We start from the raw sequence: 70185 nt of genomic DNA, 5'->3' as shown, positions 1-70185 counted from the left end.
TCATCCCTCCTTATATATAGTATTACTATCTTCAAGTCAAAATAGAGATTCACATTGTAATATAATATATTGTAATATAATATAGAGAGAAAGAGAAAAGAAATACTACTAAAATGTATCCATCATGGGAATTGAGGTACGCTTCCATGCTTGATGCAAAATAAAACGCAGAAACTATGAGAATGACTGAACTGGTAATAAAGAATTTAAACTTATTGAGAACTTCGGAGTATAAAAACTCAATGTAAAATTAATAATCAAAAGTCTGTCTTCTAAGTTCAACAATGAGGCCATTATATAGGCAAAGGAAAATCTTAAACTTATTGAAAGAAAATAACTAAAAAGATTATAAGCAAAAATAACTATAAAGAAAATAAGCAAAAAGGAAAACCTAATTTGTAGAAGGAAAACAATTAATATTTTCCATCTACTAATTCTACTAACTAGGAAATAAATAATATTCAAAATATAACTTTCTTAGCCACCAAGTCATATATTCTACTGCATCAATGCTGGTAATAAACATTCTGAAATCGTTGATGGATGATGGGATTTGGGACACCTTTGGCATCCTTACCACATGGCCCAAATTTTGGATAGTTTGGGTTGTGTTAGTCTTCTTCTCCTTTTTTTCCATTCGAATATCTGCAGCTCGCATTTTGGAGGTGCGTTTTCAAAGTTTTAGTTTGTTGGTATTTGTTTCTTTCTTCTTCACTTTGCTCCTCCCATAACGTGTGTGCTGGTTCTATTTTGTACTGGCATGGTTGTCCACCCTCCAATGCTTCTCACTCGCAATCGATGGATTCCTTCATTGTTTGGAAAAGGTCCTTAGTAGGATCCCCGGTTACAACATATATATAGATTTGGAGATGGGCGGCGGCCAAGAAGAAGCACCACCACCTTAATCTCATCAACACACAAGACTCACTCCTCATCCATCAACCTTGTATAATACTCCATATATTGTGTTGTTTAATTTACTATAATGTACGTACATACATACATACATACATACACACACACACATATACTCTGTGGTCACCCCTAGTCTACTTTGATTTCAACTTGTAAATACCATGTAATCGATGTTTCAACATATATGTTGTACCACTCCTCTATTTCATCTTTCTTCTTCATTATTTTTATGATTTAATGTTAAGGTTTTATTGGAATATGATGGGTTTTGCAGGGATCATAGGATTATATATTGATCAACTCATTTATATATCTCTCCCGGCCCATAAAAAAAAAGCATAACCATTTTTTTGTTTTTATTAGGTTTGAATTTGAATTAGCTTTAGAACGATCGGCCTGCTACTCAAAACATTTTTTTTCCCTCTTAATTTCTTGAATGTGAGTTGGGTTTTTTCTGATTGATAAAAAATAATCGTTACTATTTCTGTGATTATTTTTATGCCTAATTAAATTGCTTTAGTTTAAATTGTGAATGCAAGATTATATTTCTTTGACTTTAGAATATTTTGGAATCTAGGATGGATGCGGCATCGAATCTAAATATTCTTTGATGTTGACGTTGTTTACTGGCTTTATAGTAGTAGAGTATTAAATAGTACCCCGGCAAATGTAGTACTCCATATGATATGAATATTAAGATTAATATATAAAGATTAATAATGATTCCAAAAATAAAAATATTAATTATCAATATTAAATACCCTCTAATAAGTATTGCACCAATTTTACATATGTTATCCCATTTTCCAATTTATATCCGTTAGAAAATCTCCGGTTCGCTCTAAATAATACATTTCCCTTTTGAAATGTGTAACTTTAAATGACACATTTTTTAAAATACAAAAATCATTCACTGAATCTATTTTATTCTCTTTTCATTTAACTCACAAAACACAAAACAACACTGTATAAAATTGCGTACGGAATAAAATTGCTTCACTTAATTAAAGTGGTATAGAGGGAGCAATTTTTTGTTGTTGATTGTAAAACAATCAATTAAATTTAATATTTCCCTTATTTCCGGTTCATTAGTTAATACATTTGCTTTTTTTCCTTTACGTGGAAGAATATTAAAACTATAATTACCAAAATCATTTTCACACGCATAAGTTCCCTATTTTATTTGAAACAATCACAAAAGATTATTGAAATATATGGGCCTGTAAACAATAGAACTGGCCCTCAATAAATGGGCCTCATCCATTCTGTTGAACAATAGGCCCAGTTTTTTGGACTAGTATTGAGCTACGGATTACATAATATAGAAAGGATGATATGGACGTCGATACACATTACTACATCAGGCACATTTTATCAAAAAATAAAATAAAACTAAAATAATAATAATAATAAATATTAAGTAATAATAATAAGATAGAAATATTAAAAGATTTTAAAATAAATAAGTCGTATATTATAATTACAATTTCCAACAAATTGAAATCATTGTATTACAAAATACTACTCCTACATATTACTCACTCTGTCCCCTAAAAATAGAAATTTTTCGAATAGCTCGGATTTTAATACAAAATTGGTAAAGTAAGAGAGATAGAAAGAAATGTGTTGGTGGGAAATAGATCCCCTTCATTTGAGAGAAGGAAATTTTCTAAAATTGGTAAAGTAAGAGAAATAGAAAGGAAAGTGTGTTAGTGGGAAATAGATCCCCTTTATTTGAGAGAAAGAAATTTTCTAAAATTGGTAAAGTAAGAGAGGTAGAAAGAAAAATGTGTTAGTGGGAAATAGATCCCCTTCATTTGAGAGAAAGAAATTTTCTAAAATAGAAAATTTCTATTTTTAGGAGATGGATTAAAAAGGAAATAGTTTGTAGTTTAGGAGACGAATGAAGTATATTATGATATTGCCATGTATATTTTGGGAATTTAAGGACATAACATAACACACAAACGTATATGTGAAGTAAAACATGGAGAATCATATAGTACTACTATATCGGATAGCATAGCTGCAACAAGTTGTTCCAGAAGCGGGACAAAGCTCCAATTTCTTTGAGATTTTGTCCTCCACATAGGTTGTGTTTGGATTAAAGAATTTAGATTTATGTGTAGAATTTGGTTTCTCAATGATTTGAATGTGGACGTTGCTCATGAATTACAATGTTGACCATGTTGAATTCAATACTATTCAAATCAAGAAAGTGAACTACATCAAATTAGGTTCCCATTCTCTAAGCCTCTGTTTGTTGCCTTCAAAAACGAATTTCACGTAGCTTTTCACATATAAGTGTGTAGTTTCATGGACTATTTCTCCCACTTGATTAGCTAGCCAGTCCAAGTAGTCCAACTATTCAAGAAAGATATATAGTGATATCAATCTAATATGTATTCTCATTTCTCAAATATTATTTAATGTTGTGAAAATTCACCTCAAACTGGAGTGCATGAGTGTAGTGCTTCGGTATCCCTTTCTCCTCCATGAGTTGGTAGTGTTGTCGCACCTCCGTTTCCATCTCCTCCTCCGATGGAAGCCACACCTTGCCGGATAAAATACGAGCCACCCACTTTGCTTGGAAGTATATCGTTTGAGTTGCAACGGTCTGCGTGTGTTTTTCATGACAAAATAGTTCATGTGTCTTTGTAGATCCAAAGGTGGGGGCTCGAGCCCCAACCAAGCAATTTTTTTAAAAAATATCGTAAAATCGTATTTTTATCTGAATTATAGCACGAAAGCCCCTATCATAAACCGTATTATCGAAAAGAGATGGGAAGGATCGGACTGGACTAACCATGCATGGGATTCCAAGAAAAGAAAGATTTGGTCCAAGCTTTGGAGGAAAAATATGTTTGTAAAGGGGGCCAACACGACCTTCTTCCACAATTACGATGCCTTCCGTCTTCAAGAATGGGAAACTATACATAAACCTAGCATTTGTTGTAGGAAAAGTAATGTTTGCTAAATAAGGAGATATTTGTATAATTCACTTCAACATCTATAAAATAGAAGAGATATATCTGCATGAACGACAGCACCATCTTCGATTATAATATGCTAGTATTTTCTAATTTCAATTATACCACACCAAAAATAGAAGAGATATTGGTGTGGTGTAAATGTTAAGATGGCCAAATTGGAAACCTTACCCAGTACAATGGAGGATGATATCTGCATGAACGACAGCACCATCTTCGAAAACAACTTCTCCATTTTCATTTGCATGATCAATCTGCATTTTTAATCTTGACATGAGATTCTTTGCTTTACCTTCTATCTAGAACTAGTTTTATATGTCATAATTCAATGAAATTTTTTTGAATAACAATTCACTCCAGTACAAGAAAGCATGCTGAAATTTGTTACTCACTCCGGCCACAATGAACACACTTGATAGACACATATCTTTTGAGCAATAAAGGTGTCATATCATGTCAAATGTGGATTAAAATGTGATTTTTGTTACATTAATATAAAAGTGATTCAAAAACTAAACTATAAAGATTGAGCGTCTTAAAAAATAGAGAAATGTGGATCGTCTTAGCATGTGGATGCATGTGCCTGGAAAATAGAGATTAAGTTCCAAGTTAAATGAAGAGGTAAATATTGATCTTTTTAGCATTATCAATTTATCATTTACATTAATTAAGTGCTCATATATTAACAGTACCTTTGAATGTTGCCATATATTATCTCCACAATCCAACTTTGCCACTTTAACTTTGGGCGATCTTGAAGAGAGATAAACTTGTTTCGCCACGTCAGCAATTTCAAGTGATATATCCCATGCGCTTGGTCCATCACCAATCACAACCACAACCTATTCATAAAACAATTACTCCGTACTACAAAATTAAGTACATATCATTTTGAATTAGAATAAAAAAATTAAGAAGTTATGTCAAAGAAAATTCCAAATGCTTACCTGATTTTGAAATGGGTCGGGTACCCTATAATTATGGCTGTGGATCTGTTGACCTGCCCACTTTTCTCTTCCTATAGCATTATTAAAGTCAACTTAAACTTAATTCGATTTATAATTTCTTTGCTAATTAATTTTTTAAAAATGACAAATTGTTACCTGGAAAATCAGCTAGTTTTGGTATAGTATGATGTCCGCTGCAAACCACAACGGCGTCAAACAACTCGTTCGAACTCATTTCCCGAGTCCTCGACTCAACGATCCATTCATCGTTCCTCGAGTCGACTCGCTCAACTCGGACGACTTCCGTTTCGAACCGTATCAACTCAGCGAGTCGAAACTCGGCAGCGAACTCGTTGATAAAGCGGAGCACCTCTGGGTGACCCGGAAAGGTTCTCGGATCTCCGTAAGTGGAAAACGGATAGTCCGAGAAGCCCATGAGCTGTCTGGGGAGATTGGTGCGCAGCGATTGGTACAAGCTGCTGTGCACGATCTCCCTGTCCGGGTCGAGACTCAGCGGGTCAGACTCGACCCGCGGGTCGTAGGCCCATGTGCCGCCGAGTCGCTCCGATTTCTCGTAGACTACGACGCGGTGGCCTTCGGTTTTCAGGGCCCGCGCCGCCACCAGCCCCGCCAAGCCGGCGCCGATCACCGCCACGTTTAGTGGTGGCGCGGTGAGGTGATCGGAGGCCGTGGGGGCGACGGTAAGATCGATAGAACCCATTGAAGAATTTTTGTGATTGGGTAAACTATAGAGTAGAGGGTGACGAAATATTAATTTTTACTTCTACATGGCGTATATAATTTGTTTGTTATATGATGGAAACGTCAAAAAGGATGTGCCAGGATTGCAGTCTGCACATGCCATTCATCTTTGGGTAGCATATGGCGTGATCAAATTGAGATGTCTTGAATATATTACTCTTTTTAAAATATTTTTAATGCATTATTGATCAATTATAAGAAAAGTAAAAAAAAAAAATTAAAATATTATTAGTGGAGAACGAGTGAGAAATAAATTTTTAAATTAAGAAAGTACAAATTCTTATGGGACGGACTAAAAAAAGAGAATAATATTCTTGTAGCACAAGATGAACAATCATACATTTTCCATCCCAGAAAAATATGTCGTATTCTCTTTCTGTTCGTCCCATGATCCATACTCATTTATGCAGAGGCAGACAAAAAAAAAGTTGATAGTAATGTAAGAATTTGTTCTTCAATAATACTATTAGCTTGTTAAGCGCTTAACATAACTTTTCAAAAATTTTATAAGTTTTGAAGTAAAAAATAATAAAATTAAAATATTCGGTAAAGACTTAAGCCCTATTCTCTTTGCAAGAGTGTGCCCCCATTTATGACAATTTTTTTGTGTGTGACTTTGAGCATAATTTAGAATCTAAAAAAAAACGTTTCTAAATTACAAACAAATTAACTTCTATCTTTTTTTTTTTTTGCTTTTTTTGACACTTTCATTTACGTCTTCTAATTTTAGTTGGGACAACCAACAATAAAAACGTTTTTTTGAAGCATTGGTGATATACTTAGAAATATAAATTAATGTCTTTAATTGTATTACAAAATGTCCTTAACTGATTTTTTTATTGTAGTGTTACTTTCGTTATTTAATCGAGATTTTATATAAAAACTAAAAATTTCAAGTTTGTATAAATTTGGATGTTATAATATAAGTATTATTATTAAGGGTAGTGATAAAATGCAAACTTATATATTGTATAAATTCAAAACTTCTCAACACAGCTTCAACACAGTTTCAATACAATATCAACACAGTGTAAAATTTTAGTTTTAATGTCAACATAGTATCAACACAGCATCAATCATTGACTACCGTTGAAATTCTGTTGACATTTTTCTGTTGATATTTTTTTGTGATCTGTTGACATTTTTCAGTGGTGCAGATCATAGTTTTAAGTTTGTAAAATATTTAGAATTTTCATTTGATCACATTCCTTACTATTAATTTATTAAAGTTCACTCCATATGGTGCAATTCATAAAAATTGAGAGTATTATTAACATTTTTTATTGATTAAATAGTTAAAAGAGAAATGACTTTTGGGGTCTTTCCCGAATTATTTTGGGCTATCAAATTTAAAACAATACATATTTGAATTTACATTCTATTTATTACTAAAATTGAACGTATATTACTGATATCAATAAAATTGAGCATATATAGATGCATACACAATAACTACAAATCTATTAAAAACACCAACAGCAATGCAATGTTTAGCCAAAAAAAATATCATTTCACTTCAATTACGCATTCTTATGTAGAAGAAAAAAATAAGTAGCCCATTTTTAAAATTAGAGTTTCGTATTTTATTTGATACTACAAAATAAAATAAAGATTCTTGAAATACTACATAGCAGATAAATTTATCATATATGGTCTACAACAAATTTAAATTGGACCGTCGTAGCCGTATGGGCCTACATAAAATAGTAAAACCTGGCCCGCAAGATTTCGGCCTACTTCACTCAGGCCTGGAATTGGGCTTCGGAATGAGTTATTTAAAAGTAAAAAAGAAATTTTGACGTCGTACACATGATCAGGAACATTCTCAAAAAATAATACTCCTACGTAAAGCTTACATTACCATATGATTTAAAAAATAAGTATATTATAATGAAAGTCGAGTTATAATACGATTTTGAATAAATTAAAAATTTGTGATTTACTATAATGAACTTATTCATCACGGAGTATATTACTTTTGTTAACGAAAATAAGTCATATTTTTACATTTTACTTCGTCTATCAAAATTATTTTCAATCTATTTATAGTTGTTTTTCTCTCTACTAAATAAGTAGGGGGTGGGAATATGGATATTAGGTATTGGATTTACCTTTACCCAACTCGATATCTGTCAGATATTGGATACCTGATATCCAATAAAATGAGATTGGGTATGAGATCGGATAATGATATTTAAGATAAGTCGAGTATCGAATAACCCAATTGGCTATTGGGAACCTAAATCGTTATTGTTTTTAATTAGATTTAACGTTTAGGGTTGTTGTGACTGAAATAAGTTATTTATTAAATTATAATTAATTAGGTTAACTTTCTCTAAATTATTTTTGCTCACCTTCAAAGTGATTCTACTCTCGTTCCCTCATTTTCTTTCTTCAAGTCTCTACATCCATTCGCTGCCGCCTCCTATATATACTCTTTCTCGGCACCTCTCATTTAGTCACTGATTTCCCTTAACAATACAGTTGGCATATTAAAGTTCTTTAAAAGAAATAATTAGCATATTCTAAATGAGTAAAGAGAATTTTAGCTTTATAGAAAATTTAAGGAGTACATTTCTCATTCATAACTTGTTTTGTTATTAACATACGTAAAGAATCAAGTATTTGAAAATCTGATTCGTCGAGTTTTGGCAAGTATTCGAGTACCTGAAAAACATATCGGCGGGTATGAACTTTAGATGATTTTTGGGTTTAGTACCCAGTATTTTCGAGTTGGATACCATGGCCCGAATTCCCACCCCTAGAAATGAGAACTGAGCAGAGGATACCATAGATAACCGAATTCTCACCCCTAGAAATGAAAATAGGGTTGGATATCTGGTTCTCTGATCTATCTTATTTTACTAATTATGTATTAAAATCAGTGTTAGTGTAATTTGAACTTCTTTATTTCACACAAATGTAGTAGTATACTAATAACTTGTAATGTGATGGTGGTTGCGCGTGCCTACAAGAGACTTGCAAAATAGATAATACTTATAGGAGTATTATATTGTCATGCTATCTTTTGGTAATTTAAGGATATAGACACATAAACACACGCTTAAATAGATCTTAATCTGAAATTTTATATGAGAATGTTAGAATGTTAATTTAAGGATATGACACACAAACACACGTTTTAAGGATATTGATCTGAAATTTTGAATGTGTTGAGTTCAACACTCAACTTGGTCGGCTATTTGGTAACTTGTTCTTTTCTTGACCACAGCGTGCAGACAATTTTAGTAAACTGTTAATTACTAGTAGAACCTAATATATTGGTTTAAAAAAAATATTGGTACGTTGTTAAGATAAAAAGTGAGAATGCGAATAGTACTATTAAAAAAGTTATTGTCGCTAGCCAATTGATAAACTATCATATTAATTATATTTAGCACAACAGTAGTGGACTACGGAATAAATTAATTATCCTGAAAAAAAAGAATAAAATAGATGGAAGAAGTGGCTCCAATGCTGAAAACAGGTAATCCAAGAAGTTGGGTATTTTAGCCGGTTTAGCTTGGAGACTAGTGATGTGCAACTGATGATAAAATATTTTCATCGTCGCCATCACTATTAATTAATTAAAGAGAATTCCATGACCCTTCGAAATCTAGTATTATTATTTAATTATTACAAAATACTCAGGGTATTTTACGGCCCTTCGAAATCCATAAAAGCCATGTCATGGCCCATATGCGTGATGCAAGTCCTCACCAAAACTATTTTAATGTTTTTTTTATCTATAATATTTTATGTTTGTTTAAAATTAACATAAACTAGTATGTAAAGTCCATATTATTAATCTTTTTCCTGATAAGTCGATCTTATTTTCCACAAACAAATTTTCAATTATTTTCTCTCTACTCGTGCCGTCAACTATTAAGATTTTTTTTGTGGGAAGGGATAATTATAATGAAATGTAAATGTAATGAATTAGTCGAATATAAGGTTTATCTACCAAGAATAGTTCACGTTGAATGAGGCATTTAATAATGGGTAGACAGAAAATGAAATATGAGACATTTAATGACAAATGCAATATATTTAAAAAAACTTTTATTTTTAGTTGTTTAATGAAAATTTTAATTAATGTTTTCATAAATCTTTCTCCCCCCGTCTACAAAAAGTAGACTATTTTTACCATTTTGGGGTATCCACCAGAAATTAGAGTAAGTCTAAAAATGAAAAGTTTTCATCAAATAATAATTTTACACATCATTTATAATATGGACCCACAATCCACTAACATGTACTCCCTCCGTCCCGGCTAAGATGACACATTGCTTAGCCGACACGGGGTTTTAGGAGTTATTGGTTAAAGTGTTTAATTGGAGAGAGAAAAAGGTGGGTGTAAGTATTAAAGTAGAGAGATAAAGAAAGATGAATATTTTAATAGGAGTGAGAAAAAGTGGTTGGGTGTATTAATTGGAGAGAGAAAATTTCTAAAAAAGAAAATGTGTCATCTTAGTTGGGACAAACTGAAAAGAAAAACGTGTCATCTTAAGCGGGACGGAGGGAGTATTTCACTACATTTTCCTTACTTTCTCTTACTTTTTTCTATCTATTTCTTACTTTACCATTTATACATTAAAAATTGTGTCACTCATAAGCTTGTCTATTTTTAATGGATGGAGGGAGTATGTTTAATGGAGTATATAATAGAAAAAATAATACTAAATGCAAATAATGTCAAGTGTTTAATATTAAGCACTTTTACATGCATATGAATATAGATAACGGGAATAAGCCCTAGTCGGATAAATAATAGATAAATAGATGATTAAGATTTGTTTATCTCAAAAACGTGACATGAATCTCCCAAGTTGGTATATTCTTGCGTTGATATGCTCAGCCAAAGTCAAAGGACAAAAAGTAGGAACGAAAAGAACACATTGTAGTGTATATATATTTAGTGTACAATCCATCCCTCATATTTTATCTTCAAGTCAAAAAATATAGAGAGAAGAAAAGAAAAAAAAATGTATTCATGGGATTGAGGTATGCTTCCATGTTGGTAATAAACATTCTGAAATCTTTGGTGGATGATGGGATTTGGGACACCTTTGGTATCCTCAACACATGGCCCAAATTTTGGATAGTTTGGGTTGTGTTTGTCTTCTTCTCCTTTTTCTCTATTCGAATATCTGCACCTCGCATTCTGGAGGTGCGTTTCCACAATTTTAGTTTGTTGGTATTTGTTTCTTTCTTCTTCACTTTGCTTCTCCCACAACGTATGTGTTGGTTCTATTTTGTACTGGCATGGTTGTCCACTCTCCAAGGCTTCTCACTCGCAATCGATGGATTCCTTCATTGTTTGGAAGGAGTTCTTAGTAGGATCCCCGGTTACAACATCTATATAGATTTGGAGATAGGCCAAGGAGGAGGACCACCACTTCAATCTCAACAAGAGACAGAGTGATCCCTCTTTCATCAACCTTGTATAATACTATATAGTAGTATATAGTGTTGTTCAATTTACATACATACACACGTATTTAATTGACGACCACCCTTCCCTTAGTCTACTTTGATTTCAACTAGTGAATTATGAATACCATGTAATCGATGTTTCTCTATATATCTTAGTGTTTAGGTTCAATTGGACCAAAGGCATAGGATCTTATCTTATATTGTTCAACTCATTAGTATACATCTCTCTTTGAAGAAAAAAGCATAACCATTTTTTTTGTATTTGTATTAACTTGCTACTTAAACATTTCTTCCCTCTATCTTGAATAGTAATCTCGTTATTATTCTATGATTAATTGTTATTTGCGTACTTAGTTTCAATTGTGAATGCTAGATAATATTTATTTATTTGACTTAAAATATTTCTTCCCACTCTCATCTTATTTGTTCTTTTTTATTACGATGTTGATGGGTTTTGGTAATCTCAACATTTCGGAATCTTAGATGGAAGTCGGCTTTGAAACTGGATATCATGATGCTGACGTTGTTGAATATACTATAAATGTCTACTTTTAGGTCTACTTTAATTATGAATATACTTTCTTCTTTTCTATGTATTTAATATGAATACTTTCTTGCTTTTTCTAGCGATACTGAACCATAAATACACAGAAATTTCCGTACTGGAACATGAAATATATATAGATGCATAATTATTTTGCCTATATATCAAGATCAATAATATTTCTACATATAAAATTAGTAATTATAAATATCCTTTGCATTAATATAGCACCAATTCCAGTTCCACATATGTTATTCCATTTTCCAATTTATATCCATTATAAAATAATTTTGTGTTGAGGATCTGTCAAACAATCAACGAAATTCGAAATTTGATATGTGCTTCTCTTTCTTTACATAGACGAAAATTAAAACTATAGTTACCAAAAACACTCACACTTATTTCGACAACAAGCTCCCGCACGGTAATCTTTTTTTTTTTTTTTGAAACAAACAAAAAACGATTCATGAAATATTATATCCATCTGTTTCATAGTAATAGAGTCATTTTTATCATTTTGGTATGTTTCATAGTAATAGAGTCATTTCCCTTTTCAGGAAAAGTCAACACATTTTTCCACACCTACTTTGGAAGTTCGAAATCTCTCCAGTCTACAACTAAACTTGGACCATACTAGCCATACAGGCTTGTAAAATAATAAAAACTGGCCCTCAGTGGTTGGGCCAACTTGAAGCAGGCCCAAATAGCCCAGTTTTATGTCGGATAGCGAATTTGGACTGCAGAATAAGCTATATAAAATTAAAAAGATGGTTTATAATTACAACGTTGAATAAAGTGAAATTATTGCTTTGCAAAATACACGTTGTATTCTGATATTGCCTTGTATACTTTATTTTATTCTTTTCGATTTGACTCCCGGTGTACTGAACATGAGCATGTGACCACAAGGTTACCACAGCTCCATGCTACCAACTGCGCTACAACCTGTTGATGCCTAGTAGTATATTTTATTTTGGTGATTAAGGACATAACATAACACACTATAACACATATGTGAAACAGATCGTATGAATAGCTAGTGTAGCTAAAATTAACAAGTAATTCCAGAAGCCAGATCAAAGCTCCAATTTTGCAAAATTTTAGGAGTGTTTTCATAAAATTTATATCTTGAAATTTTTACTATAATTACTGTATTGTTTTTTTTTTTAATTATCAAGAAAGTACCTATTTTTTTTGCAATATACTAATTTGATAGTATAATCCAAGTTGTAATGGTTAACAATTCGGTTATCCGGAGTCAATCGTACGTAGTACTCAATCATTTGTTTGTTACATATTCACAAAAGAATATTTTACCAAATTAAAATTACAAATGTTCCTCAATCTTCATAATAAAAAATAATAATCATATTGATGGATTTGACAACGAATAGATTCTCTTACTCATGAAAATCTTTTACAAATGTGATAAATTTCTGATTAATGAACAACAATCAAGATATTGGGTTGGGATTCTAATAAAACATTTTTTTTTCAAGTTTGAATCTTTTCTTCATCGTATATAATTGGCAAGTTTCACAGAAATAAAGTTGCTAATTAAAGATTATGATCATAGCATTAATGATACTTTACAAGAAGTGAATTGTTTCTTTTGATAAAATCACTAAAAATGAGATAGTTTTTGTTATTTCTTAAAATAAAACTCCTAAATGAACACATGATCAAGTTCTGGAACCACAAAAAATGCTCATTGATTTCTTCAAAATATATTAGCATCCTCCATTTCCATATACAAAAATGAAAAAGAAAAAAATGAATTAATTATGGGAGGGAGGATGCGTCCTAGGCGGCAAATAATCGAGGTTGAAACCTGCTGTTTCTTCATCTTCTCCTCTTTTCCTTTTAGGAACCCTAAAACTCCTCTTAGAACTTGAATCTTTTTCAACATCATTCACTCTCTCTCTATCTCCTACTGATTTTTCATTTCCCTGCACACAATATATATTAGAATTTTCATCATTCGCTTTCATTCATTCATCAAAGAGAGAGAGAGAGAAAGAGAGGTAATTAACTACCTTGACAAAGTCCATAGCAGGGTGATTGTAAGGCACAGGGATAACTCTAGCATTGCATGAATGCAGAGAAAGAAATAGAACAATTAGAGCAATATTAATGATTGACATTTAATTTTGATGAAACATAAAAATCACATTCATATATATATGTATATATTGCTATAAAACCACAATTTTGGTAATGTGGAAGGGAGCACTAAAAGGTGAGATTTGGTCCAAGAAAGAAAAGATTAAAGGGAGGGAAAATTTTAAATTTGGGGACCTTAAAGTGATGGAGAGAGATCGGCAGAAACCACTATCTTTTCGGTTAAATAGATGATGAAGTGATGAAAGAGTCCAAAATAGAGATTTTTTTCCTCGAAAAGATTAATGATAAATTAATGGTAACAAAGTTTAAATCGAAGAACATGAGTAACATGAAAATAAGAGCCTGTCGAATTTGTTTAGCATCGAGGAATTATTTTACCCTTATTTTACTTGTCTTTGTGTGTGTAGTTTTGTGGCAAATTTTGTTGTGTTTCCTGATTTCTAGTTCTTGCTTTTCCCCTACCATGTTGCATGTAATAAAATATCCATTATTTACAGTTAACATTAATTTTTCGATGTAAAAATTGAGAACTTCTTTGGGATTGTGAAACTTGACTTGTTGTCTAATTTTAGGGAATCATATATATCTTACATAAGAGATTTTTGTGTTTAGAAATACAGTAATTGATTTTGTGTTTAGTATACACTATATCATTTTCATTTTATCAACCTTTTTAATGATATATTGGTGCAATGAAATATGAAATTGATTTGATGAATATAGTACTACTACAAGAGAAGGAATGTATGATGAATTAAATAAACAAGTCAAATGTGTGTTTATGCTTTTGATGTACTACATCCTTTCAAGTGATGGAAGGGTATGCTGATTTCGATGTATTTGACCCAAATCTATGTATTCTCAACATTTAAGATAATTAGCTACCCCTATTTTGATTTATGTGTATGTGTTTATTTGTTTATCTCCATGCAATTAGTTGTATCTCGATGTTTAAGGTTAACTAGTATGTTTTCAGTTATGGCCCATGAAAAGTACAAAATTCATTCATAACATTTAAAACAAAAGACATTTTATTGAGATTGGTGTATGACCAAAATGCATGCATCGACTAGTGCAAATGTTAAGATACATTTTCTTCTTGTTAGCAAATGTTAAGATACATCGACTAATGCAAATGAAAATGCATGTTGTGAAAAATCAATTACAAATGTTTATCATGAAATATAAATTTTACTATGAAAATAATGGCCATGTGATGTGATACCCAACATTACATTGGTTTAGTTATTGCCACACACAAGTTTGGAGTGGGAAAAAAAGCAATCAATTGAAATTAAGTGGAAACAACCTTATTTCTTAGATGTTCATAATGTCATTAATTAATTGATATAACGACCGGTAATTAATGGTAGAGCTGACACGTGTGAGTGTTTTGTCTAAACAAAAAGTGGACACGTGGACATAGTCCCAGTTAGGCTGCCGAAAAACTTGGTAGATTATTTGTTAATTTTATATGGTGGTCCAAATAAATTTAATAAAAAAAAATAGAAAAGGTAGTTTAGGAACATTTTTCTGGTACTGCAAAATGTTTGGTTCTTTTCACATGGATTCTATGACCATGCACATGCATTGATCGACAAATATTTTGCACTGATTTAATTAGAAATACTCCTATATATAACGACAAACTAGCCACCCACAATCAAAATGGTAATTTAGTATAAATTTGAATGAAAGAGCCAAAAACATGTTGATTATTAGGGATTTGAGTTACTACTATATTCAAAATTGAAAATTAGGTTTATACAAACTTTTGAATTTATATATTCGTATATGTATTTAGTATATGCAGCCCCAAAACTAAAAGATCTATTAAGGTAGTACTACAAGATAACTATATCGTGACTCTAGTATAATATTAATAATTTATAATAAAAAATTATTCCTAGGATATAATACATAAATTGATATTGTATAAGTGAGACAAGAGTGGCTATGGGATTTGCGACAATCTCTTCTTCGAAACTCGGCTGTCGACGTGTCTTCTTAAAGTCGAGCAAGCTTGGTATCTGTATTCAACTTTGTCCCAACGCCATTACCACATTTTGGGAGGTTTTTGCTTTTGTTTTTAATTGACTAAAATTTAAAGTGAATGGTGTTTAAATAATGAAATGACTTAGTATAACAAGTGATATGGAAGTATATGTTAGGGTTTGAATTTGAAGTAGTATTTAATTTTGATGAAAAAACTATATTTTAATTGACTTCTCTTAGCAATGTGATTGAGAACTATATTTTGGGTAGATTACAATTTATATTATAAATAATTTTGTTCATATTGACTTAATATTGTTATATTATTACTCCTATTAAATATTTCAAACATGTAATTCATAAAAAATGGATAGAATTTTTTGATTTGTTTTCAGTCAACTAATATTATCTCGACTTTGCCTAAGCCTTTCTGAAACCCCAATTCAGTAAAAATGCCGAAATCAGAAGATAAAGCTTCACGGCTTCACCCTTCAAGCACACTGAGGTATTTATGGATAATGTTCTGTTGAATGAGGAAAATAAAGTTGAAAAAATGTGGCATGGTTTGATTCTTGTTATGCTTTATTGCATTTGCTTAACATATGGAAGGATACCTGGTTTTGAAGTCATTTCACTGATATGCTCTGGTGTTCACACTAAAACCAGAATCTTGTATCTGCCTCTCATTGGTGGTTTAATCTATATGGTTGGCTATCAGATTACACTTTGTATTTATCTAAAAAGGTAAGTGTGTGTATCTGCTACATCACATGACAATGTTCATTTATCTTGGTTCAGATTTTGTTGATGATGATGCTGCCTGGATGGAATTAAGATTTTTCCCCTTATACATTGCCTGCATTTCTTCAGTTTGTGTTGGTTATAACTTATAAGGTGCTAAGCTAATAAGATGTTAAAGGCTTCTGATTTTCAACACTAATGTGCATTCTCAGCAGATAGTTGTGTTGCAGGCAATTGCACTATCTTGTCTTATGAACACTGAACCTTCAGCAAATGGCAAAAGAAAAGAAAGTCTATCTTATACAGGACCCTTCCGAAACAAGTGAGGAAAACCGGTTAGTATCATTCGTTACTAGTGACTTGAATAAGATTAGAATGGTATCAGTTCTCATTACATTTTATCTAATCTCACATTCTTATACATGCCATCTTCAGTCAGCAGATAACCACCCAGAGTCCTTTGTAATTACTTACGACTTATTACATGAAATATCGACAGAATCTGGGAAAGGGAGCTTCATCTTCGGGGATGTTCAGTGACTAGCAGCCACCGAGCCACCTATGAGTTTACATGGTCCTCATATATTGCTTTGATAGTGATGGATATCGAAAGGTGAGTGCATCTTTTTGCTTTCTTAACGAATGTGTATTCTACTTCTCTTTTTTATTCAGTTACTATGTAAATACATTACATGTTAGTACTATTAATTTTTGCAGTTGAGGCTTTTCCATTTTCTCCATCGACCGGAAATATTTGTATAGTTTTTCATAGTTTTCCATAAACTTAGCTCAAGATAAATAATCTTGCTCAATTCAGCTAGCCACGAATCTTGAATCTTGAATATGTATAATTTGGCATATGTTTAAAATTGAGTTTTTCTTAGGTTAGTAGAGGTTGGTCTCAACATGTAATGAAACATAGTTAATCTTCTCTAGCAAAGTCTTGATATTGAACTAACTAACCATTGATCAATCAAGAAGAACAAGCAAACCCTAAAGTACTAAACAAAGTTGTATATATGTGAAAAATAATATAGTATCCTTGAAAAAAGGCTAAAGCTAGTCACACAACAAATGCACTTTGAGCAATTATTGAAAACCAACCAAACCCATCAAGGCATCCATGCTTCTACAGTCAAGCAAACAACTAACCAAAAATATTAAGCTCCTACTTGACATTCCCTTCAATGTCCAATAATTTGAACATGCAGGCAACTGATTCGGAAATCCGAATGAAGCAACACATCAGGTGTTTGTGTTATCTACAAAAGATATCAGGATCCCATTCAAAAGATATCCCAACACGATCCCAATCAAGCCACCAATGATGACAAACATGATGGGGACACCAGCGGTACTGCTTTGACCTTGACGTCTCACGAGCTCCTGCGTGACATAAGCAAATGAACAACTAAATTGATTCAAGGCAGAATTTAATATCCGATGTGAAGTATAATAGGAAAACCTAATCTTCCCAATCCGGATCCTAGGAACATCATGAAAAATAGGCTTACAGTTCTGCTAAATCTCAATTAGAGTGTAATGTCATGCTGAACTTGAAACTTAACAAATAAAAATATGACAAATAGATGATAAAACACAACTCAGTTGGTAAAATGTTTTCCCTTTAGGCTTTAACAAATAGGCTGGGGTTTCAAGTCATATCGGGTTTGTGTATGTAAATAATGACAAATAAAAGGATGATTTGAAGCCCACTTTCCTCAAATCCTACCTTTTACCTAAAGAAACACTGTTTGGCTATACATCAGACATCTACAGCAACTATATGTAAGCCAATTTTATACTACTAGAAAGCATATAACTGAAAGAAGCTAGATTTCATTCAATCCATTTTCAGCCAACAAAAATTTCATCTCCTCGTATAAAATGTTAGAGTCGAGGGTTCACACATTCCGTGACTCTCAGGATCAGATAGATATTTCTGTTAATTTGATTAGATTAATGGCAGAGACTTCTTGATGATATTGGTAAGTAAAGTAAATAGTGCTTGGCATTCTCCATCAGTAGATTATTGGTTCTAACCTTCAGGTTTGCCAAATCAAACTCATGTGATCAAAAGTATATGTCAAGTTTATTTAAAAATAATTAACTTCAGCAGAGATCAATTGGATCATGATGACCTAATAATGCACAAGTCCAGATTGCCACAGTTTAATGATTTAAACATGCTTCTGCATTTTCATGGCGTTCATCCCCAGTAGTCCGAAGTACATAAACAAATCATACTAAGTCTTTCATAGCTGACCTACAAAAAAACTCTTAGAAATCAGACATTCAAAGCTTACCAGTTCTTGTCGAAGACTGTTATTTTGCTGAATAGCAGATTGTTTTTCTTCTCTTAACTTTGAAATAAGGGCATTGACCTAGAAACAAGCCAAAGACCAATAATCAGCAAACTGAATATCTTTATGACTTTACTATTGTCTTTTGGTAGGGAAAGATATCTTCTAAATGAAATTCAGCAAATTCCTTAATTGCTAATAACAGGAAGATCACAGGAAAACAGAATGTCCAACTAAACAAGAACCAGGAACCCAAAATTTACATAACTAGTGACAAGAAATTCAGGGGAACAGAAAATGAATAATATAACCTCTGATGTGATTCCATTTGTTTCAGGGAGTCCTTTTGACATCTGCAAAGTCATAAAGAGGATGAGAGATTACTAAATCGTTAATCTTAAATATATTCTTAGATAGAAAAAGTATGCCACATCATCCAAAGTTACCTTGTTCAAATCAGAAGCCTGATTTACAGTCCCATTCTCTGACACTGATGCCTTAGGCGAGGAGCCTTCCTCCGAGCCCTCTCGAACAGGTGAAGGGGGTTGAGGGGGTGGAACATAGGCTACTCTCAATTTATATTCCTCTACTTGGTTCCCGGAGTCTTTGTTGAACTAAATACAGATCACATAAATATGATTACAATCTTTGTTTTGCAACATATACTGCATGCTGCAGCAAGAATCATAAAATTACCATTTCTGGAGTAATATCCTTTGAAGCTATCCAAGAGTTCACAACTGCACTCTGAAGGAGAAACTTATCCCTGCATTGCATATCCGGTGGAGCCTCCTTTTGGGCTTGCATGGTAACTGAATGAATGACGAAAGAATTCCAGACTCACTATTAGTAGTATGCAATACCAAAATATCCTCTTAAAACATTTCCCCAATTAAAAAGTAACTAAATTTGCATAAGCCTTATTTGTATCGTAAAATCTATTCGTAGGCGCATGCACAAACATTTGGCGAGGGAGAGTGGTGGGATGGAAGGGGAGACCTGTAACATCACAACTGGAGTTTGGCATCACGACTCCAGTGTTTGGCCTCACACAGTACTTCTTCGGATTCGTCGTCTTCACCTGAATACAGAAGCCGAAACCACATGAATGCTATTAACATGAACATTTCAAATAATAATGCTTTCTCCAGAATTCACAAAACGAATAAATCATGAAGTGAAACGCAATCCTAAAACCAAATGAATGCTATTAACGGCACAAAACAGCTACCTTGAATGCAACATGATTCTCAGACTTGTTCGTCAAAATCATCGAACAGGAGATCTGCTTCTTCAATTCGACTATCACACACCACAAATGCAAAGTATATTAACTCAAAAACATCATAATCACGAAATTAAAGCAGACTCATCATTATTTTGCCTAAACCACAGAATCTTCTAGAACTCAATTCAACAAAAAAAAACCTTCTGGCTCACTAAATTTGAAGCAGAAATGCAAGAGGCATGTCACTTACATGGGAATTGAAGCTCAAGGGGTTCAATTTGAAGTAGCTCGCTGTCACTCATCTCTTAGCTGATCGCTGCTGTCCGCCGGATAATTGATGGTGTTAAAAATTCCGGCTGGCGGCAGCGAGATTGAATCCAATCACCGTTTCACGGCGATTTTAGTTAAGTGAGGTGAGGTAGGATAGAGAGATCTTAGGTTTTGGAAAGTTTTAGGAAATTTTGTGCTGGATTTCTTCCAGTTAGAGAGAGAGAGAGGGAGAGAGAGGAGAGAGAAACATAAAATACGCAAACGTGGAAAGTGCAGACAGTATTAAAAATGAATAATTTAAGGTTAATTCCACTTAGACCCTTCAGTTATAAAAGGGTATATATAATGCCCCTACAATCTAGGATAGCGTTTGCTTAGTTCAGAAATGGAAAATGAAATCAACATACAAAGAAAAGAATGAAAGGTTGGTTTATGTTTGTTCGGAGTGTTACTACCTCCGTCCCCCGAAATTTGCTACACTTTGACCCGACACGGATTTTAAGAAATGTAATGGAAAGTGAGTTGAAAAAGTTGGTGGGATGTGAGTCCTACTTTTAAAGTATTAGTTTTGTAATAAAATGTGAGTAGGAATGAGTTAGTGGAATATGGGGTCCACTACCAAAAATGGTAAAAGTGAAGTGTATCAAATTTTCAGGGATGGACTGAAATGGTAATATGTATCAAATTTTCAGGGACAGAGGTAGTAATAAATAAAATTTCCTACTTTCTTAAATTTTGAAAAACTTCGCGTACTTGCCAATTCCATGTGTTTCTCGCGAATCTAGTAGCATCTATATGATGTATTTTACCGCTATAATTTATGTGCTCGTGAAATTTTCTAAGTGATATATTAGCGACTAGCGAGTAAACGTGTGCTCACTATTGTTATTTAGTGAACGTTTTTAACTTGCTAAATGTCAATTTTTTTGGTGAAGTGGTTTGTGGGCATTGTGAAATTTATGAATTCGTATCAATGTGTTGTTAGGTAGTAATGCAGCAATAAATGAGGAGATGGAGTAGGAAAAAGTTATACTTATAAGTCAATTTTTGTGTTAATTAAATGTGAATTTACACCTTTATTTTGTATTCATTCATTTATTTATCTATCAATACGTTTAAGCTAAGTTAATGTGCTTTATTACGGTAAAACCATGGTGGGGATTGAGGAAAGAGTTAAAGCTAGTTTTCTTAAATGTCAGATGTTGATGTTCAATTCTGAATTGAACTAATGAGTCTTTTAATGAAAACAATGAATAGAACAATAGTAGTAGCATAAAATATTACGTAAAAATCATTCAGTTTAATTTTACGTTGCAATCACTGATGAATAAGACACTAAAATAAATACATATTTTTGTTTTTATTTGTGGATATGCTTTCTTTTTTATGCTTTTCTTTGTATTTTTTGCTCTCTTTATTTAATTGGATTCCGAAGAATATTTGTTATTGTAAATCAGAAATACTACTCTAGTATCTTTTCACATTCCATACTACATGGACAGTATAGTACTTCCTCGGTCCAAGTTGTACTTTTTTGAAATGTTCCTACTAAATTGAGTCATTTCTTCTTCTTTTTTTAATAAAAAATAAAATATTCAATCACTTTCACTTTAATTCATCACTTATTTTACTCTCTTTATTTTTCCTACTTTATTTCTAATCTTATTTTTCAACACAATTTCTTAATCTCCGTGCCCAAAAGTTTTGACTCAATTTAGTTGGGACAGATGGAATACTATATTTTCAAAATATAAGCAATATTAATTTCTAAAGTAGAGTAAACGAGGAAAGAATTAAGCCCGTATAATTAAGTTACAACTGATAAAAGTACTACTATTGTTTACAAGATTAACAGATGTGTGCATTTCGTCTATATAATAAAGCTGGAAATTTATAACTCAAAATAATTTTTAACTCGAATGATCCTAAACTAGATAGCTTGCAACATATAATCTGAGTTTATATGATTGATCTAAAATGAATGAGTTCTCATTATTTAGTTTTCAAAGTAATTTTATTATTTTATTGTGTGTATGAAACTGTTGATCCTAAGAGTATGATAAACTCTTTTTTCAAGTATATTTGAACATGTATTTCGATTCAATATTTTGGAAACTCAAAACTTCTCATTTTACATTTTTGTTTTTTACTCGATGGTGGCATATTCTTTTGCCTTTATACTCAATTTCTTTGGTAAAAGGAATCAGCCAATCGTCTACAAAGGGTATTTTATGTTTCATGATAATTGCAGGTATAAAGGATATGTTAATTGCACTAACACAATTGAATTTGGACCACTTATTTAATGGAGTAGTTGATTTATATGTTAAGATGAAAAAAAAATTAAAAACGATATAATTATTTGGAAAATGCAAACTTATGGCCATGGGTGTATCAAGAAAAATATTTTTTTAAATAATTATAAACATTCAAGCTTGATATATTAACACGACATGTTAGCCCAAATTCAAAAGTGTAGAGTAGGAATAAGAAATTCTAGCACATAAAATAACAATTCGGATTATTTGTAATTAAATAGTCCGATAATTAGATAAGAATAGTTCAAATTCATGTTAACGCAATTAATTAACATCTTAATCATATACAAATATCACGAACAGTAAAATGCTCTTTGTACATGATTGGCTGATTCCTTTCACCAAAAAGGTGAATATAAAGGCAAAAGAATATGCCACCATTATCACTCAAAGCCAATGCTACCTATACGCACTTAATTGAATTAATTCTATTTTAAAAAAAAAATAGATAGGATTTTATTTAGATGGAATAATATATTTCAGTTTCTAAAAGTATGTGACTATGGTAATAGCCCCACATATACCTTACGAATTATGATGACTAGTTAAAGTGGTCAATAAGAATAATGTCACCCGGTGAAACATCTTTTTTAATGACTGTTTTTGGAGAATACTCCCTTTTTAAAATTTTCTTGGTAAATAACCATTTTTGGTAAAAAAAAAAATATTACTCCATAACAATTGACTTGGTCTTTCTGCTTTATTCAATAATTTGACATAACTTTGATGCTGTGATGATTTGATTCGATTAAAAAAAATGTAAGTGGAGTATATCTATATATACTTCCAACCATAAATTAAAATTGAGTTTTAGTGTAAACTTCTCTAACCATACACTAAGCTCAAACCCAATTTTGTATATATATTTCTATGTAAGACCATCTCCAATCATACTCCATAAATGAGTTTTGGTGTATAAATTTTCTACAACCATACACCAAACTCAAACTCATTTTTGGTGTTTTTTGTGAAACAACACTAAATATGGTGTTACTGTAAAAATTTTGTGAGACAAAAATTCAAAAATGGTGTAAATTTTGAATTTGGTGTAAATGGTTGAAGTAAAACTACTTTTTAGTGTGACGTATACTTAAAAATAGGTTTGAGTTTGGTGTAAATGGTTGAAGATGATCTAACAACGTCAAATATGGTGTTATTTCAAAAAAATTGTGAGACATCAAATATGGTGTTACTTCAAAATAAATTGTGAGACGTGTACTTAAAAATGATATACTTTGATGCATATGATTGGATTAAATTAGAATTTGGTGTGACGAAAAAATAGACTTGAGTTTGATATAAATAGTTAGAGATAGAAATCACACTTTTTAATTGTTAATGCGATAATACTATAGCATTAGTTTGGGGTTGTTGATGTTAGGGACTATAACAGAAATCGATTTAGTTGCAACTTATATAAATTAAATTGGAGCGGTGGGATTTATAAATAGACTTTTCTTTATTATACAAGAGCTTGCACTTTTTAAACTTTTCTTAATTACTAATATACTAAAAAAATTTAGACTTCATTTTTCTTGTTTTATGAATACAACACCTGATTTTAAGTAGTAATACATGATTATATTGTAATTAATTAACTGTTAAATATAATGACTTAGTACATTCTTTGTAGTAATCTTACCAAATGGTACTATATAATTTAATTTGAGGATAATTATATAGTTAAATTCTGTACTAAGTAAGTGGTGGACTTTAATGGATCATCTGTGTCGAGAATACATATTTATTTAATGATTGGTCAATAATATATTTAATGATTAGTCAGTATATGTATTTTAAAATATCATTCTTTGAAGGGAACATTTTAAAATAAACTTTTGAAACACTAAATTAAAAACATGCGATCGTCTCAATTAATTTGGCGGCCAACTTGTTGTAGTAGTACACTAGTACTTTCCAAGAAATTTAGGCCATTCTTCATTAAAGTATAGCTACTTATTTGGACTAATAATGTGGCAAATGTGTATGCTATCATCATAAACTTTTTTTCTTTTTATCTTCGGTATATGACGATGATAACTCTTCAAAGTCTAGCCAAAAGATTTATGGTCTACTTTTTGACCTGACTTTAGAGGTGGCAATTAGTGGTTACTACTAACTACCCTCATTATATCCTTATAGTCACTCTGAAATTATCTCACTGCTAATTTCTAAAAATAAAAATTTCGATCAGAAATAACATGAATTTTAATGTAAAAATTAATAAAAATAAAAGAGAAAGATAAAGTAAAAGAGAAATAAAAAAAATAATAATAAAATTCGTGTTAGTAATTTGTGAGATTCGTTTTCTAAAATAAAGAATTTATCATATTCAGAAAACAGACTAAAAATAAAAAATTTCTATTTTTAGAAAACAGAAAGAGTTCCCATTCTCCCCCATCCCACGTATTTACCTCACGTTTACTAAAATTTCTCGTTAGCTTTTGCTTGCCGCACATTTTTGTTTTTGGAAAAAATTGATGGAAAATTATTGGACTATGTATTTTCATTTAAGATATTTCACTTTTTCATTTCTTTGGGACTAAAATGACCTCAACCCATGTTAACTACCCTCTCTATTTCATTATAAATGAAACGTTTTCTTTTTTAGGTTGTCCCAATAAAAATGAAACATTTTTTAGAATGGAAACAACACTATCACTACATTTTTCTTCTCTCTTCATTAACTCACAAACAACACTGCATAAAATTCTGTGCCGAAACCCAAATATTGCATATTTATTGAGACGGAGGGAATACTAAAAAATAAGGCTAAAATATTTTTTAGTACAATTAAGGACACGAATTTGTGTTTTTAAACTTTTAACTATACTACTAATTACGCTTTAAAAAAATATCCATATTCTTAATGTCTCAACTAAAATTAGAAGATACAAATGCAAGTATCGTAAAAACAAAGTAAAAGATTATGATATTTGTTCTCAACTTATAAACATTTTATTTTTCATCCTAAATTATACTAATTATATTTCAAAAAGTTACAATGCAAATAATTGCGTTTCCATTTTTTTTCCTTAAAAGATAAATATGATTAAAAATTTTTAGTGGTAGGGCTTTTACACATCCCAAATTATTTACAAATCATGTATCCAATGATACGTACTCCTACTAAAAAAATTAAATAAATCACATATTGCATTTTTTGTGTGTATACATTTTTTTTTGGACTTTTTAAAGCAAGTCAATGTATTTATAGGAATGATATGCAAGTCAATGTATTTAATATAACTATCTTATTATTTATCTATTTAATTTTCTCTCTTATTTATAGTAACAACAATTCCATAATAATTATCGGAAAGAAGTATCTCAATCCCAATTATCTAGGGACAAGGGAATATTCTTTAAGTAGTTTATAATTCGGAAGTCGGAAGCATCTTTTAAAGAATTGATTTCAAGTAAGTGATGTATATTGATTGAAAATTTGCATAATACTTCAGACACTTCATAATTCATAAAAACAATCAAACTAGAGCTCTAAAGATGTCAATCTACTCATAAGCTATTAAAGAAAGAAAATCCAAATTTAATGTATAGTGATTTATACATGATGGATTTGTATAGGGGAAATAAGTTGCAAGGACTGAATGAGTTCAAAATCAGGCAGATTTAATGGTGGGAGTGAGAATTGGCTGTAAGTTGAGCTCCCTCTTCTCATTTCCTGCATGCTGAGTAGCGCCGCCACCGAGTTACGAAAAATAGCTTTAGGTGCCTCCTCCTCGTGGAATATTCCGGTGGCCGTGGACGGTGGCAACATTTCTATGGTGGTTTCACAGTCTTTGACAAGCTTTGAAATTAGATCGGTGGTGAAGAATGGTTGTTCCCACACTCTCTCTATAAAGTGAACTCGTAAAACTCCACCCGTTCTCTTTTCATACTTCTTCAAGATCTTACCTAACCCTATTATTATTAACACAAAACAATAAGTAAGATTTAATTTATTTTCCGTTGGAATCTGACGATGAACTCATGGGCCACATTGTCAGATCTGACAATGTGGCTCGACATTCCTTCGCCAATTCTGACGACGTGACTCAACATTCCTTCACAGTCTCAGTAAGACCAGATATAAATCAAACCTTTTCAAATGAAAATATAAATTTATAATTGAACGAAAAATGAAATAAAAAAGAACGGAGAAAAATTACCGGTATAGTTAATGTTGCTATAATTGATTAAGAGGACCATTTCCCCATGAAAATTGACAATTTGTTTTCTAATATTAGTCATCTCCTCTTTATATTCCATGTGTGAAGGTTGAGGTCCCCATTTATGTATCACTTGGGAAATTCTCTCTTGTAATTCCTGCACCAAATCATCACTAAAATTAATTCTTGTATTAACAAAATCATTAATAAAAGATATGACAAACATGAAAAATTGTTGTTGCAAATACACATTAAAAAAAAAACAAAAATATGGGAAAACCTTATGCCGAATGATGAAGTCCTCTTCTTGCTCTATGAAAAAAGCATTAAATTTGTCGATCTCATGATCAAGAAGGTTCATAAATTGGGCATCATACTCCAATGCTCCTTTTGATGATATCAAATTCACCATTTTCTTCAATTCTTTATATGACAAAAACTTGTCACGCCACTCTCCCAAACTTTGATCCATTTGTTGCTTCAATCTCTTACCAAACTTCATATATGTAAATGATGCAAAAATATTTTTTATTTTTCCCCAAGAACAAGAAGTAAAAAAATGATGTAAGAAGTGTGTGTGTGAAAATTGTGATGAAGTGCAAGAGGGGGGTTAGGGGATTTTTATTCGTGAAAAAAGAGAGGATATTAAATGGCATATGCTTGGCGTGATGAAAATTGGTAAGTATAAAAGTGAGGCTTGAAGCAATAGAATTCTCAGCATATTCTGTTGAATAATTTTGGGCCAATTTTATTTTCCAGATTTAGGGGCGCATATCCTAATTTGACATAGAAATTTTTATGCTTATTTAGTGCAACTTCTACTATTGATATCACCTTATCAACCACGACATTAAAATGTGATCTTGACATATTGTATCCATCGGAAAATATGGCAAAGAATTCGGTGCCCATCCACATGTAAATTCAACCGTAATTAACATCCACCATAATAAAATTCAACTAGAATTCATATTTTACAATTAATTTATTAATCATGATTTAAATTAACTATGATGAATTCACACTATACAAGTTGCTAGAATAGGACTATAGGAGTGTATTCGTTTGTTATACACTCAATTCAATAAAATATCCTTGTGTAACATATTACAAAATCTCTGTTTTAATTTCTTCCCTTTCCTCTCTTAAGTGGTAACGTGAACAAAAAAAAATTACACAGGATGGTGATTTCCTCAAAAGAAGCACTTGAAATTGATACTCACAAAAACTGATACCACAAATAAAGTAAAAAGAATATTGAGCAAAAGTTGATATTCCTCTCTACTATAGATTGATAAGAGCTCTTGAGGGCAACAAATCTCAACATTTGTTTTTGGTCGACACTATTAAAATGAAATGAAATAATATGTATTTCGTAGATTTATTAAAAGATGATTACAATTTTACAAACAAAATCAAATATGAGCAATTTACCTCAACAAGACCAAATCACCATGCAGATTTCAGCAATCTTCCAACAACAGTATCTCTTGACATTCCACTCCAAAGTCGATAGCCATTTTCACAGGGAGATGGTACGATTCCCAATCTTGTAACGTTCAAGCGTGTCAACCCCAATCCCCATACAAGACTTGTAGCGAAATGCCAATACTCATCATGCTCTTCTTCTTCGAGCACAGTTGCAAAGGCCTCTTAACACGGAGGGGGGAGCAACTCGAGAGTTAGGTGAAAATATGGAAGAGCCGGATTTAGATGCATACATCATCTCCAAATGCACACCAATGTGGCGTGCTCAAACCGATTGTTTCCTACACCATGATCACAAGGCATACTCGATGTTTGTGAGACAACCGGTGCAGAGCCAGCACGGGCACGTGCATGGGCACCAGCATGAGTTGTTCACTAGGCCAATTTGATGATGCTGCAATATCAATAACAATGATTAGGCAAAATGATCGTGAAAGCTCTTAAAAAGGTATAGAGGACGTCTGAAAAATTTGTTGCTCTTCAAGCAAGCCCACACAGAGACGAGCAAGCCAAGGGGCAAATAAATCATTTGCACCCTTAATCAGCACAATGCTCTAAAGCAAGGTGCATTCTCAAGCCTGATAATCATGAATCAGAAAATTTATCGCAAAATGGATCATTAGGTCAATATGAAGTGGCATATACATTGAATTTCATGAAAAGGATATAAATCCTGGTGATGGAGATGACCTTTTTCTATGTCTTAATCATTTTCTGAAATAAGTTTGTTTCCATTATTGTCAGCTTCAGATTTCAGCTTCTTTCTACTTTCTTATCTTTCTTCTGAGATCCAATTTTCCAAAGGCTTGAACTTCAATTAATGCAAAGAAGAGTTCACAAAATCTAGAATAATGCCAGAGTAACCATATGAACGAGTACAAACTTAGCTTCTTTTTTCCTTCCTTGATCAAGTTTCTGATGATTTTGTAAGCAATACTAGAAGTAGGGGTGTAAGATGCACAAAGACTGAAGGTATGTGGATGCTCGTAAAATTACCTTGGAATGGTATAATCCCCTTGCATATACTAGGTGCCTACCAAATGACCGATGCTGGGAATCAACTTTGGAAGCAATTTACTGGTAGTCTTGGCATCAATGCCATCATTGTCAAGGCATGTTAGTATATTCTCGAGCATTGCATATGCATCAGCAAATGCCTGCATTAATTGAAAAAATCAAGAATATCTAATTATTTAATACTTAATACTAAAAGAATTTGATGAAATTATCACTTAGAAGCAACACGTTCATAAAAAAGATATCAAGGACCAGGTAGCTTCATATCATCACATAATTGCCAATAAAGATTAATTCTCAATTTAGAATTTGCATGAGACCTTGATACACTGATGAATGCGAAAACAATTTCTGCCAACATTATTCGTCAAAAACAGAGGATCGTCGATGCAAAGTGGGTCGATGCTGCAACAAACAATGTAGTTGGTAAAAATGAAAAATAGAAAGGGAATAAAGAAACAAATAAAAAATCTGAACTGAATGATAAACTAAATGAGAGAGACTCGTACTTGCATCCACGTTCTCTGTTCAAATAAACTCCACTTCCTTGTACTGAGATTCGCATTTGTCGTGGGTCAAAGACATTTCTACAAAACAGGTCACACAATCCAAAATCATACATATGCAGATGATAAGAATAGGAAATAAGATTATGAGTTGAAAGGCATCTAAACCAGAACTGCAAAGTTGGGATAGGCTTTCCAGCACACCCAACCTACCAACAGAAGGAAAATGTAGGCTTGTTCAGGATCCGTACAACCCATTTGGGCCACAGGCTGAGTAGGTTGGTCCATTGACTTTCTTATCCCTTCATAATTTTTCAAATTTTTAAAAGAATCACAAATCAAAACTTAAAGACCAGAACTTTCAGTCTCTTTCACTCTCAACCTCTATCCTTGTCAATATATTCTTGCAGGTCTGTCAGCCATCGCACACCACATCTCTCTACCCCCCCCCAACCCACTATTGTCATTCATGGAACTGTCACCGCACATAGTACATCTCATATTTTTATCGTTCTTTCCTTTTCTTTGAGTGAGTTTCTCTGCCACCGCCACACCCAGCCTCTCTTTCTCTCTCTCTCTCTTTTAAAGTTGGGTGGTTTGGAGCTAATTCACAGAAACTCTCGTACATTTTCCCATTCAGCCAAGTTGTGCCTTTATAGTTTGATTGCAGTTTACTGTTTACTTCATGTTATGAGATGAAAAAAGTATTTGAAGTATGGCTAATATGTTCAGCTGCCTTGCATTTTGGGCAAGCTGGCCCACCCAACCCGATCCAAGGTGGTTTGGATTCAGTTAAGGTTTAGGAGCACGGCATGCTAGAAATAAAAATCTTCATCCGAAATAAACAAAAAACATAAAAACAGTTTTCCAAGAACATATTACTTACCCGAAAAAATATAGAAAATCCATCAAGAGGCTCCCATAATTCTACAAAAATAATGTTAAATGAACATTATTAAAATCCATAGGCATACGGCATACGGCATATGGCATACTACTATTTCAGATAAACTAAGTATTAAAACAAATTAAAAATGTTAGTACCCAGAAAATTTAAATAGTGGCTTTGTGATATACATGCATGGAAAATTTAAATCTATCTATCCTGACCTTCACTGATTTTATCAATTTTATCTATATCTTTGAAACTTGTCAATTTTATCCCATCATTTAGCAATTGTATGTATCAATTCTATTTTCATCTTTATAATTTGAATAGATCGTTTTGTTAGACAATTTTTTCTAAAATACTTTCCTATTAAGCAATACCAAATTATGGATGTCATAATACCAACCCAGGGTCTTCAAATATACATCCACAGGTAGAGATGCGCTTGTCATAGTTTATGAAATGAAACTATGTGTAATTACTACAGTTAAGGATAAAACTATATATGTAAGGAAATTAGTCATACTTGATTAATTGGTCGGCCATGATGATGCTCATGCTGCAAAAACCGCGTGATCAATAATATCTGTCAAATGCATAGTACAAGAAAAGATCAGCAACTTCAAAAAAGTAAGAAAAGTTTTGGTGAAGTAAAGAATAAAGGATAGATACTACTACATAGGTAAGGTCATATGCAAGCCATGTTCAACTAGAAGCTTCGATGCAATGAAATAAAACAAACACAATAAAAATCTGGATACACGCAATAAAGCTAAAAAAGAAAATGAACAGGTACCAAAGGTTATCATTGTAACACTAATGGTCTTAAAACGAAAAGAGTAGTATCATGAGTGGCCAAAAACAGAGACAAAGTTGCACAAGATTACATGCTAAAACATTTAGACATTCACACAACAGGAACCTACCAGGCAGTATGAGCTTAAACCACCAGAATAAGATTGATCCAGGCTACGATCAGCGAGGAACTGTTTTAGCACCAAAGCAAGAGGTGTTACAGCAGGAAACCGCTCTGTAAGATCTTTAACCTGTACAAAAGATGTATTAAAACTAGGACTAAGGAATATGTAAACATGTCTAGTTGAAGCTAGTGCTAGACAAATTGGACCATTTTAAACATGATCCGGTTAGAATGCACTGAATTTCCGCATAATGCATCAAATGTCTATTAAAATTACCAGTCCAGTTGTCTGAAGTCCAGTGTGCGTAGACGACTTGAAACTAATGTCAAGACGAACAGATTTGAATTCATCATTACTGCCATTTCCTATCTTACTCCAATTAAGAGAAGCAGCAGACTCCGTGTTTCCTGCATCATTCTGAATAGGTTTGTCATTGTCAGAAGGTACCTGAACTGCTTCTTCCTTTGGGGTTTGTACATTTGACGGAGTAGAGAAAAGATCAGAAGGAACTTCCACCACAAGCATGATGATAGGTATCTAAAAGTGACAAAATGAGATTGGACATGAAGGACATGTAAATAATTCAACAGAAGGAAATAAAAAGAAAAGGAAAAATCTTAGAGACATTACAGCAGTGTTTTCCACAATCTTGAGAGAATCACTTTTGACCCACTCCTGATTTGCAAGATACCTGGCAGCATGCTGCAAGTTGCAACCAGAAAAGTTAGCAATTGCAGAAGTTGTCATATTATAACATTAGTTACCAAGGAAAACTGCATTTATATGTTGACAATTATTAACATCTTTGGAAGGAATGGGTGCTAATTCATTAATTCCTATCCGACATAAAAGATAGACAACTACAGATAGCACAATGCTAGCAATAAATAACATACAACAATCTGATACCCTAGCCCAACGAAAGCACCCCCAACCCACAAACCAGCCAATAACAGAAGGCCAAAAATGGATAGGAGTATTATGCACCTACAAAAGAAAAGGGTGTGTAGAATCTTATTCTGAATTAGTTTCTTCCAATTATTTTGTTTTCCTCTCACATACAGTAATCAATGCTTAAGTAGTCAATCATGGTAAGACGCTTGAGGACCTTCCACCAAAAGAACCAGTATTTAAGATCCTTGTCACATGCACCACTCTAGCCACTAGATAATTTAAAATATTAAACTCATTAACCACTGATGGTAAGATCAAATTTGACTCGGATTTGAACATTTTTGTAGAAAGCTTTTGGAAATACCGGAGTTATCACTCTTGACTAATGTGACTGCTAAATTATTAAACAATTAAGTCTGTAAAAACAGGAATTTGTGTCATCCCCTGCCAACCTGAAGGCATGTTTCTTTGATGCCATTACGTCCCTCTAAAATTCCAGCTTCTTTGATAGGTTCCTGAAAATTTACCGAAAATGAGTCTGTTGGCTAAATTTTGTTTTTGAAAAAAATCAACAACTCTGAGCATATCTCACCAAGTTCCTCACAGGAGGCAGACCAACCACAAGGTCCACATCGCTAGATGGCAGAGATAAACCAGTTGCATTTGAGCCATAAACGCTTGTTCTGGAACGAGGCCATAAGACTTGAAGGGATCGTGCAACACGCTTAACAGCCCAATTAATATAAGGCTTCCGGATGAAGTTCTCTGCAGAAACCTAAGTTCACAAACAATAGCATTAATTACTAATCGTACTATTTAAGAAAAATAACTGTTTAATACCAATCTCAGAGTGTAACCTATCATGCAATACATGTTATTGACATTGATTCAGCAATAAATACCTGCTTGCAGAAAGAGTTGATTTCATCATGCAGAATATCATGGACCAGTGGTAGAGAAGCCTTGTGAGGGGAATTGTTTTGCAATTCAGGAGGTTGCAGAGGAAATGTAACATCTGGCTGAGGAAACAAGATGAGTTAGAAAGTGAAAGATATTTACGAGCCCACGATGCCAGCAGAAATAAGTACATTGCCTACAATACAAACTTACGTGTTCTTGATCACGGGCTAACTGGGAAATTGCAATAAGTCGGTCTTGAAGCAATGTTCCTGCTAAAGGCTGTGTAATCTGACGGGATGGAAGGCCTTTGTTCCTCCAAGAAGGCCAGATTACTTCACTCCCTTCCATGGGCATGATAGTTTCCTCAAAATTGATTCCATCATGGAACCAACCTTTAACACCCCAGTGCCTTGGGCTTGAGCTACCAGATCTAACAGTAGGGAATCCCCTATGTTTTCTGGAGTCACCAACAGGGGAAGGTGGAGGTGGATGGGGAGCACGTGGTACACAGAGGACTACAGGAGAAGGGGGCCTCTTAATCCGAGGTTGATCCCGTCTGTTTTGAGGAACACATGGACTTTTGTGATCATAACTACGCTTAAACTCTGATCTTGACCTTTCCCTCGGCATACTAGGGATGATTATAGGTCTCAAAATAGGGTATGGGAGTGAGTCCACAGTCGTTACATCTCCATCACCTGAAATATTGGAGGCAGATCCAGATACACTCTCTTCTACACCAATATCTGTCATGGTTGAGGAAGAATGAAGAACCTTGCTGCTAATTTCACTTCCAGGCATAACGTAATTAAGAGGTCCTGGTCCCAAAGGATCAAATGGAGAGCAAAAGGAACCCGCAGATGGAGAGGTCAAGCCATTTGCACTGTAAGAGGAGGAGAAAGCAACCATATCATCAACATCCTTGTTCATATCTGCTTCTCTCCAAGCCCAAGAGCTATCATCTGAACAGAGAGAAGGGGGGCGAGAGAAACTGGTCCTTGGGTGGTCAGACGGGTTCCAATACATCACACCACCACCAAAGTACTGATTGTAATCCATCCCTCCAAGTCCAATTGCATGAGTCTCTAACTCTTCCTCAGACATCCAGTTCTTATCATGCTCGTCTGTCAGTTCCAGTGGATTTGGGACATCAGGTAATTCCATCAATTCACTAGAAACAGTCCTTTCATCCTCAGAAGTCGCTGCACCAGACTGCACACTGTGAGCTGCAATGCTTTGCCGAAACGAAGACTGCCGTCTTGAAATGAAATCAGAATCATAATTGCAAGTACTTGATGGGACTATTCTGTTAACGCCGCGCACCATGGGGGGCCAATCTAAACTCATTGGCAGAGGTCTAGGCATAATTCCATTATATGCCCCATCGTTAGGAGAATTTCTTAATTGTAAAGTTTGTACAAACGAATGGTGGAAATGACTCCGTAAATTGTGATCAACATCAAGATGCAATCTATCAGCGGCACGAGGGTGATATGCACTTGTTGAAGGATGGATTGGAGCTGTACTTGGCCACTCATAAGAAGTGTATGCAGGTGAATTTATGGGCCGAACTCTAAGGAGACCAAGACTTTCATGCTCCGTTCCCTGAGATGTTTTTCCCTCTGGTTCACTACCTTTCATCTGTCTCCCTGAATCACACACTGCATAATTTACATGGTCAATCACATTTGAGGACATATTGTCATTACACTTGACCACAGCCTCAACAGTCGTAGCACCAGAATCCAGATTCCCATCCATGGAGCCAGGTTTAGTTATGGGCCTTGTGGCACCATCATTCACTACTCCCACGTTTTGATTGTTACTCAAGCAGAGATGGATATCAGTTTTAGTAGAATAACAACTCTCCACATGTTGGCCAATGATATCTGTGCCTAAACTACTAGAAACACTTGAGTTTGCATCAGGCCTGTCAATCTGAACACAGTATCATTAGATGTAAGACCAAAAGTTAAACTTCTAAAAGTCCAATCAGACATTAAAGTTCCATCTTGAGAACTAACCCGGGCAGAGGTAACTTTAATGGATCTTGATTGACAATTATCAACCTCTGGACCATTGGAGCCACAGCTTTTACGCTTTTTTCTTTCTTTCCTACTCTTTCTGGAAGCATTTTGAACTTTTCCATTATTTATTCCTTTTACAGGTTCCTGGTGATGATCAACCAGTTAAAAACTATCCATCATCTATCAACTTATATAAAGAAGGAAAACAATCACAACCATTGGATGCACTGTTAAGTGATTCTCATGTGCTGGATCCTTTTCTGGAACTTCACCGTCATAAATGTCCAACTGTCTAATATCTTCATGGCTGATACATAACTCCCCAGCTACTCTACCCTGAAATGTCATTGACATATTGGAGTGAGAATTTGCATTGCAAAGGATCTCCTTGCTTAAACGGCATATTTCAATTGATTATCAGTAAAGGTAAAACAAGAAAACATACCTTAGCCGGCATTATTGGTTTTGAATTATCTTGAGAAGGTCTTGGAACAGGATTCAACTTTTTATTGTGGTTCTTCCCTTTCTTCTTACGATTGTTGGAAACATGTTTCTCATTTACTTTCTTTGTTCGCGAATCCGTATTTTCCTCTCTGAGTAACTCAATTTTTGTGCAATCAAGTGAAATAACCATAAGTAACTCCCGCAATTTCCTAATTATAATGTCCGAAATACTATTTATACAGTCCAAGGAGCTGAAAAAAAGTGTCTCTTTCTGGTAACCATCAAACTGAGCTGTAGATAACAAAGTAGAAATAACCTGAAGAATGTACAAACTATTGAAAATCTGACACAGTGCAGAGAGATCCCCTGAATCTTCTGCAGGCTTGGCTTTAAATCTAACTTTTGAAAATATCCTCCTGCTTGTTGTAATATTTCGTTTACCCAATGAATCAGAATCACATCTAAGTAGGTGCTTATTGCTACCATCATATAACCACATTTTATCATCTGAGAAGCTAACTTTCCCCTTCACCATATCAGCTGTCTGAGGTTCACAATAGGGAGATATATCAGACATAAATTTAATGTGAAAAACGTGCTAAAACATTAATTGGAACTATCAGAACCTATCCATCAATTTGCTCGGAAATGAAGATAAAGCTTTCAAGAATAGATAGTAAACAATCCGGTAAACCATTCTTAATTTCCTAAAGAACAATATGCTGCTTCCAGTTTCGATTTTCAACACACAAATAAAAGCAAAATGCGCATAACATAAACAATACAGATATTCAAAACAGTGAACTTGTATAATCTGAAACACATAACAAAGTACCATTGAGCGTGCAGCTTTCCCCAAGTACGTAGAGTACACATTCTTCTTCACAGAATCATCCAACTTCTCCCACCAATCGACGCAGCCTTTCTTCCGCCAGAACACATTCGCTGCAACACCAGCAGCAATCAACCTCTCCTTCAACTTCGCCCCTCTTTTCTTCCCACTATTACTATTCAACCACGCCAACCTCAACGACACCTCCATCCTATTCACAACAAACTCCTCCAAACTATAATACCCCTTTGCCTTGAGCCATGCGAGCTCCAACCAATCAGCCGCCATCTCACCCTCCTCTCCCCCCCTCAGAAACTCCCCGTGCGTAATCTCATCCATAACATCCAAAAATCTACTCACATCCTCCACCAAACCCTCACTCAAACATACCGCATCGAGACAGCCAAATCCACCCCCTTCCCCACTCTTCTCGCCCTCCCTCGAGCTGAACAGCTCCAGCGAGCCGTGAATCTCGCGCTCCGCGCCGTTGGAGTCAGAGGATCGCAACAGCAAACCCTCGGATTTCCGGTAACACAGCGTGGGGAGGGCAGAACCGTCATTTTGCGGGAGGTCGGGGAGAATGATGAATCGGCCGCAGCCGCTGGAGTGGAGCTTCTCCTCCATCTGGATGAGGATCGCAACGAAGTTCACGTCGAGAATTGTTAGGTGCGCGCGGCGCTGGTGCACCGACAGCGAGGAGAACCATCGGAGTACGGTTGACCGGGTGCTGGGATTCGAATTGGGGCTGCCTCCAGCGGTTTTGGAGTGGTAGAGAGAGATGTGAGCGGTGAGAGAGTCCAGAAGCTTCTCTCGCGAACTCATCGGAATATTCGGCGGCGGGAATTTCTCCGGTGCGGCGGGTGTTGTTGGCCGAATGAAGCGGCGATCATAAATTACTACGGTGGAAATTGGAAACCGAATAAATTGGGGGATTTGAATTAATGAAAATTATAAAATATTCTCTAATTTTCATTTTAGGTAATTTCACTCAACGGTGTTATACAAATAATATTCATATTCTAATTTTGAAAGTTGTAAAGTTATCATAATTGATTATTTTATTTTATTCATACACAATTGTTATCCAAAAAATAACGTGATAACTGATAAGCATGTGCACGAGGAAATTTCGCGGCTGATTTTTATCACATTATGTCTATTCTTTTCACAAGAGTCATTCATATGTAGAATCTCCGCCAGTTTTATATAGCTGGATGCTACGTGATAAATTTATCTTCATTAATTTCTTTGTAATTAAGCAGCTTTCTTTGCCAATTTTTTTTTATTATTTCTTGTAGTACCAAATTTAATTAATTAAAAACTTAATATACATTATTACTAATTAAATTATACTCCACTGATTTTTCATCAAAATGAAACTTTCATTTTCAAGCTCACCTAATCACTGTCTTGCTCAAAAATGTAACGGGCCGAGCTATAACATTGTATCGAAAAATTTTGGTTGAATCATAAACTTTGATTTTGATTGAGATTCCCTCCATTGTCTCTGTGAGGTCAAGAAGGAGTAGAGATACACAAAAATCTTAAACCAACATCAAAATTTAAGATTTTTATGAACAAACTTTAAGTTTATGATAAAATTTAAAATTCTACCAAAACTCTTAATGTTAGAGACCAATTCCCCTTCAAAAGAAACAAACTAGCCATTTGTCACCAAACATGTGGATTATGCAGAAAGTATCATTGTTTGATAAAGTTAACCCATAAAAAAAGAGTCTCAATTTTGTTCCCAAATATAAAATGCTGAAACTAATTAGGTTATTTGAATTCAAAATTCAATCACAAGAAAATATGCAGAGAGCAAAAGATGCAACAGCTGTAGTTGCACTCCTCATTCATGCCAGAAGCTAAAAATCTTGCTTCCACAATCTCCGAAATGAGAGCTCAGTTGGGAGGGGGCTGTGTTACTAATAACGAATTCTGCTCCGACGAAGAACCTCCATATAAGGTTGTTCCACACGAAACTGCCTGCTCAAAACCAGCAGCGACGCCTACCATTTCTGCACCGGGATAAAGAACACTCGATCCAGTTACCGGACATCCCACGTTTCCTGTTCCTTCTGCAGCAATAGTCGCTGGAAATAAAGCTCCTCCGGAGACTGCTACGACGGATTCTGGTTGAGCAGATGCAACCTGGTAGGCACCGAATCCTTGCATCGTTGCTGGTCCTTGAGCTTGGGGAAGTTCTTGTTCAACTTGGCTCATGAAGCGCTTGGCTTTTGATTTGTGCTTCTTTCCTGCCAAATGACTTTGAAAAACGACGAGAGATTCACACTTCGCATTACACAATTCACAAACTAAGGGTGTAACTTCTTTTGGTTTAGGCGGTTGAACCAAACTTTTCGACCTAGCAGAAGGCCTCATCATTCTGTTGCTCTTACCACCCCTTAGTTTATGCTTGAGCCCACGTCCTAGGCGTTCATGCCCATCCACCCTAACCTTTTTGGCTGATTCTTCGGGATGTTCCGCCTCTTCTACCTTGCGTTTCTCTCCTGCAGCTTTACTTTCCTCATTACTTTCTTGAGAAGGTAAAACTTCTTGTTGAGGTTGCTGGTTGCCAGACCCCTCAACCAGGTTAGGCATTGAAACGGCTTCGGAGTTCGATTGAATAGCAGTAGCAGGCACCTGATCAGCTTGTCCACTAGTCACCTTTTTGTTGAGGTTCTGCAATTCTTCAAAGACTTTCAATTTTTTCTTATGCTTTTTACCAATCAAGTGCTGTTGAAGAACTTCAAGGGTATTGCATTCAATCTTGCAGAGTTCACACGACACGACTTTTGGAGCTGGAGAAACAGATACCAACTGAGCTGAACCCTGCAAAGGCTGCGTTTGAGCAACACTTGATGCACCAGACTGTACCGCTCCTGCATGTTTCCGCTGTACAGAGCCTTTGCCGCGTCCACGACCACGATTTGTCCGGCCTGATACGTTTGCTCGATGACCATAATGGGGTTCACCAGAAGGCTGTGGCAGAAGTTGATAAGGCCCTCCTTGCAAGTGTATTCCACCATAAGTAGTTGCTGAATGGTCCTGATAAGGTGTTGTTGCATTCATAGGCAAAGAATGACCTCCAACGTATCCATCAACACCAAATACATAACTCGAGACATTTAGTTTTGGATCAGGTTGGGTTTGGGGATCTCCTCTAGGAACCATTCCATCCATATAGCCTACACTTCCGTACAAGGGTTGCACAATCTGTAGAATTATATCACTCAGATTTTCAAGTGAAACATAGAAACGGCTGAATCCTGGAAGACTAACTGATAGTATAAAGAAATGTTAAAAACATTATTCTCTTTCAGTTAAAGGTTTCTTCTTTGGTTATAATGAGACATGCAATTAATTAACTGACGGAAAAGTATTAACTGAGAATGCAATTAGTTCAGCAACTATAATCTCAAAATCAAATAAAGGAGAAGGAAAGAAGAGTTTTCCATAACCTTGTGTTTGAAAATTAAGAAAAGTAGTATAAGGGTGGCAGCCACACAGTCCAAGTTATCTAATTTATGTCTTCAGAAATTGACAACATCTAACATGTTGCAGATACGTAATAAAAAGATATTGAGTGCTCCAAAAGATCATGAAAAAAGTTGAAGCCTTCAAATTTTTCATGATCGTGAATAAGAAAAAACTCATAGAATGAATGGCGCTCAACAGCAGGACATCATCGACCAACCTGACCATTAGAGGAACAAGAACTATATAAAGGAACGAAGGACACATTTACTGAATTGTGAAATCTTCCCAGCCCTTGTAACTAGTTGTTCTGCAAATGACAAAAACAACTTCAGGAGAGATGAACCAAGGTAAAGAAAATTGAAGTGTACGACGGGCTGTCTAAGCTGGTATCACGTTGACAACGGACAATGAGTGATTTGGTTCGCCATGAGCTTGAGTAGCACTACTTTAAGCTCAGGCACAACTATCAACTTGTCCAGCTTAACGAAAGCTATTCTACTCAGCCCATTATAACTATCATGAATCAACCGTTTCTCGCATAACCAACCAAGTGAAGTTAATGTTATGCAGAAAAGACGGTTACGAAGCATAATCAGCTTAGCAGAACACTGTCAACTTGGAAGCACTCACCCTCGCTTGATTAGCCAGAAGACAAGCTCGTATCGAATTCATATAACTAAGCTCAAAGACTGGGACATAGTTAGACATCAAAATCACTTTCAAAACTAGGTCATCAGAATTCCAATTGTGAGTGAACGTATCAAACTTAGAGTATTCAATAAAAAGCAGATTAATTTGTTTTTATAATGAAAGGATAAAGATGCCCCAAATTCACATTAGGGATATCCCAATTCGATCAACTTCTCCATCATATAAAGCACGCAGATTTTTTATTTTTCAAAATTAAACAGCAATTACAAAACCCCCAAAACGAAAAGGGGAAACAAATCATACCGGCTGATGAACCATCGCCCCCAATTGTGAGGCCGCAGTCGGAACAGCAGCGGCGCCGCCATTAGGGTTGTACTGATAATAGGAATTCTGGAGAGCCTGTGGCGGCGGCGGCGGCGTTACGCCAGGTGGATTAGGCTCTTGTTCTTGGTGCTGGGATGGTTGTACGGGGGGATTCTGGTATGAATATGGAGGAATGGTAGTGGCGAATTGAGGGTTCGGGTAAGGATATGAATAAGAATAAGGATTATTGGTGAATTGATCGTATGATTGTTGGTTTTGAGAAGAGGGATCGTAATCATGGTGTTGCTGGTTGTGCGTGAAGTAATTCATGGTTGATTAGTGATCCTGCAAATTCAATTTTCCTTTGATAATGATTTCGTATATGGAAAATGTTGACACATGAATTTCCGACAGCGGATTTCTGACTGGGGTAATCGAATTGGATCAAATTTCTGCATATCGAATTAGTACTACTACAATTTATGCATATTCATACTGTTACAATTTGCATTACGAATACAGTACTATTAAAATGAAATTATTTTACTGATAATTTACTTTTATTATTACAGAATTTGTAGTTTTGTCATGTTATTTGCATTTCAAAAAATATCCATAATTTTTATTAAATTTCAAATATCAAATTTAATTATACATAAATTTGGGGAGAAATTTCTAGATTTTCGAGAGGAGTATTAAGTGAAGATGGGGAATGGAGGTCAAACAAAGTTCTGAATCGATAATTGACTTGGAAGACGAGCCTCAAAAACTTGTTCTCATGATTGTTCATGTTTTCAATACGAAAATGGATACAATTTTATTGAAGAGATGGTGAGTGGAAAATGGACGTTTTCGAGATAGTCTTTTGAAAAAATAATTGTTTGAGAAGATGAATTATTTCGAGAGTTCATAAGAGCCGTGAATCGTATACTTTTGTGAGAAAACACGAATTTAAAGATTGTAGTTCGACCTCGAGTCAACTCCCTATCGATTTCTAACTTTGTATTGCAGGTAATAAAGTTATTGGAAAATGAGAGCCCTTTTTATTTTGGACGATTGGCAAGGAGAAATCTTGCCTTCCCACAAGCACAACTATATACTAGTATGTGATTTATGCTCCAAGAGATTGTTCAAGTTTGGCGTTACCGGATCTCGCGCATACGTTGCCCATGCCGTAATGTACCTTACTTATAATGGGCTAAAATTAAAGGGAAATGTTGATTTTGATAGTTCTTGACGGCTAAAAGCCCAATAATCACTATCTCTATTTGACGGCTAAAACGAACTGAATTGGTATAATCAAATTATATATTTACATGTTTTCAAATAGTACTATTATCTTATGTTAACTTTATGAAAATATTATTTTGAACGTGTAAAGTGTCACTTATTTAGTTATTCCAAATTTCCAATAGTCATTGCTAACTAATTTTAAAATTAGACCAAAATCAATAATTTGAATTAAAAAACAAAAAAAAATCGAAAAATGTTAGTTAATTAATTAATACTATAAATTAACTAAGTATGATAGTAGAGAAGATATTATAGGAAAAAAGAAAAATCAGAAAATGTTAATTAATTAATACTCCCTCCGTCCCGCTTAAGATGACACATTTTCCTTTTTAGTTTGTCCCAACTAAGATGACACATTTTCTTTTTTTGGTAACTTTCTCTCTCCAATTAATACACTCAACCACTTTTTCTCGCTCCTACTAAAATATCCATATTTCTTTATGTCTCTACTTTAATACTTACACCCACCTTCTCTCTCTCCAATTAAACACTTTAACCAATAATTCTTAAAACCCCGTGCCGGCTAAGCAATGTGTCATCTTAGCTGGGACGGAGGGAGTATAAATTAACTAAGTATGATAGTAGAGAAGATATTAGAGCATCCGCAATGGTAGGCTAGCCACCGGCTAGCCGATTGACGTGAAGCAATGCCGATCGGCTAGCCGAACCATTGGAGTAGGCTAGCCGAATTTCGGCGAAAAAATCGGCGTGGGCTAGCCGATGCGCTGGCCGCCATTGTGGCGGCCCGATCGGCCAGCGCTATTTTTTAATTTTTTTTAATTTTTTTTAAATTCTTTTTTTTTTAATTTTTTTTTTAATTCTTTTTTTTTTTTAATTTTTGAAAAACTATATAAACGCGATTTTCTCTATCTCTAAATTTCTGTACAAGAGCAACATCTAGCGATGGACAACAACAACTAGCCCAATACAAAATTAAGACCTAAAACAGAAACATGTCATACCGTCGGCGAGACCCCCGTTCGGCTAGCGGCAAACTATAACGGATTCAAGGCATACTAACATTTTTTAATGTATTTTTTTAATAAATTAGTGAGGAGTAGAGTGGGGCGGTGGCTCGTGTGTGGAAGCCCGGATTTTTTTTTATTATGTAATTTTTTTGATTTTTAGTTAATGTACTTTTTTTTATATAAAATTAATGAATTTTCCCGTATATGTCTCGTAAATTTAATTCGGTAATTTAATCGTAATTTTAATTCCGTAAATATAGTATATTTTGAATTATTTTTATTGCGGCTGGCCTATGGCTGGCCTAAATATGATGTGACAGGTGAACTTTTTAGTATTGCCGACGTGGCAGGGGAGAGAATGGCTGGCCTATTGCTAGCCTAAGCACTATTGCGGAGGCTTATGAAAAAATTGTGGTTTGTTATGAAACAAATGTTACTTTTTTAATCAATCATTTGAAACCCTTTTTTAATACTCCTACTGTCCTACGTAGGAATAGGATTAAGGTTAGATGACTTTAGATTGATGTGGGTTGCAACTTCACGTGCAAGGATGATGACAATAGTGGACCAGTTTATCTGATTTTTTTTTTAATTATTTATACGTGCGTTTTGTATCTGAAATAATATAGTCCCTCTGTCTCATTAAAAATGATTCATTTTTCCTTTTGGTTTGTTCTAACCAAGATGACTCGTTACTAAAAATGAAAACACCTTTCTATCTACTTTATTTCCTTTCTCTTACTTACTCTCTTCACTTCACACACAAAATCAAGTTGTACTCACTCCTTCCACGAATAGAAAGCGTCTTTTTCCATTTTGGTCCGTCCACGAATAGTAGTCCCAGTTCATAATTACCATAAATGGTAAAAAGACCCCACATTCCACTAACTCATTTCATTCACATATCATTTAAAACTAATATATACAAGTGGGACCCTTATTCCACTAACTTTCTCCCACCCACTTTTCTTAAATATTTCTTAAAACCCGTGCTGGATATAAATGGGACTTCTATTCGTGGATGTAGGGAGTATAAATTTTCGTGCAGCCTAAGAAATGGGTCATCTTCCTTGGAATTGAGAGAGTATTTTTTAAAAGAAAGAATTAATTGAATTAAACAGATTGTCTAATAAAAGTATTTGTCTATGTAAATAATATTGAAAGAGGATGAAGAGGTGAAAGGAAGAATTATGGGATCCTGGACATTGGGAGGGATGGATTCAAATTCACACTCCAGTTTATGGAGGACAATATCTTGGAGAATTATGAAAATAACCTCACTTGGAAGCTCAAATTGATAAGGTAGAAAAGAGACGTAGCAGTATGGAAAACGAATATCGTGTCCAAATCAGGAAGATTGGTCCTTATCAAGCTAGTATTCAATACTCCATATGTCCCAAGTTACTTATGTTGTATTCTATTTTGGATTGTCCCAAATTACTTGAGTATTTTTCGTTTTGGTTAAAAACAAAATATCTAATTACACCAACTTTATTCTTTCTTTTACTTTTCTCTCTCTTATTTTATTATCTCATCTACTTTATTTTACTTTATTTAACTCACTAAACACTAATTTCTTAAATCTCGTGTTGAAAAGAAACGTCTCAAGTAACGTGAGACATAGAGAGTATAATTCATATATGTTACCTTAGCCTCTTCATATTTACCAAATAGTGTATGGTCAGTCGCATTATCCAAATACGGAGGCGATTTTCCTAGGGGTAGGGGACAACATCAAAATGGAATAACTTGGTTGATTGGGTTGTTTTCAGAGGGCCATTAGTCCCGTCTTTTGAAAAATCACCTTGTTTCTTAGCTACCAAGAAACAACATAGAACAACAAAGTTCAAATCTTCTTATCAAACTTGAAAATGGATGTGTTCAACCAAGAGAGAAAGCATAAAACATGATCTTAAGCACAAGTAAATATTCCAATAACTACAACAGAAATACCACAAGCTACATGAATAACTACACCGAAAAAAAATATAGACGACAGTTTCCGGATGCTATTAGCAAAAGGCACAAGATTATCTTCAACGTCCAGGAAGCTTGACAAGCTTGAAAGCTGTCTTTGGCATTAAGTCTGCCATGTAACTAAGATGTCTCTGATTGCTTTCTATTCCCAAAATATGATTAACCTACAAATAAAATCTGAAATAGGGAAAATATTTGACTTATGGAAATTCCAAATCCTTATATCGCTTTCGTTCCCACTCAAGAAATTATGATCCATGGCAAGGTACAGATGCTCCACCAATTATGAAATCATTTTCCCAGCTACCTATATCACATTTGGCCGCTAGTCTTTGGTTGTTTGGTTGATGCGTTTATTTATTTAATTTTTGTTTCTTAATTCACCCTTCTTTTATATCATTGGCGGGACTGTATTGAATAAAATGTAAATATTCAATGTTGGTATCATTTCGACAGAAACGCGTAAAAGCAAAAAGAATAAACTAATCATTACTATTCACCAAAAGGCAAATGTCTCATAAAACGCATATTTATATGCTTCAAATATGGAGAATATAATGAATGATACACGGACGAAAATTGGTCTGATATATTTTTGGAATTAAAAATTTAAAAAACAGTAAATCTTTGCCAAAAGAATATACATAGCCACCGATAGATAGTGATGGTACGAATGTTTTGGGGTTTGGACACCAATCTTATCTTCTTCTATTTATTACATGGTCGTCTAAGTTTGCCCATTCTACAACAACTTGGATTAAGACTCATCAAAATGCATTTTTCAAATTTTCTTATTTACTTATTCACTTTTATTTTGATACTTTTCTAATTCGAAGGACCACAAATTTGACACTTCTAATCACTGTTACACTGTTTATTGTGACTCCATTTTGATAATTTAGGCTTGGAGTTGGTAGCAAACCCGGACATTTATCGAAGATGGTGTCCAACTAATTCATATATGTACGAGACTAATTGAATAAAATGACTTTTTTTTTTATAAGTAATGATTTTAATATAATTATAGCACTCGCATAAACCGTTGAAAAAAAATATAAGTTAATTAACACAAATCACCTCATAATTACATAATTCACTTACTTTAAGTAGGTGGAAAACGGAGAAAAGAAGATTCCTCAGATAAAGAAATAAATAGTGCGCGATGAAGCGACATGTGGGATTGGCCCCTTTGTTAAATGCAGTTCAAGGGACACGTGTCCATATTTTGCATGCATCACGTTATTTTCATAAAAAAAAGGAATATTAGAAATTTACAAGATTACGAAATGCAAATACTCTGTGAGCATGTTCGATCAAAATACAATTAAAGTTAATATAGAAATTTTTGAAATATTTTTAGTAATTTAATACTCCATCTGTCCCTCATTAGAAGTCACATTTTAACCGGGCACGGGTTTTAAGAAATATAAAGAAAAGTTGGTTGAAAAAGTTAGTGGAATGTGAGACCCATTTTTTTATATTGGTTTTATAATAAAATGTGAGTGAATTGAGTTAGTGGAATGTGGGACCTACTTACTATTTATAATAAAAATAAAGAGTGACTCTTAATTGGAGACGGACCGAAATAGAAAAGTGTGACTCTTAATCGGGGACGGGGGGAGTATTCAGGATAAAATGAACTCATATATATATATATATATAGGGGCATGTTAGGGTGCCACCACCCCTTAAAATAACACCATACCACCATTTCTAGCCAATCATTTGTACACATGGACGAATAATAAGCCGCCACGTGAAAAAAAAAAAAAAAAAAAAAAAAAAAAAAAAACCCAAAAAAGACGGGCAGCAATGTTGTAGTCTTTAAACAACAATTTTTCTTGAACAGCAATATTCAATACGGTAGACAACAATCTATAGATTGTTGTATAGTGTGTCTGATATTGCTGTTTCAAGAAAAATTGCACGTTTAAAGAACAGCAGATTACGCCCGTCTTTTGCCAGCCTCGTCTTTTTTTGCCACGTGGCGTATTATTCGTCCACGTGTACAAATGATTGGCTAGAAATGGTGGTATGGTGTTATTTTAAGGGTGGTGGCACCCTAACATGCCCCTAAAATAACACCATACCACCATTTCTAGCCAATCATTTGTACACGTGGACGAATAATAAGCCGCCACGTGGCAAAAAAAAAAAAAAAAACCAAAAAAAGACGTGGCAGCAATTTTGTGGTCTTTAAACAACAATTTTTCTTGAACAACAATATCCAACACATTAGAAAGCAATCTATAGATTGCAGTCTAACGTGTTGGATATTGCTTGTGTAGCATTTATAATATTGTTGTATAAGCGTTGTCACGTTGTCATTTTAAGGGTGGTTGTCATTTTAACACAAACCTATATATATATATATAGGGGAGCACTAGGGTGCCCCCTTATTTAGAGTTACAACGTACATCCAATCTGGTGCTGCCATGTGGCACAAAACATGCAATATTTTAAATACAAAAATGCAATCTAGTTGTATATTCATTTTCGCAGATTGCATTTTTGTTGTATGTAAATTGCATTTTATAGTGTTGAGTTTGCATTTTCACATAAATTGCATTTTTTATTGTTAAGTTTTACATTTCACATATAAAAATGCAATCCGTCTATATATAAAATGCAATTTAAACAGTCAATATCTAAAATGCAAAACTTAACAATGAAAAATGCAATCTGCATATAACAAAAATGCAATCCGCCAAAATTCATTTATAGCTTCTACAAAAGCGTATTGCATTTTTCTGTATACAATATTGTATTTTTCGTGCCACATGGCAGCATGTGGTTGGATGTACGTTGTAAGTTTAAAATTAGTTGTTATACTAGTACACCCCTATATATATATTTGCAAAAGTGCAATAAAATATGTAATGTAAAACAGAAGGCTATATAATATTCATTTGATCAAATTTGCATAGATAATATTACATCATAGGATATGGAGTATGAAATATTCATTACAAATTATTAATGTCTAAATCATACTATTAATGTAGCAAAAATAATAATAGGAGTATAAACGTTAAGACGGTAAATCTATCTTCACTAAATCACAATCGAAAAATTATAATGACGTAATTTGCTCATCACATTAATATACTACGTCAAGTTTATCGCCAATAATCAATATATAGGTTACTCATCATAAGTTTGAAATTTCAAATACATGTAAGAGCTTGAAAGTTGAAATTATAGAAAATAACATAATTACTCTTTAGGAGTATTAAATTTAATAATAATAACAGATTATCTCGTTTAAATTAGGAACAGTTAGATCTTCAAAGCAAATGACTTAATAATTGTTATTTGTCCTATAATAAGAATATGTTAGGATTTGATTACACCCATATTAGTATAGGTTTATGATTAAAAAAAAAGACATAGATTTCATTGCATAATCAAGACCAAATATCAACATTATTATTCGAATCAGGCCATGATTGATGCAACATGACAATTAAATTCATTATAAAAATTTAGATATAACCATAACTAATTCAAAATCTAGAAAAAAAATATAAAAATTATTTGATAAATCTTATATCAAAACATAATAAATTAAAACTGAAAACAAAAATTATCAAAATTCAAAACACGACAAATAGTGGGACGCTGAAAATGAGATAAGAAAGGACTCAATGTGCCTTTTGAATTTGATGCTCAAAATTATCTATGCACACGACAAATATATTCTAAATACAATTAATAAATTTTAATTTTCGATTAACAAACACCAATTAGAAATTTAATAAAGACGTTATCACCATATTTACTTTCAAATACACACGAATTTTTGTGTAATGCAAATATAATTTGTTTTTCAAGTAAAGAGACAAAACTCCCTGTAACAGGTGTCCATTGCACATCTCTTTCAACTTATGCTGTTTCTTATCTTATGAATCTGAAATATGCCATGAAATCCTCTCTCACTCCTCACCCACATATATTCAACCCAAACAAAAATAATTAAATAATCATAACCGGATAAATATTTACATTCTATTCAAGAATAAAACAATAAATTTTTTTTTTGAGAGACATCGAAATGAATTCCTTTGCTACCGATCCGCTTTCGTAATTCCCATTTCATTCAAATATGATATATTCACTGAAAATTTTCAATTTAATATTTTTTTCAATTAATTAGTTCCATATTCTGTTTCAGATTGGACTACGAAGTGGCGGATCTGGCATGGGAAAACGGCCCGCTTGCCGCGTACGGCCTCAGCGCGTCGCGGGCTTTCAACAAGCCCGCGAATTGCGCGTGGGAAAAGCCGCACCTGCGCCCGGTTGACACGCTGGAGTCCATAGTCGACCAAGGCACGTGCGGCGAGCTAGTTCCGTGGCTCGACCACAGAGGCGGAGGCAAAAACGCGTCCGCCTTCGCGGGCAGCATGGACGCGCTCGTGCCGTGCCACAACGGCGGGAACAACGGCCCGGAGAACTCCGCGGAGGTGCCGGGGATCGGCGCGTGCACGGTGGGGTCGTGCAGCGGCGTGGGCCGGGGCTCGTGCACGTGCTACACGAGCGCCAGCCCGAGCGACACGTGCGGCGGCGGCGGCGGGAGTGACAGCGCGCCGCTGACGATGGATTCGTGCGAGAGAGACTTTGGCCTCACGTCCACCTCTCTCTGGTCGCCGGAAAATACCAGCTCCGGTGAAGATTACACCAGGACTTCCGGCGAGGAAAACGACACCGTTTATTGCAGTAGATCAGAGGTATTTTATTTTTGCATGCACTTTATGAAAATTTTATCTAATTTATTTATTTACTTTACAGTAAAATTTAATAAAAAAATTATATTCTATACATTTGATAAAAAAAAGTAAAGAGAATTTTGTAGTGATTTTTTTTTTTTATTACAGGGTCAGGCAGGGAAAAAAGAAAACAGAAAATTGGGAATTAGAAAATCCTCAATTTCAGCTAAAGTTAGGGCAGCTGCTATTCACAACCAATCTGAGAGAGTAAGTTTTCATTTACCCCCTTCATCTATATTTCAATTATTCCATTTACTTTAGTTGAAGTAATTTGTGCATATTTATATGTAAGATTTAACTATGAGCAGTTAGAACTATGATCATAATCGTCGTTTGTATATATGCATTTTATTAGATCCTTATCGAAATTACATTTAGTTTGACGTACTCCCTCCATCCCAGTTTAAAAGTAAGATTTAGTTATGACACGGGCTTTAAAAAATTGGTGGAGTATGTAATGAATGGAGTAAGGTAGTGGTTGTTGGAGTGTGTAATAATTGAAGTGAGATAGTGGAAAATAAGACTTTTTATACTTTTTGTATGTTTAGAATTTTGTTTTGTTTTATTTTTATAAAAGTAACTGCATTTGAATGTAAATTTGATAAATAATGAGGTTAAATTTTATGTCCAAATATGGTAGATACTAAATGTGACTCTTAAATTGGGACGGACTTAAATGACAAAATGTGACTCTTAAACTGAGACGGAGGGAGTATATATTTTAGAAAAAATAGTTAAGATCGAGAGATATATGAAATATAAAGTTTTGATCTATTTTAAAAGAAAAATAATTATGGACAAAATAATTTAAAATCATGATTAACCAGCTAAATTATTTTGAAAATGACTAGTTTAAAATCGATTGAATAAGAATGCCACGTAACCGTAGTTTCATCCGTCGGATTTCATATCCTACGGCAATTGTTCAGTCTTAGTTTGCATTAAGATATGATTCTCATTTGATCATACGTCTATATCTAGATATAAATATCATACATGCACTTATCATGTTGTTCATTGATTTATTTCAGAGAAGAAGGGACAAAATTAATGAAAGAATGAAGACATTACAGAAGTTGGTCCCAAATTCCAGCAAGGTATGAAAGCTTAGACTATTTTTTTCACGACTAAAGCGTAGACTATTAAACTCAATTATTAGTATATCATATTTTAACATAAAATAGAAAAAAGAGAGAAAAATATTATGGCAAATTATAAGGAGTTGAATCATATTGTCGGTGCGTTATATTGAATAAGAAATTAATTTCAACATATTCAAAAATTCATGTGTACTAATTCTTTATTGATTGCAGACTGATAAAGCATCAATGTTGGATGAAGTTATAGATTACATGAAACAATTGCAAGCACAAGTAAATATGATAAGTAGGATGACCATGCCATCCATGATGATGCCATTATCGATGCTTCAAATGTCTATGATGACTCCATCCATGGGCATGGCCATGCCTATGCCCATGCATAGGATGGGAGTCATCGACATCGGTCACGCCACCGGAATGCCACCCATGATGCCATCTGCCGCCGCATTCATGTCGATGCCGCCGTGGGATATCCAGCCTCCGCCGCCCACGCCGGATTTCTTATCAAACTACTTTGCTACTCAATCTCAAGTAAGAATATAATATGAAATGTAACCAAAATTTATTAGTAAAATTTAATCTTGAAATTATTTTTCATTTAATTAATTGTGATTGCAGCCAATTATGACGATCGATGGTTACACCAGATTGGCAGCTTTGTATCAACAGTTTCAACAAAGGATTGGCTCAAAAAAATAAAAATATGGAAGATAATAGAGTGATACTATATAATATGGCGTGCTTCATGTTGAAACCATGTTTGTTCCAACTTTAACTTGATTGTTGTGTGATGGATTGAGTAGGATGTTTTCAAGAGATAGCTCGGATTCTAATATGTGTAGTTTATGTGAGTTATGGTTGAAAATAGCTAATAATAAAGCTGTAAAGTGTAAAGGATGTTTGAACTAGTATTTCTTTTACTTATTATTAAGAATTAAAGTCGTGTCATCATCACTACACAAAGGAAAATTATATTGAAGCTTGCATTGAAAAAGTTTACTATCGAAAAATATGTTGAGATTTCACAATGAAGGAAGAAGTACAAGACAACAATGGGAAAGGCATTATTCAATTGGAAAATAGAGAGACTTTGACTGAAGTTTCATCCAATGAAACTTCGCTAATAAAGTGCTCGTACTCGTATTGCTCACAAGTTAACGCACATATTGTTGATATTGACTAATACTATTAATAGTTTACTATGAACAATCTAAAAATACTTTTTTTTTTGTTTATTTTTCTAAACATTCTCTAGCTTTAATTATACATTTAAATTGTCGTTGAATCAATTACAAGCGTCATGTTATAATTGATAGATTTATGTAGGATAAGACGTTTGGGTCTCTATTTGTCGAAACAATCTACAATATGCAATTTAATAAAAATCCTTATGATATAAGTGGGCCAATTAAGATAGTAGGAGTACAATTATAATATTTGTACTTATAACAAGAAGTAAAGATAGTCCAAAACTTGAGAAACTCTATCTTTTGCCGAGTATAATGCTTTGGCCCAAAGCATGGATAAGCCATCAATTGGCTATAAAGTAAAAATTCTTAATTTTTGTGACCAACTCCTCTTTTGCACTAACATTTTGAGTCCCACAAATCTAATCTACTCTCAATAATAATAATCTCATAATCACAACTCATATGAAAAAAATAAATAAATTTAAGTACATATACTACTAGATTTATTGATGCCCCCAAAATTTAATAAACTCCTCAATTTCCTCAGCAACCAAGAACAAACAAGAACTCAGCTTTCACACACGCAATATCACGTAGTGTGTGTAAGCTGCAGCTGCTTTGCAAACTTCGTAAATTTCAGGCTTTGAGCTGATTGAGCGGCGATGCGTTTCAGTTTTGGCGGCGCCCAAAGCCTAACCCATGAAATCGCCATCATCCTCACCTCAAAAAGACCCAATCTTGAACCCTAATTCCAGCCCCAACAAGAATATGCACGACCCGGATGAGGCATTGAAGCACGCTCTCCTCAAATTGCGCCCGCGCCCCGTCTCGCAATCCGGCTCGACATCTCCTTACTCCGAGTCCGAACCCGAATCCGACTCTTCAAACCCTAACCCTCTTCCCGCCGCCACCGCTCTGCTGTCCGATGAGCTGCTGCTGAAAGTGCTGGATAAAATTCACGACAGGAAACAGCATATTACGAATTCTTTGGTTTGCAGGAGGTGGTGCGTGCTGTCAGGGAAGCTGGTTAAGTCAATTAAGTTAATTGATTGGGAGTTTTTGGAGTCAGGTAGGTTGAGCTTTCGTTTCCCTAATTTAGAAGATGTTAATTTAGTTCCGGCTTGCATCAAATCTGCGAGAAATTCTGGCATTTTGTTGAGTAATAAATTGATTGAGGTTCGTTTGAGTTCGGGGATGGTTGAGAATGGTGAAGGTCTGTTTGTGAGGAAAGGGGATGTTTTTGAGTCAAAGGAAATCGATATAGGGGTGGCGATATTAGCTGAAGGGTGCAAGAATTTGAGGAGGGTAGTGCTGATGAATGTTAGTGAAGAAGGGCTGAGTTGTTTGGCGAAGGAATGTGAGCTGTTGCAAGAGATGGAGTTGCATAATTGTGGCGATTTCGCGTTGAGGGGGATTTATAATTGCAAGAATTTGCAGATTTTGAAGCTGAATGGGAATGTAAATGGGGTTTATGATTCTGTAGTTTCTGATATTGGACTGACTATACTGGCACAGGGTTGCAGCCGGTTAGTGAAGCTCGAGTTGGTGGGATGTGAGGGGAGTTATGATGGTATTAAGGCAATAGGGCAGTGTTGCCAGATGTTGGAGGAATTAACTATATGTGATCAGAGGATGGAAGGTGGGTGGTTGTCGGCCTTGTCGTACTGTAGGAACTTGAAGAGTTTGAGTTTCCAGTCGTGTAAGAAGATTGATGAGAACCCCGGACTGGATGAGCATTTGGGATCATGTATGATTCTTGAGGAGTTGCATTTGAGGAAGTGTCACATGCAAGACAAGCAGGGTGTGAAGGCGTTGTTTGTAGTGTGTCAGAGTATTAGAGAGCTGGTTCTTGAGGACTGCTGGGGATTGGACGACAGTGTCTTTGCTGCTGCCACTATTTTTAGGTATACTCTTGCTTCTCTTATCTACAACTTCTACAACTTAATTATGTCATCCTAAGATTGAGTATGCTTGTTATGACATTACTATCGTCAAATATTTTGTCTTGCACACTGCTATAGTAAAATAAGTAGAATTCAATATCTGGCTATCTGCCTATGTTGAAGAAACAGAAAGGTGATGCAATCTTGCTAAGCCGCTCATATTTTCTGAATGTCTAGTTGGGTTAATTGAAATTGTTTACTAGTATGAAATATGGAGTGCATGTTTTTTGTGACATTTATCGCAACATGCAGCTTCAACAAAAAATTTTCATTTGATATCCTCCAGCTTTTCAAAATCGGAATATCCTTATCCTTGTAGCATATCATAAGAAATTAGTTATCTACTAAAACCTCCTAAAACTTAACCCTTGTACTAAAGCATCACTGCCTGATTGATACAAATTAGCAATTAGTGCCATCTTTTGCAAAATCATAGCCATCTTTTGCCATATCCTTGCTGTCTACTCATGCATATGTAAATAGTTAGGTAAATTGTGGATTTGTCTCGGCCATCTAAAACAAAACATTTGCTGTGAGCCAGTGGCTGCATAATTGATTCTGCAATACTGAAGTTGAGTTGAACATTGCGATAAACCAAGTCAAAAATGAGGACGGTGGAAATTTTGCGCTAACTGCATATTTTGTTGATGGCGAGTTATCTTCAGGAAGATATTTTGTGGGGAAAAAAAATCTTTTTGCTTTAACAGTTAGTAATTGACTGAAATATGAATGGTTGACACATTCTCATTCTAATTTCTAACAGCAGGAGCATAAGATCTCTCTCACTGAAAGGATGCTCGATACTGACAACACAAGGACTAGAATCAGTACTCCTTTCTTGGAAGGAGCTTGATAGGCTTAGAGTAGTTTCGTGTAACAATATTAAAGACAGTGAAATAACTGCAGAACTGGCGACCTTATTTTCCCTTCTCAAAGAGCTAAAGTGGCAGCCGGATTCCCGGTCAATGCTATCTGCTAGCCTTGCTGGTACAGGTATTGGACAGAAAGGCAGTAGATCTCTCAGGTGGAACTAACGATCTAAGCCACGATACCACGCATATGTGCTTGTATCCATTTTGTTCGAGTGTATTGGATACAACCTTTTGCAAGTGAAGCCAACAATTTTTGGTTGGGTGCTTGATGAAGATAAAAGTACATCCAACCCAATGAAGTTTTCCACTTTCTCTCTGTAAAATTGCTTAGCCTCTTTACTTGTATACAGTTTCTACCCTTTATGGTGTATTTTCTCACTGATAATAGTGTAGAACAGTTAGGAGTTGAGAAGCTGGAGTTTTAGTGATACTTTAGATGCAGACACAAATTTTACAAGCATAATCCATGAAATCAGAGCGCAAAATGTGCTTCTTGATTCCATGTGTTTTCTGTTAGATAGTGTTTCTTGCTAATCTTGATCTCTGTGGTCTCATTTTTCAAATGATTTGGTGGAATCCTTTGTTACTGTATAACTTATGTAGTTATAACTAGTTTTAAAAAAATTTCATTGTATCAGCAATCTACAAAATGGTATGTAGGCTATAAAAGTTCTTTATGAAGAAACTATAGTATGTGTGTTGTCTATTGATATACATTTTATGTTTATTAAGAGTGAACTACATAAAATGGTATCTGATCTTTTACTTTTGCATATAAATAGTATCTGATCTCTATTTTATATCGTTTTTGGTACCCAATGACAAAAATAACCCTAGGTACTAAATATGTGATTTTTTTTCACGGAGGATATTTTTGGAAATTTCAATTGAATAGTACCAAATATGTGATTATTTTTCTTCCTTTCTTATTTCTCTTTTTCTTCTTCTTCTTTCTTTTTTCATCATTTTTTTCTTTCTTTTTAATATTTTATCTTCCTATCTTTTTTCATTTTTCTTCTTAGTTTATGTTTCTTCTTCCTTCTTTTTTCTTTTTTCTTCTTTTTAAAGTAATTAAATCAAATGAATATTTTTTATTAAATTATTTTATACTAATTTTAAGGTTGAAATACCTAACTAAACACATTCAACTTTTTATATCATTAGGAATACAATTCACAATATTAAATATTTTTTAAGGCTATATGGATTAGTTACTAATTTAATGTAAAATAATAATAATAATAATAATAATAATAATTGTTATTATTACACAATATTATGTGATTCATAATTTATATAATTATACTATAATTATTTATTAATTACTATCAGTATTATAATTATATTTAAGTATAACAATAATAATTAAATATAATTATGACTATAATTATATTTAAGTATATTTGAATGATATTAAAAATAAATTAATTATTAATTTATAATATTAAAATAAGAATATTAATATTGATTAATAATAATAGTATAAAGAATTAGGAGAATGAGAGAAGATATTATAATATCACTTTTGGTACTAATTTTATGTATGTCCAAAATACCCTTTATGACATAAATGGAAAATATATTTGTTTAAAAAGCATTTTAGGAAGAAAATTGCATCAGGTACCAAAAATGTGATTTTTAGGTACCAAAACCAATCTATACATATATAAAAGGGGAGTTTTGAGGGCAATTTAGGTAAATGAGAGATGTTTTTTTAGGGTAATTTAGGTAGCTGAGAATTATTAATGCCATTAATACACGACTCTATCAATATTGTGACAATAATGTTACAAAGACTGAACCTCAAATGACTCTCCACTAATACACGACTCCATCAATAATTAAGAAATTAAGATAGTAATAGTAAAGATTAAAATTTAATTAGGATAATTAAACACTATTAATGCATTTAATATCCAGAATTTATGCAAAGTTTATTATGAGATGCGTGGGTTACTTGGAATACAATGTGCCGAATTGCTATCATTTAATTTTCCTATTTAAGATGATAATTTTAATTTTTGTCTACGATCTTTCATTGTGAAACTAAACATTAGATAAATTTCATTATTTTTGATGATATTTTACAAAAATGTCATTTTTATATATTAATTTTAAATGAAATGTGAGTGGAATGAGTTAGTGGAAGGTGAGACATATTACCATTTATGGTAAAAGTGAACCGAGACTCTTATTCGCAGACGGAGGAAGTAATTTATAAAAATAATATAGTATTCAAAGAGTCATATTCCGACCGAGAAGAATGCCAAAATACACTAAATTTCTATAAATTGGACAATTTGGAGCAGTGAAATTCACTCACTCACCATATTTCACATAGGTTTACAAGGATAGAAACTCTCCATTTCGTAGGAACTATAAATATTGGTATTTGTTATCTAAAAATTCACTCACTCACTACTTTATTTTTCATGGATAGGCGTCTGATGTTCTAGTTGCTCGAGTTCTTGCAAGAGGAAGGGTCGAAGGCGAAGAGTGAGCTTCTCAACCACACGAATTCTCTACCGAAATGAAGATATTCTTAACGGTGTGTATTATTTTTTTGTGTGTTTGTAGAATATATCCGGCAGACAAAATACAAAGAGAGCAACGGTTTTCACCAACAAAGAATAATAAAGAGAAGAGAAGGGCTGCTTATGTAATGTTGAAGGTGGTTCCGAGAGCTAAATTATAGGGATATTTTCCTTTTTGAAATTAAAATTTTATATATGTAATGTATAGGACGGTTTTAAAGCTAGATTATAGATTTATAGGGATATTTTCTTTTAAAATAACAAATTGTATACACATATAATATTGGAAACAATTTTTTATGCCAAGATATTTTTATTTATTTATTTTTATATTTCTTATTCCACATACATTTCTTATTGGAAGTAATACTATGCAGTATTTTAGGGAATAGAAGCACTTTCGGCCAAACCTAGCAATTAATGCATATATAGCGTCGCCATGATTGTTGGAACAAATTTATTTATCTACTATATATACATTTTTCAATCAAGGCATAACATATGAAGCCGTGTAATCTTATTGAAATTAATTGACTATATTTTTCGTAAGATCATAGAGTTCAATTGACTCTATTATTATTATTTTATTTTTAAATTACGGGTAATTTACATAAGAAAGTTGTTTAAATCCGAAAAATATCCATGCCCTTGAATTTATCATGTCACACTAATAATATTGTCATTTTGTAATTTATTCTTAAAACATATTATTATATACCCAAACTTTGAATGACTCAATCTCAGTAATTAATAACTAATCTGAAATTTTAAAATTTTAAATATGATAATTAAGTTGTTAGAAATTATAATCAGACTTAAATGTTACATGTATTGGAGTGTAGTACAGTATACAATCAATTACTCTAATTTATGTAATTCTCGATAGTTTTTTTCTTTTGTTGTGTTTGATCTTCCTTGATCGATTTTCTCTCAATTTATTTTTTCATTTTAACTTGGAGATTCAACTGCATTCATTTTTTCATATTTGGAAAATGCAATTTCCATTCGAATAGTAATTATACACTCATTTTGTCTCATATATCTCTAATGGCTAATAACATATTTCTTTAATAATTGGAAAATAATGACCACTGAAATAAAATTTAATTCAATAAAATCTAACAATATGGGTAGTGGTTGAACTTCTACACATTTTTGGTTTAGATTAAACAAAATCTTCCATTGAGAACGGTTAAACATTCTATGCCATTTATTACTACTTCAATTTATAATAAATTATACTTGGGATCCCTAAGACCATGTTTATCAGCAACCATCCAATCCAACCCAACCATCCACTTTTTCAATATTTAATTCATTTCTATCTCTTCCACATCATCTTCTACATCATTAATATTCATCCAACCCAACCACACCTATTTTCATGGTTTATCAATGACCACCCAACCAAATATATGCTCAACCAAATCGTTTAGCAGAGCTTTGTGAGCTTCTCTGTTTTGAAGTTGGGCTTTATTTTTCATGTAAGAAGCTAGACTCGCGATCCTATTCGTAGAATATATGAAATCATTATTCGCATCTCCACCTTCGTTCTCACGACTACTTCGTCCAAGTCGATCTTGAATAAATTCGGCTGGATCACAATAGTTTGAATACGTGCTTCTTTCATCTTCCACTATCATATTATGCAAGATTATGCAAGCAATCATTATTTTCCCCATAATATCACGATCCCAAATAAGACATGGGCATTTGATAAAAGCAAAACGAGCTTGCAAAACACCAAAAGCTCGCTCAACATCTTTTCGCGCGGACTCTTGATGTCGAGCAAACAACTTGTGCTTCATCGTTTGTGGACCCGGAATAGATTTGACAAATGCCGCCCATTGAGGATATATGCCATCAGTAAGATAATACCCCATATTTTTTTCGTGGCCATTTACTATATAATATTGATTGACCTTCGGTGCTCGACCTTCGAAAATATCATCAAAAACAGGAGATTGTTCAAGCACATTAATATCATTTTTCGAACCTGGAGTTCCAAAAAAAGCATGCCAGATCCACAGATCTTGAGATGCTACTGCTTCCAAGATGATTGTCGGACTCCCGCTTCTTCCCGCATATTGTCCAGCCCATGAAGTGGGACAATTTTTCCATTCCCAATGCATGCAGTCAATACTACCCAACATGCCTGGAAACCCACGTTGTTCTCCAATATGCAGAAGTCTTGCCAAGTCTTCTTCGGTGGGCTTTCGCAAGTACTCATCGCCAAAGTTTGAAATTACACCTTCAACGAACTTGATGAGAGATTTGCGAATGAGTTGTGCGCTCATTCTCAAATATTCGTCGTGCAAGTCGGCCGCCGTCCCGTAGGCCAACACCCTCATCGCTGCTGTACATTTCTGAATGGCAGACATACCAAGCCGACCAGTAGCATCACGCTTTTGCAAAAAACAGTTGTCGGTCTCGACGAGCTTGTTCATTATTTTTTCGAACAAAGGTTTTCGCATGCGATACCTTGTTCGGAAAAAATCTGGAGGATAGATTGGATCTTCAGCAAAGTATTGCTCGAAAATAATATCATGACCCTCCTCGCGTTTCCTTTCAATGTATCTCCTTCTAGCTCTAACCGTTTGGGTTGTAGGTTGTGAAGATAGGGTTGTTGGCCAAATAGCTACATCCTGGATTAGTTGATCGAGTTGTTGATTTTGTTCAACAATTTTTTCTTCCCATTCATTGTCTTCGAGAAGATTGAAAGGTTCAAAATTAGAACTTGATGACATTTTTTAGGGAGAGTTGGCTCAATAATTGTGAGAGGATTTGTGTGTAATTTTCGTGAAGCATATAGGTAAATATATAGAAGTTATTTGTTGAGCATAGGCTTCCACTACTATCATTTGTGAGCACATGGGTTTTCCTTGGATTCTACCACCACTTGTGATAAAAAAAAATGACTTGTAATGTAGTCATACTTTGATTTTCGTGATCACATGGGTTTCTATTGGATTCCACCACCACTTGTGATGGAGAATGACTTGTCATGTAGTCATACTTTGATTTTCGTGATCACATGGGTTGAGTAATGGATTTCACCACCACTTGTGAGTGGAAAATGTCTTGTCATGTAGGCATACTTCCATTATTCGTGATCACATGAGTTTCTAATGGATTCCACCACCACTTGTGAGTGAAAAATGACTTATCATGTGGGCATACTTCCATTATTGGTGATCACATGGGTTACTAATGGATTCCACCACCACTTGTGATGGAGAATGACTTGTCATGCAATCATACTTTGATTTTCGTGATCACATGGGTTGAGTAATGGATTTCACCACCACTTGTGAGTGGAAAATGACTTATCATGTGGGCATACTTCCATTATTGGTGATCACATGGGTTACTAATGGATTCCACCACCACTTGTGAGCACATTTTATCTATTCATGCTTTGATTGAAGGGCTTATCACATAAACTGGAAATTACATAAGCAACCGAAATTGGAGATTACATACTAAGCAAGCGCCAAATAAAAGTTACATACTAAACAACGGAAATTGGAGATTACATACTAAGCAAGCGCCAAATAAAAGTTACATACTAAGCAACGGAAATTGGAGATTACATACTAAGCAATAGAAGTTGAAAGTTACATACTAAGAAACATACATTGAAAACAGATAAACTACGATCACTTCCCAAACAATTCTGCTATTAGATTGCGTTTCAGCGTTTCTTCTTCTGGAGTTAAGTCCCTCCTAGCCATCAGCGGAGTAAGGATAGCTGCCTTGATGTTCCGTTCCTGAATATCACTAGCTGCCTTGATCTTCCGTTCTTGAATATCACATTCCCTTTCACGTGTGACTCTCATTTCACGCAGTGCTGCAGTGAAATCATTAGGAACCGTATATGATGGTGTTGCAACTTCTTTGCCTTTTCTTTTAGCCTTAGCCTTAGCTTTATCTCTTCCAATAGGACGTTGTAATGTTGAAGAAACACTCCCAGGTGTGGAGTTGATTTGAGGTCCTCCCTCCTCACTAGTCCTCGACCTTTTTGAGCTTCCACGACTTTCTTCAAGGCTGTCGTCATCTGGCTGGTATCGCGATGAACCGGTGCTATTCAACTTCAATTCCCACTTGGGATAGTGTCGCATCACGCTCTCAAACACCTTATGGTGAGTAAATTTACCCTTACCATAGATTTGTTGAGCGGCTTTCTCAATGTCCTCATTAGATTGGCCGCTTGTAGCTCGTTCGTGTGCACGCTTGTATGCAGCAATCCACTTGGAGACATTTTTGTTGAGTCGTCTGTAGCGCTGTCTCAATGACTCCAAACTCCTTTGTTCGCCCATTGTTGGATTTTCTTTTCTTATTTGTTCATATTGAACAAGAATATTTTCCCATAGATTCGCACTAGTTCGGTTGGTGCCAACACATGCATTTGTGCTGATAAAACACCAAGTAGACATTAGCGCATTGTCTTCTTGCTCATTCCAACCATGTGGAGCATTTGAAGCATTCACATTAGTTTCAAATTGGCTAGAATTTGGAAAATTATCAAAGTTAGGGATATAATCTTGGGAAGGATTGAAAGTTTGGGAAGGATTGAAATTTTGGGTTGAGTAGAAATTTTGAGAATCAGAGAATATCTCATCATCATCCATGATGAACAACAAAGAGGACCAAAAAATAAGAAATTATATCAAAGAAAGGATTATAGAATGAGAAAAGATAAGATTTTGTTTTTCAAAGGTATAGCAAATGTGGTCTCTATTTATAGAGAATGAAAAATTATGAATTTTGATATAATTTTTATAATTATTTAACATTTTATTTTCGAGATATATTAATTATAGAAAAAAAAATAACAACCAATGATTTGGCACAATCTCATTGGCTGAATCATTAATAAATTTGACCAACCAAGAGGTTGGTGGTTGCCATTTGACCGACCATTGTCGAAGAGAGAGAGAGACCCCTTGAATTCATTATTTTTTTTTTAAATGCATGGTGACGTGGCGGTCGACCATGCAGTACCGATAAACGTGGTCTAAGAGCAACTCCAAGGGGGGAAGGTAAATGAAAATGGTATATCATGTTTATACATTGTCAAAAAGTGCAATATACCTTTCTAAAAATCAATCAACTCTAAGGATAAAAGGTATATAGAAAGGTATATCATTTAAAAAAAATAAAATAATAGTACAAAAGCATTAAAAAATTATAAAGTGTAATACCTTCTCAAATATCTTCTCCCTTGGAGAATGATTTTTTATGAAAAGAAGGTAAATATGGTGGTTATATAATTTTACCTCTCCATTGATGGAGATGTAAAGATACCTCTTCAAAATGGGAAAAGGTTTAATACATTCTCAAATACCTCTCCCCTTGGAGAATGATTTTTCATGAAGAAAAGGAAAATATAATAGTTATATTAGTTTAACTCTCCATTTACCTCTACCCTTGGAGATGCTCTGAGAGTCAGTAGAGAAGAATGTAAAAGGCATTATCGGATTAGAATGGCAAAAACTACTAAATTTTCTATAAATATCAATTCTGTTAATTAAAATTGTCATGCACTCATGAGCGTGGTGGAAAAAAAAAGTCTAGCTTTGCATTTCGTTTTTGAGCCTGCGTATACGTATTCCGTTCCTTCTATTACATTTCTTAAACCTATGAAACACAATTATTTGATTAGATGGTTCACAAGTATAACTTCACTACTTTGGCTCCAATAAATAATACCATTGGGTGAATAAATGCTTGGATGAATGCAAGGAAGATTTTTTTTTTGTTTTCCATTCACATAACCCTATTGTAAAGCACTTTCTTGATATGAGCATATAAACATATTTACAGCCAAGATTCAGGTAAAAAAACCTCTACTATTACTAAGGATTATCAAGTAGGCCGACCAAGTGTAAAATATCGAATACGGATCTAAAACTCCCAAAAGAATAAGTGATCAATAAAGTAAAATTGAACTGGGACGGAGGCAGAATTTTATTGATGTTTGGCTCATTTGTTGGTCATGATGAGTATATTTTAAAATTAAGGGTTTAGGATTTAGGTTTCAAAGTTTGAGTTTTTAGTGTATAGGGTCACTATATTGCAATGAAATGAAGCTCGACTAGGAAGTTTCTCACCAATGGAATCTTAAATTATAGCTTTTGATAAACAATATCTTAAATCTCATTAGGAGAAGGGGTAATTATACATTCTTTGGTGTATTTTTTTTTGTTTTGTGTGATGGAAATTTGCTTTATTTTTTAGTCTCACGGTTAGAATCATTTTTCCATTTTACAAAAATAATGTACAATATGATTTTCCACGTATTTATATTTTAACTGAATCCTAACTTCCTTCGTCTGTTTTTACTAAGCGGGCCATATTAAAACTTAAACTAAAAACAACCGTTTTTCTTAGAAAATGGAGTAATATATAGAGAGTTTAAATGATCCATTTTTCAATTTTAAATGCAAAACGATTAATTCATATTTACGATTAAAGATAAAATGTAAATTGTGGGATTAAAGGGCCTCTAAAAATATAATTATATGTTAGAACGTACGATTAGTAGAGCTCTAGTAACTAATAACGTATTTCTTTAATAAATGGAAGACACTGACCATTGAAATCAAATTTAATTCATTTAAACCCAACAACATGAGTAGTGGTTGTAACTTTATTTGTTCAAATATTTGATGTTAAGAAATTACTTATAGGGGCAATGGGGTTTAGCTGTTTTATGATTTTGGGTTTCTTTATCTAATTTGGTTCAAGATTCAATTTTTTAATTTGGCAAAATTATTAATTTCTATTTGTAATAAATTGGTTTGGCACGATCTATCCCTATAGTTATGAATTAATTATATTAAATGTCTTGTGTTATATTTAATAGAGATAAATCATTTTCTATCTATCCAACTATGGAATTCAAATATGTATTCTTTAAAATTTAATCACAAATTATAAAATCGTATTCATGAATTCATTTAATAATTAGAAATTATAGTACTAATTTAAAAGGATAAAATACAAAATAAGCATGTGTCTATTAATAAATTAACTCATAATATTAAATTAATCTAGATTTTGAAAAGAATGCGGAGTTAGAAGTTTTAAAAGGTGATAATATTTTTAAACATATAATATATACTACTCTCTCCGTTCCATAGTAGTGGAATTATTTTGTCATTTTAGTACGTTTCATAATAATGGATTCGTTTCCTTTTTTTTAGTAAAAAGTGAACTCATTTCTAAAATTAACAATTTTCATGTAATGATATTGTTTATAATTTTAGTTAATTAAATTACATTCTAAAATTAATATTTTAAAATTATTTTAGCCCGTGCATAGCACGGGTGTAATACTAGTATAAAATAAAGATCCGGTACCATTTACGTGCGAAAGTGAAAGATCAGATACCATTTATGTAGTTCACTACCATGACGTTCAATTGGAGGGCATTTAGATAAACTACGAATCAACACAAACAATAAGTTAAACTTTTGAAAATAAAAACAATCAACAATGATCTTAATTTGGAATATTTATTTCTTTAGGTTGCCCCACAAAATGGGTTATTATACATAAATGCAAGTCACTTTAATCCTTAAAATTTCTTATTTTTCCTTTAAGTGTGAAAGAATATATATTTGAGTTTTTGAAAGTGCATATTCTTGTGAGACGAAATAAAAAGAAAAAAAAGTGTTTATTCTTATTGGACGAATGGAGTATAAGTCAACTCTACCCAATTTAACGATGGTTCGACAAAATAAATGTAAAAAACAGGGAGTATAAATATAAAAAGAATAATTTTGTCATATTGAGATTATCAAACTAAAAAAACGGTGGTTAGTTACACGCATCTCCTTTAAACCTTTGTTATTCTTAGCCAAAATTTTAATTTTTTTCAGACCCAATCAAGCAAAAACAATATCCAAATAGAAATTCAAGGTGGAGGATTCGTAGTGGTTTCCCTTTAATTTAATGCAAATTTTATAATTCATACTCATTATATTATTTTAATCCCTAAGTCAACTAGATAGCATCCATTCTATAAAAGCACCTTGTATGCTTTTACAATTTATAGAATAAAAAACAGAAAGTCACACGCAGTCAATCATCCACGAGGAATTTTGTCTACACAGTTGGTATTTTTATCTAAATTAAATATTTTAATTCAATCCCATTTATTTATAAAACTAATATTAACACCCGTACTATGCACGATATATAAGAGATACAAAATATAATAACTATACATAAAATAAGAATTCAAAGCAATGTGAAAGATTTAGAAAAATACAAATGTATTTAACTTGTCTCACTCTAAATGAAAACTTTACTACTCCCTCCGTCCCATAGTAGATGTCACATTTCCTCTTTTAGAAAAATTTCCTCTCACATTAATTATAAAATTATATTTTCTCTCACCACTTAACACACAAAATAACACCTCCTAAAATCCTGTGCCATCTTCCAAGTGTGACATCTACTATGGGATGGAGTGAGTACTTCATAACGAATGAAACATTTATGCAATTTTGACATCTCTCTAAATGTGCCTCTTTTGGCAAGCAATGCCCCAATGTACAACAACAACAGTAAAACCGACTTCTTTGATATGTTGCCCAAAAGGAGCTAGAGAAGAAGGGACTGTCTGATGTAGATTCGGAGGGGCACGATGCTCCTGGTCGTCGTTAAGCTGGCTTATATCTTTTGAATATTCATATATAGTTGGTAAGAAACTCTACCCAACAAGCGAATTACATTTTACTTATATCGGAATTTTGTGCGTACTTAATGATGACGACACTTTGAATGACTTTATGTCTTGTGTAATTTGCACTTATATCGAAATTTTGTGCGTACTTAGTGATGATGACATTTTGAACAGTTTTATGTCCTTTTATTAACAATTGCTAGTTTTATAGTACTCCCTCCGTCCCATTAAAGATGACCCACTTTCCTTTTTGGTTTGTCCTAACCAAGATGACCCATTACTTAAAATGGAAACTCCTTTATCTCTACTTTATCCTCTCTCTCTTACTTTACTCTCTCCATTTAACACACAAAATAAAGTTGCATAAAATCTCGTGATGCCCAAGAAATGGGTCATCTTCCTTGGGACGGAGGGAGTATGAAATAAATTCATGCTCACATCTACATTAATTTTAAAGTGTATATCGTTCATATAACTACTACTAGTAGTTAAACCACCCAAAATCATTGATTCAAAAATGGGGGTAGGAATAAGTTATAAATCCACATTTAAGTGGATGGTCTTCCTCTCATCCTTTCCCTTTAAGGCCAATAATAATTGAAATTATAAACATGGTGTAGTCTTCATATAGAATTACAAATATTCCGTCGAAGTATGAATTTAAATCCAAACAAAAAAAGTTTTAATTAATTTAGTACTATTAAAATGGGCTGGTAGCGAAAACATTTTTCGGTCGGGAAAGCCAATATCCAACACAATTTGCCATAGGTAGGTGGCCGGGCCCAAGTACCACTTTTTCATTGTACTATTATTATTTGCAAAAAATATTAATTAATTTAGTACTACTATTAAATCAGAGAAAGTTGTATGTTCTTATGCTTGTTTAGCGTAATATTTGACAAAATATTATCAAATAGGAGTATTACGTATGACAAATATATCATAACGGTAACATACCGAATTTTCGGTATATTGCATTTTGGGTCGGTACGGTATATTGTACCAAAAATGTCATACCGCATATTGTACCGAAAACTACAAACCTTTATCAAGTACTAATATTTATAGCATGTGTTCCTATGAATTAAAAGCTTTCTTAAATAGTCATATTGTGTCTTTCTAGAGATCAAGAAAACATTGTTGTGCCAATTCCTCCGTAATAAGGGATCCGAACATTGATCAAGTGTGGTAATATTTATTTCTTAACAATTTATAGCATTTTCTGTTTCTCTTGTCGCTTACTCCGGTTTATAATTTCAGTCAGATGCTAATGAAGGATAAAGAATATTCCTACCCGAATTATGAGTAGGTCAATTTTCATTATGATGTCCTCAACAAACTCAATTTTCATTATAAGTACTGTTTTGTGCCCTTGCAATATTGATGTCCTCAACACACTCCATCTCTTCCTGTCATAAATGTTCCTGAGGTCTTAGGTCATTGCTCTTGGAAATTTGCATGACATAGAGAATTGGGAAAGGAGTTGAAGGTCTTATATTTTAAAATTTTTGCATATTTAGTAAATAAATAAAGTTTATGTGAGTAGAAACGAGCTCGATGCGAAATCAAACAAAAGAAAGTAAAGAACACCGGCGATTACGTGGTTTGGCTCTAGGCCTACGTCCACGGGCAGAAATCTAGCGTGCGTTGTATTGATCACTCAAAAGGATTTACAAGAAGCTCACAACTCTCAATGTTTACAAGATGAAGAACTAACTATCTCTCAACTCGTTCGAAGAAGATAACCCCGAGAGCAACTCGCACAGTTGGAGAAAAACCCTTGCCTTCACTCTTGATTTTCACCTCTCGAATAATGAATCTCCTCTCACTGGCTAACCGGTATTTAACCACGGTTAGCTCATTCAAGAACCAATCTAACCAACTCCAACCGTCGCACTTCAGCTCAACTTCGTAAGGTAGTTACTCCAACGGCTACTTTCCCAAAGAAGAGCCTTCACCGCTCCAACGGTCTTATTTTGGTTTTGGTCAGCTCAATAACCAACAATTTAAGTGTTGAAAAGAGCTCATCAATATTTAGGTTGTTCATACTTTGCATCACGTTCTCTTGCTGAAAATGCAGTACTTATCTTCTGCCTGTACAATTACATCTCCGGGAGACATATACACAATTCTCCGAGAGACATATACAGTTAATTTGCGTGGGAACATTCTAATTTTCGATGAAGCACAATAAGTTGAAATGATCACACACTATTTGATCTATATATTATAATTTATTAAGTTTTCACCTACATTTTGTTTATGCCATTGCAGTAATATAGAGGACACAACACGAGAGAGTGCTAGTTTTGATTTGAATGAACAAACTCTTGACGGTAAGTTAGGTGCCATTTTTTTTAAGTGATAAGGAGCTGATGGAGATGTTATCCGATACTCTAAGAGTTAGTTTTAACAGAATGTGTATTATATATGTTGTTGATGGGATGAAGTCTACTGAAGGCATGGGTAGTGAACATGTGGGAGAGAAGGTGGTGGAAAAGGTTGAAACTGTGAAAAATAGCAAGAATGTGGTTGAAAAGAGTAACTTTGAGTCTGCCACAAAAATTAGAAATTCCACTTCTATGAGAAAGGGTAAGAGTGCGATTGAAAAAAATGTGGTTCAATCAGTGGAGAAGAGGGTTGTAGAAAGTGTTAGTAAGAATGTTGTTATATCTTTTGGTGGAAGTGGTAGTGAGAGAGTGGTTAAGTCTACTAAGAAACAAGGTAGTGAGAGGGTGTATAAGTCTACTAAGAAGCAAGGTAGTGAGAGGGTGATTAAGTGTACTGAGAAGCAAGGTAGTGAGAGGGTATACAAGTCTATTGAGAAGCAAGGTAGTAAGAGGGTGGTTTACTACGAAGCAAGGTAGTGAGAGGTTTAGTAAGAATGTAACTGAAGCTGTAAGTAAGACAATGGCTCGATCTGTGGATAATAATGCAAGTGGAGCTGGGAGTAAGAGTTTGAGTAATTTTGTGGAGAAGAATAATATGAGTGGTTTTGTGGAGAAGAATTTGAGTGGTCATGTACATGAGAGAGTTGGATCAGCTAATGAGGTTTTTGGAGAAGGTGAGTATGAGAGTTCAAGTGATGGCAGTTATATACCATCAAGTGATGAGGAGACCGATGATGAAATGGAAGTCGATGAGCTAGTGTCTAAGGATGAAGAATATGAACAATGCAGAAGGAAGATGAAATAGAGAACGAAGCCCTCTGTAATAACTGATTAGATGTTCCAGGGATAGTCAATGGAGGACAGAAGAGTGACTATGTGTCTGAATATGAAAATTCTGAAGTGGATGATTTTTATTCTGACTCCACTGATTTTGAAAATGAAGGGAGACGATCTAGACAACGACATGCTAAAGTGATGTATGATCCAAAATGTGACCAGGCTAGAGACGCACTTACAAATAATGCAGTGTTGAATGGATAGAAAATTCATTTTAAAAGAGCAAGTAAGAATGAATTTGAAGCTGAATGGATGATATCTGGGAGTCGAGGGAGGACAAGTGATGTATTTTTAATAAAAAATCAGGAAGGGGTTCACATTTGTCCCATGGCTATGAGGAATAAAATTGCTACATCAAATTGGATTGCTAGAAACTACTTTCATGTCTTTTATACAGTACAATGTACCGAAATATCGTGATGCACAAAAAATCTATTTTATACACAAAATATTTAATATGAGGATTTATATATATATATATATATATATAGGGTCTTCATCTACCAAAATCAGTCCTTAA

At 33.9% G+C, this 70185-nt stretch overlaps 9 protein-coding genes across 17 annotated transcripts; 2 read left to right on the top strand and 7 right to left on the bottom strand.

The window, feature by feature from the left end:
- Positions 1–3083: 3083 nt before the first annotated feature.
- LOC125215316 (flavin-containing monooxygenase FMO GS-OX-like 7) lies at positions 3084–5667 on the bottom strand. Of its 2 annotated transcripts, XM_048116704.1 has the most exons (7): positions 5009–5665; positions 4853–4923; positions 4598–4747; positions 4077–4159; positions 3722–3857; positions 3362–3532; positions 3084–3279 (listed from the first exon to the last, which is right to left on the bottom strand). In XM_048116704.1, exons 1-7 carry the CDS (start codon positions 5571–5573, stop codon positions 3139–3141), a joined length of 1317 nt encoding a protein of 438 aa, XP_047972661.1. In that variant the 5' UTR covers positions 5574–5665; the 3' UTR covers positions 3084–3138. The 2 variants fall into 2 exon arrangements, with proteins under 2 accessions (XP_047972661.1, XP_047972668.1); XM_048116711.1 differs by lacking the exon at positions 3722–3857 and having other exon boundaries at positions 5009–5667.
- Positions 5668–17453: 11786 nt separating this feature from the next.
- On the bottom strand, positions 17454–20515 carry LOC125202718 (vesicle-associated protein 1-1-like). Its single transcript, XM_048101165.1, has 8 exons — positions 20236–20515; positions 19989–20059; positions 19757–19838; positions 19454–19569; positions 19204–19371; positions 19069–19110; positions 18761–18838; positions 17454–17840 (listed from the first exon to the last, which is right to left on the bottom strand). The coding sequence occupies exons 1-8, from the start codon at positions 20285–20287 to the stop codon at positions 17700–17702; spliced, it is 750 nt and encodes a 249-aa protein (XP_047957122.1). The 5' UTR covers positions 20288–20515; the 3' UTR covers positions 17454–17699.
- A 5584-nt stretch (positions 20516–26099) lies between these two features.
- LOC125202592 (SPX domain-containing protein 3-like) lies at positions 26100–27357 on the bottom strand. Its single transcript, XM_048101025.1, has 3 exons — positions 27023–27357; positions 26743–26899; positions 26100–26494 (listed from the first exon to the last, which is right to left on the bottom strand). The coding sequence occupies exons 1-3, from the start codon at positions 27242–27244 to the stop codon at positions 26136–26138; spliced, it is 738 nt and encodes a 245-aa protein (XP_047956982.1). The 5' UTR covers positions 27245–27357; the 3' UTR covers positions 26100–26135.
- A 642-nt stretch (positions 27358–27999) lies between these two features.
- On the bottom strand, positions 28000–37610 carry LOC125214944. Of its 5 annotated transcripts, XM_048116206.1 has the most exons (18): positions 36663–37602; positions 36144–36371; positions 35829–35984; positions 35600–35719; positions 35381–35527; positions 33567–35294; positions 33359–33475; positions 33049–33231; positions 32909–32971; positions 32193–32264; positions 31839–32099; positions 31569–31688; positions 31169–31228; positions 30640–30680; positions 29757–29834; positions 29568–29652; positions 29227–29387; positions 28000–28624 (listed from the first exon to the last, which is right to left on the bottom strand). In XM_048116206.1, exons 1-17 carry the CDS (start codon positions 37479–37481, stop codon positions 29256–29258), a joined length of 4410 nt encoding a protein of 1469 aa, XP_047972163.1. In that variant the 5' UTR covers positions 37482–37602; the 3' UTR covers positions 28000–28624; positions 29227–29255. The 5 variants fall into 5 exon arrangements, 4 of the variants coding, with proteins under 4 accessions (XP_047972163.1, XP_047972154.1, XP_047972143.1 ...); XM_048116197.1 differs by having other exon boundaries at positions 31839–31979; positions 35829–36371; positions 36663–37603; XM_048116186.1 differs by having other exon boundaries at positions 35829–36371.
- Positions 37611–38346: 736 nt separating this feature from the next.
- On the bottom strand, positions 38347–41533 carry LOC125208540. The gene is made up of 2 exons (XM_048108212.1): positions 41097–41533; positions 38347–39878 (listed from the first exon to the last, which is right to left on the bottom strand). The coding sequence occupies exons 1-2, from the start codon at positions 41424–41426 to the stop codon at positions 38565–38567; spliced, it is 1644 nt and encodes a 547-aa protein (XP_047964169.1). The 5' UTR covers positions 41427–41533; the 3' UTR covers positions 38347–38564.
- A 7730-nt stretch (positions 41534–49263) lies between these two features.
- Positions 49264–52142, top strand: LOC125208932 (transcription factor UNE10-like). The gene is made up of 6 exons (XM_048108502.1): positions 49264–49417; positions 49509–50061; positions 50209–50307; positions 51132–51197; positions 51414–51734; positions 51822–52142. The coding sequence occupies exons 1-6, from the start codon at positions 49389–49391 to the stop codon at positions 51900–51902; spliced, it is 1149 nt and encodes a 382-aa protein (XP_047964459.1). The 5' UTR covers positions 49264–49388; the 3' UTR covers positions 51903–52142.
- Positions 52143–52916: 774 nt separating this feature from the next.
- LOC125201454 (F-box protein At5g51370-like) lies at positions 52917–57979 on the top strand. 4 transcript variants are annotated; one of them, XM_048099574.1, is made up of 3 exons: positions 52917–54297; positions 57649–57704; positions 57786–57979. In XM_048099574.1, exons 1-2 carry the CDS (start codon positions 53093–53095, stop codon positions 57662–57664), a joined length of 1221 nt encoding a protein of 406 aa, XP_047955531.1. In that variant the 5' UTR covers positions 52917–53092; the 3' UTR covers positions 57665–57704; positions 57786–57979. The 4 variants fall into 4 exon arrangements, with proteins under 4 accessions (XP_047955531.1, XP_047955530.1, XP_047955528.1 ...); XM_048099573.1 differs by lacking the exons at positions 57649–57704; positions 57786–57979 and adding an exon at positions 55243–55724; XM_048099571.1 differs by lacking the exons at positions 57649–57704; positions 57786–57979 and adding an exon at positions 55103–55724.
- Positions 57980–59124: 1145 nt separating this feature from the next.
- LOC125199121 lies at positions 59125–60489 on the bottom strand. The gene is made up of 2 exons (XM_048097265.1): positions 59885–60489; positions 59125–59824 (listed from the first exon to the last, which is right to left on the bottom strand). The coding sequence occupies exons 1-2, from the start codon at positions 60487–60489 to the stop codon at positions 59125–59127; spliced, it is 1305 nt and encodes a 434-aa protein (XP_047953222.1).
- A 912-nt stretch (positions 60490–61401) lies between these two features.
- On the bottom strand, positions 61402–62373 carry LOC125199110 (glutathione S-transferase T2-like). Its single transcript, XM_048097256.1, has one exon. The coding sequence runs from the start codon at positions 62371–62373 to the stop codon at positions 61402–61404; it is 972 nt and encodes a 323-aa protein (XP_047953213.1).
- Between the last annotated feature and the right edge of the window lie 7812 nt (positions 62374–70185).

This window comes from Salvia hispanica, chromosome 1, assembly GCF_023119035.1.
Source record: "Salvia hispanica cultivar TCC Black 2014 chromosome 1, UniMelb_Shisp_WGS_1.0, whole genome shotgun sequence".
Classification (NCBI taxonomy): Eukaryota; Viridiplantae; Streptophyta; class Magnoliopsida; order Lamiales; family Lamiaceae; genus Salvia; species Salvia hispanica.
Note: the sequence above shows the minus strand (reverse complement) of the source record. Positions and strands in the feature narration are given on the sequence as shown.

What these genes read in the sequence shown, in the direction of transcription:
- LOC125215316 (XM_048116704.1), bottom strand. Translation starts at nt 5,573, where the DNA reads ATGGGTTCTATCGATCTTACCGTCGCCCCCACGGCCTCCGATCACCTC. An exon ending in AAAACTAGCTGATTTTCCAG is followed by an intron (nt 4,924 to 5,008) that starts GTAACAATTTGT and finishes ATAATGCTATAG; the next exon opens with GAAGAGAAAAGTGGGCAGGT. An exon ending in ATATATGGCAACATTCAAAG is followed by an intron (nt 4,160 to 4,597) that starts GTACTGTTAATA and finishes TTAAAAATGCAG; the next exon opens with ATTGATCATGCAAATGAAAA.
- LOC125208540 (XM_048108212.1), bottom strand. Translation starts at nt 41,426, where the DNA reads ATGAATTACTTCACGCACAACCAGCAACACCATGATTACGATCCCTCT. An exon ending in GGGCGATGGTTCATCAGCCG is followed by an intron (nt 39,879 to 41,096) that starts GTATGATTTGTT and finishes ATAATTCTACAG; the next exon opens with ATTGTGCAACCCTTGTACGG.
- LOC125202592 (XM_048101025.1), bottom strand. Translation starts at nt 27,244, where the DNA reads ATGAAGTTTGGTAAGAGATTGAAGCAACAAATGGATCAAAGTTTGGGA. An exon ending in ACTTCATCATTCGGCATAAG is followed by an intron (nt 26,900 to 27,022) that starts GTTTTCCCATAT and finishes GATTTGGTGCAG; the next exon opens with GAATTACAAGAGAGAATTTC. An exon ending in TAGCAACATTAACTATACCG is followed by an intron (nt 26,495 to 26,742) that starts GTAATTTTTCTC and finishes TAATAATAATAG; the next exon opens with GGTTAGGTAAGATCTTGAAG.
- LOC125199110 (XM_048097256.1), bottom strand. Translation starts at nt 62,373, where the DNA reads ATGGATGATGATGAGATATTCTCTGATTCTCAAAATTTCTACTCAACC.
- LOC125199121 (XM_048097265.1), bottom strand. Translation starts at nt 60,489, where the DNA reads ATGTCATCAAGTTCTAATTTTGAACCTTTCAATCTTCTCGAAGACAAT. An exon ending in TTTCCAGGCATGTTGGGTAG is followed by an intron (nt 59,825 to 59,884) that starts TATTGACTGCAT and finishes TGGACAATATGC; the next exon opens with GGGAAGAAGCGGGAGTCCGA.
- LOC125202718 (XM_048101165.1), bottom strand. Translation starts at nt 20,287, where the DNA reads ATGAGTGACAGCGAGCTACTTCAAATTGAACCCCTTGAGCTTCAATTC. An exon ending in CTCCAGTTGTGATGTTACAG is followed by an intron (nt 19,570 to 19,756) that starts GTCTCCCCTTCC and finishes TCATTCATTCAG; the next exon opens with TTACCATGCAAGCCCAAAAG. An exon ending in AGGATATTACTCCAGAAATG is followed by an intron (nt 19,372 to 19,453) that starts GTAATTTTATGA and finishes ATCTGTATTTAG; the next exon opens with TTCAACAAAGACTCCGGGAA.
- LOC125214944 (XM_048116186.1), bottom strand. Translation starts at nt 37,481, where the DNA reads ATGAGTTCGCGAGAGAAGCTTCTGGACTCTCTCACCGCTCACATCTCT. An exon ending in GACTTCAGACAACTGGACTG is followed by an intron (nt 31,689 to 31,838) that starts GTAATTTTAATA and finishes TCTTTTGTACAG; the next exon opens with GTTAAAGATCTTACAGAGCG. An exon ending in GCATTCATCAGTGTATCAAG is followed by an intron (nt 29,388 to 29,567) that starts GTCTCATGCAAA and finishes CAATTAATGCAG; the next exon opens with GCATTTGCTGATGCATATGC.
- LOC125208932 (XM_048108502.1), top strand. Translation starts at nt 49,389, where the DNA reads ATGAATTCCTTTGCTACCGATCCGCTTTC. An exon ending in TTTATTGCAGTAGATCAGAG is followed by an intron (nt 50,062 to 50,208) that starts GTATTTTATTTT and finishes TTTTTATTACAG; the next exon opens with GGTCAGGCAGGGAAAAAAGA. An exon ending in TGGTCCCAAATTCCAGCAAG is followed by an intron (nt 51,198 to 51,413) that starts GTATGAAAGCTT and finishes TATTGATTGCAG; the next exon opens with ACTGATAAAGCATCAATGTT.
- LOC125201454 (XM_048099570.1), top strand. Translation starts at nt 53,093, where the DNA reads ATGAAATCGCCATCATCCTCACCTCAAAAAGACCCAATCTTGAACCCT. An exon ending in GCTGCTGCCACTATTTTTAG is followed by an intron (nt 54,298 to 55,099) that starts GTATACTCTTGC and finishes AATTTCTAACAG; the next exon opens with CAGGAGCATAAGATCTCTCT.